We start from the raw sequence: 72,089 nt of genomic DNA, 5'->3' as shown, positions 1-72,089 counted from the left end.
AGTTCACGGTTTTTGACCGACCTGCGGCCTATAATATTATTTTGAAACTCCTTGGCTCTACCAGATGAAAGCAGTGGCCTCGACGTACCATCAGTGCGTCAAATTTCCGACCCCGCAAGGAGTACGGGAGGTTCTAGGAAGCCAAAGGACGGCAAGGAGCTGTTACCTCGCAAGTCACAAGCTCCTGGTCCAATAGCAACCACAGCTCGAGGTCCCGAAGAATCCAGTTCGGAAGCAGTTAAAAGGTGACCTCACTGAGTCCATTTTCATCAATGACAAGTTTCCGGATCAGGAAATCAAGATCGGAGTGGGGTTGGGTGACGAGCTCCGCGCCAGTCTGATAACCTTCCTAAAGGAAAGGATGGCTACCTTCGCGTGGTCCGTAGACGAGATGCCCGGTATCAGTTCAGAGGTTATCTCCCATGAGCTGAATGTGGACCCGACGTTCCGACCTGTAAAGCAGAAGCGAAGGAAGCTGGGTCCTGAGCAAGCTGAAATCGTTAACAAAGAGGTTGAACGTTTGTTGAAGGCAGGACAGATACGCGAAGTAAAGTACCCTGAGTGGCTCGCAAACACAGTGGTAGTCAAGAAAAAGAATGGAAAGTCACGAGTCTGCGTTGATTTCACCGACCTGAATAAGGCCTGCCCCAAGGATAGCTTTCCACTTCCGCACATCGATCGGCTAGTTGAATCCACCTCGGGGCACGAGTTGATGTCTTTCATGGATGCTTTCTCAGGCTACAACCAAATCCTTATGAACCCAGACGATCAGGAGAAGACTGCATTCATTACGGACCGCGAGACTTACTGTTATAAGGTGATGCCTGTCAGGTTAAAGAATGCGGGAGCAACTTACCAGAGACTGGTAAATCGAATGTTCAAGCACCAGCTCGGAAAGACCATGGAAGTTTACATCGATGACATGCTGGTAATATCAATGGAAGCCAGCTCGCATCTCGTGGATCTGAAAGTTTGCTTCGACATCCTGAATCAGTTCGGGATGAAGCTTAACCCCACGAAATGCACCTTTGCAGTCCCATCAGGAGAGTTTCTGGGGTATATCGTCACAGAGAGAGGAATTGAGGCAAATCCGAGGCAGATCAATGCTTTCTTATCTATGAGTTCTCCTAGGACTTTACGCGAAGTGCAACGCCTTAACGGACGGATCGCAGCCCTCAACCGCTTCATCTCTCGATCTACGGATAAATGCCTCCCGTTCTACCAGTTGCTGCGAAAAGGGGGAAAAAATTTCTCGTGGGATGCAAAGTGCGAAGAGGCGTTTGCTCAGCTCAAAGCCTATCTATCTGAACCACCGGTCTTGGCTAAACCCGAGTTCGGTGAGCCGCTTTTTCTTTACGTAGCCGTCTCGGACAGTGCAGTCAGCGGAGTCTTGGTTCGTGAGGAAAGGGGGGAGCAGGGACCAATTTTCTACATCAGCAAGTCATTTACTGGGGCGGAGTCCAGGTACCCTATGATGGAGAAATTGGCCCTAGCAGTAGTCACTTGGCAAGAAAGCTGCGGCCTTACTTCCAGTCCCATACAATCATAATCCTTACGACGCAACCACTACGGACTGTATTACATAGTCCGAGCCAATCCGGGAGGCTAGCTAAATGGTCTGTCGAGTTGAGTGAATACGACATCGAGTTCCGGACTCGAACTTGTGCAAAGGCGCAAGTGCTGGCTGATTTTTTGATCGAACTCCCACTAGCCTCTTCGGTTAGCGACAATGTCGAAGCCCCATGGAAGTTGTATGTCAATGGCGCTTCTTCCAAGTAGGGAGCAGGAATTGGGGTCCGCCTCACTTATCCTACAGGCGAAGTGATCGAGCAGTCATTTCGCTTGGCTTTCAGTGCGTCCAACAATGAAGCCGAGTACGAATCCTTCCTTGCTGGTTTACGCCTCGCAGTGGGGATTGGTGTCCAAAAACTCTGAGCTTTTTGCGATTTGCAGCTGGTCACCAACCAGGTTTTGGGGGAGTACGAGACAAAGGGTGGTCGTATGGAGGCTTATTTGTCCATAGCTCGAGAACTAGTCGCTAAGTTCGAGGATTTTGAAATCACTAAGATCCCACGAAGTGAAAACTCCGCCGCGGACGCTTTAGCATCTTTGGCATCCACTTCGGATCCCACGACGACCAGGATTATCCCCGTCGAAATTATCCAGTATCCGAGCATTCGACTAGAAAACTCAAACGTCGTTACCCGCGAAATGAAAATGCAGCTGGCTGCAGAGGAGGCAGCTCACAAGGCGTCTGCGGACTCTTTGCCTCCAGAGGACCCAGCCCCCGTTATGCCTACTCCGATGGAAGTTCACCCACCTCTGGCCGAGCTAGACGCGAGTCAAATTCCGGAACCGTCAGGCTCACCAATCGACAATCAAGCTGTTATCCCACATGCTACTTCGAGCGGCACGAATTCTAACAGCTCGGGGGCAGATGACTGGCGGAGCCCGATCTGGGCTTACTTGGAAAAAGGGGAATTTCCTGCCGACAAATGGGCAGCCAGGAAACTCAAGGTTGTCAGTGCGCGGTACTGCGTTCGCAGCGGAATACTTCTACGCCGAAGTGTAGCTGGTCTTTATCTAGCATGCGTGGCTGGTAGTGAGCCCGCGATGCTAATGCGAGCTGTTCACGATGGTCCCAATGGAAACCACTCCGGAGGTCGGACTCTGGCTTTCAAAATCAAAAGGCAAGGTTACTTCTGGTCTACCATGGTCACGGACTGCGAAAGATATTCTCGAGCTTGTGAGAAGTGTTAGAAGCACGCCCCGTCAATTCATCAACCTACCGAGCTCCTGTCTTCGGTGTCCGCACCTTACCCATTCATGAGGTGGTCTATGGATATCATCGGTTCATTACATCGAGGACCAGGAAGAGTTCAGTACGTGCTCGCTCTTACTGACTATTTCTCCAAGTGGGTTGAAGCGGCAGCCTATGCGAAAGTAACAAGTGACGAAGTGGAACAGTTCGTGCTTAAGAGCATAATCTATCGCTACGGCATCCCATGTGAAATCATCACGGACATTGGTCCACAGTTCATCTCCTCGAAGTTCGAAGAGTTCTGCGCAAAGTGGAAAATTCGACACAATAAGTCAACTCTTCGTTACCCACAAGGTAACGGGCAAGCCGAGGCGATGAATAAGGTCATACTTGCCAACTTGAAGAAACGGCTCGATGCTCGCAAGGGGCGCTGGCCGGACGTACTGCAGGGCGTCCTCTGAGCGATCCGAACAACACCTCGTCGGGCCACTAATGAGACACCTTCCTCCCTAGTTTACGGAGTTGATGCCGTAGTCCCAGCCGATATAGAAGTGCTCAGAATCCGTACCTCGCTAAACCCACTCCGAGCTGAGGAGAATGAAGAATTCCTACAGGATACTCTCGATACAATCAACGAGCGTCGGGACCAGACCTTGGTTCGGATCCAGAATTACCAGAACGCAGTAACTCGGTACTATAACTCCAAAATCCGAAGCAGACCCTTGGCAGTTGGCGACCTAGTCCTCCAGAAAGTCTACGAGAACACCGAGGAGGTCAATGCAGGAAAGATGGGAATAAACTGGGACCGTACAGAATTACTTGCGAAGTCCGAAATGGAGTCTATCAGCTCGAGGATTCAGAGGGAAAACCAGTCCCGAGGTCTTGGAATTCTTTGCACCTTAAACACTTTTACAGTTAATTTATTTGTATCGAACTACGATTTAGCTTGATCCCGATAAGGGTACGTAGGCAGCCCACTTCGGGTCCAGCTATCCATATTAATAAAATTTAAAGTTTTCTTAAACTTTTTTATTAATAATGGTTTCTATAAAAAATATAAAAAAATAAATAAAATAAAAAAATAAACTCTTCGCGTATATCATTTAAGCCGAGGTTCATCTTCGCTGGTCTAAACCAAAGTTTTCACTTCGTACTCAGCTTTACTTTAAAGCTTAACGTTGCGAAAACTCTAAACCGAAGTTCTTACTTCGTACTCAACTTTACTTAGTAAAGTCAAAACTTAGTTTCTTATCTAAACTGAAGTATCCACTTCGTACTCAACTTTACTTATTAAAGTTGGGGTGTCATCTTTTCGAACTACTTAACCGAAGTTCTCACTTCGTGTTTATTCCTGCTCGTATCATCTTTTAAAACAAAAGATTGCGGAAATTAAGTTCGCATTTAAGATGACAAAACAAAATTTTTTTATGGAGTGGTCACCACGACCAAAACACTCCAAAGCAAGTCTGAAAATAAATACTACTAACAGGGGGGCAACCCGTGCCAAAACAACCCCAAATGAAAACTAAGGATTAGGAAGAGCGGGATCAGACGCCGCTTCGGATAAGGCCAAGCCCATCTCTGCGAGCTCCTCTTCCGGCCTGGTGTTCGCCAGAAAATCGTCCATTCCCTACTTTGACATTTGCCCGAGATTAGTGCCGGACTCATCGATTGTGACGCTTAGCGGGTTCTCGCTGCACAAGAGATTGGGTGTATCCGCCAAAAGATCTGAGAATACTGAAAGGTCGAGGTCACGAGGAGTTACCTTCGAAACCTTCTCGTCCACCACCTCTTCGTCAGCTTTCAGGAGTCCGAGCTCGGCCTCCATGTCTTGGATCTCTCCTCTGGCGATCTCCTCGATCAGCATCCGGTTCGCCCTAATCCCAGCAGCTCGGACCTGGAGCGGAGCTAGCTTCTCCCTCTCTTCGAAGGTGACCCTCACCTCCTCAACCAGAGGACGGAGAGTCCGCCTCATTGCCTGCCTCTCCTCCCTTCGCACCCTCTCTTTCTCGCAGCTGTTGCCAGCTTCGAGTAGCTGATTGCGAAGCTCGATCTCGTGCAACCTATTCTTGGCTGCCTTTGCGTCCTCCGCCGCTTCGAAGTAAAGGTCCCCCGCCTTCTTCAGTTTGTCTCGGAGGTCTTCGTTGGCAACTCCAAGGTCGAGCACCTCTATTTCAGCCTTCTTCATCCGCGCTCGGATTTGCTCGGCTTTCGCTACGGTGCTAGCATTCTCAGCCTCCAGCCTGGCGTACTCTTTCACCTGGGCTTCCAGGTCAGCGATCCTCTCTTGAAGAAGGTTCACCTCGGAAGATGAAGGGGAGGCAAACAATTAATCCTCGTAGGATGCCACCGAGGAGTTGAACTCGATCATTAGCTGGAAAGTCAGCTCGTCAAGAAGCGGATAAAATGATTAAAAAAAAAAGGAAATAAAGGCCAAAGGGTATTACCTCGCCAATTTTATCCGCAAAACGGAAGAAGTTTGCACGATTGACCTCGGTCATGTCAGCGAACGCCGGAATCCGAACTCCGGGCCGAATGTAGCTCCTCATTAGGTCAGCTGGGGACGCAGGGGGGACTGAAAGATTTTTGGGCAAGTCATTTCAGTCATCAACTATCGAACAGTCAAAGGTATAAACTTAAGAGTACCTCAGAAAATTTTTTACCTCGGGCGAAAGGACGTTGTTCCTTCGGAGGGTTCCTACCAGAGGAGTCCCCGGAGTCTCTAGGCGGTGGGGCCTCTTTAGATCTCCTCTCCGAGGAGGGACCCCTGTCTTTCGAGCTCGGTTTACCTCGCTCATCCCCTAACGAGCCAGTCCGGGCTCGGACTTTTTCACGAGAACAGGAGGCGGTCTCGGGCTCCATCCTCTTCTTCGATGAATCAGTTTGCTGAGAGGAGATCTCAGCAGAGGTTTTCTTCGATGCCAGGGGGGAAGCAGCGACCTCCCGTGGCTCATCGCTAGAATCAGCAATGACAATCACGGGGGGAACCAACGGGCCAGCAGGAGCCCTGGTTGATTCTGTACCAAGCTCGGGAGAGCCAGTTGGAGGTGCGGAAGTCCCGCTCACCTCGGGAACGGAGGATCCGGAGGAATTCTTGTTAGAAAGGTGAGCTTTGCCTTCAGCAAGGGCCATCGCCATCTGTTTCTTTGCCTCTTTTTCGGCAGCTCGGCATGCCCTTTCTTCCCTATAATTCATCTCCGAAACGCTCACGGGGGTAGAACAGACTAGAGAACGCCTTCCGAGCCTCGCCGTGGACTCTCTGATCCTTTCGCAGGAGAAAGAATCCCAAGCAATCTGTCCCTGGCTGCAGAACCTCGAGAAGAACTCCGTGAATGTGGGGCAAAGCAATCCGCGTTCGAAGTGATCTGAAAAAGAAACAGTTAAAGGGTGAGACGGAAAGTCAAGCCATACTTAACTTGGACCTAGCAAGGAACTCCATTCTACAAATTTTCGAAGTCCACTTCGATACGTGCGAACTCACGCGGTGGCCGAAAGTGAGCTTGTTAACCGGGAAGAAGAAATAGGACTTCCGCCACTTTTCATCCTTCTCGGGCAGGTCGTCAAAAACCTTTAGCCCGGCAAGCGGGCTTACATAAAGTGTGCCCTTGGTACGACCAGTCTTCACCGTGTACACCTGGAGGAAGTCGGCCAATGATAACTGGTAGTTGAACTCCTCCCCTAGAGTTTGAAGGCACAAGACAGTCCGAACAAAGTTGGGGCACATCTGGGGAAGAGCGAAGCCCAGTTCGAACATCATCGTCACGATGAGTTCGGGAAGGGGGAATGACAGACCGCAGGCAGAGAAGAATATCTCGAACGCGCAACAGTACCCTGGAGGGGGGTTCTTCGGAGACTCATGAGCCTCCGGGAATCTGATCTCGACCTCCGACAGAATCCTGGTGGATCCTCTAATCTCGGCTATGCTTTCCGCAGAGAGAATCGACGGCTGGTGGGGGCCGAAAACGCCCGGAATTAAGGGTTTTGCGGTTTTTCCCGATGAGGATTTCGGCGGAGACATGCTTTTCCGGTAAAAGTAGTAAGAAATAAAGGGAGACTGAAGGATTTTCCGGCGAAAATAAAGAAGTTCACAGAAGGAAAGAGAGAAAGTCGAAAAACGGAGAAAACACAAGCACAATTGGGGATTAAGAGTGAAAGAGAGAAGTCGAGTTTACCTTTATATAGGGAACCAGGGAGTAATGATTACCTGGGGAAGTGAAAGGTCTCGCACCGTTCTCTCTCTCTCTTAAAGCTAACACGCCACCTAGTGGGCCCCGAGGCTTGTTCGGGAAGGCAAATCTCATCATTACCACTATCAAATCGTGGAGATATGGGGGATATTCAGTTTCCCAAAATCGATCGCTTGAAGGTTAAAAGTCCCCCGAACTGTTCAGCTCGGGAGACTTGGGGGGCAACTGTTGTACCCACGATCTGCCATCTCGGGAAATAAGCAAAAGGGCCTAGACCGGACTTGTCTAATGGGCCAAGAGCGTATTACTGATCGGCCTGTCAGGCCCGGAGGAAGGAAGTGAGTGCGGAGATGATCCGTGTTGGTCAGCTCGCAGCTCGGGCCCGGTCAAAGATTCCCGCATTCAAGAAGATTAATTGGGTCGCACAAATCGTGCCCTATTAATTATGCATTAATTAGATAATAAATTGGTCTGTATAAATATGTAAGAAGAGAGTCTTTTGTAAGGGATCAGAAATATTTTCCAAAAGCAGCAATACAAATTCAAATTCTCAAAAACTCTCTCAATTCAGTTCGGAACTATAAACGGCGATAAGCTCCTCCACATTCGAATCACTTCGGAAGGAGAAACTAGATCTCAGTTCTCACATTTACTAGTTGATAATGTTACAAGCAGCGTAAACATTAAAAAAAATTGGGATAAAAGTCCCTAAACACTGCCGTAACAATTTGATAAATCAAACGGCCGATGTTGTTGCATAGGATAGGAGAACCACATGGGGTGATTCGTCAATGTTTAATTAAAAGACTTGTACCTGACCCATTTATAATTTATAATGTATAGATTATATTTCTAAAAAAAAAAATCTTGTTATAATGAACAAATTTAATTAAATGAAAAACATTCTCAGTTTTTTTTTCCCGAACATTTCTTTGATTAAAGTTTTCTTTTTTTCTTTTTTGTGCTGGAAAAATTGTTGTTTTAAACCTAGCTAGTATAGTAACTAACCCAACTAAAGACCTCTCTTTGGCAATGTATGTCTGTTTGAAATGTTAAAGTCTCTGATCATGTTTAAGGTTAAAGGACACTGGACAGAGATATTGGTTTTGCTTAGTTATAACTTATAACTTATAACTTATAAGTTTATAATAGGACAACTGGAGGGTATAACGGACTTTCGTATGTGCAACGTCCTTGGATACTATAAATACTCTTTTATTCATAACTTCTTCTGAGTTAAATCAAAGTACTCAAAACAATGGAACTCAACTGTGTTCAATTTCTTCGAAACAAGACAATTCTTGTCACCTGCGCAACTGGTTTCCTTGCTAAGGGTATGTCTTTTGTATTTTCCGTCTGATTTTTGTTAAGTCTTCAAGATTTGTTGGATTATAATATAGTTTCAATGATATTAATTCGTAGTTTTTGTGGAGAAAATTCTGAGAGTACAACCAAATGTGAAGAAGTTGTACCTTTTGGTGAGAGCATCGGACAACGAAGTTGCGACTAAACGCTTACGCACAGAGGTTTATTATATACCAACTAAACCTAATTTACTACCCAATGTTTGAAAGAATCTATGTATTCATACTTAACATTCATACAAACAAAAATTAGAATGACTTGAGATTGCTATTGTTGATTCATTGCATTAAATAAATAACAGGTATTTGAGAAAGATATTTTTAAGATGTTGAGAAAGAATCTTGGCGATGAGAAATTAAATACATTGTTGTACGAAAAAGTTGTCCCGGTTCCAGGTGATATTGCGACTGATGACCAATTAGGCATGAATGACTCTAACCTTAGAGAATGTATGCAAAAAGAAATAGATATTGTTGTCAATGTTGCAGCCACAACCAGTTTTGACGAAAGGTACTATAGCTTTACAAGACACTTTATATACTACAACAACATATATTCTAAATTCTATCTCTATAAATAAAACTATAAAAGTATAACTTTTAGTATATTCATTTGAAAAAAGATACGATGTTGGGCTTGGAATCAACACATTTGGAGCTCTCAACGTCCTTAACTTTGCCAAAAAATGTGTTAAAGCTCAATTGCTTCTCCATGTCTCTACTGGTATAAGTCCTTTTATTATGCCTCGTAAAATGTTTACACATTCAAATTCTAATAACTGTTTATATGGTTCTTGAAACGTGTGTAGTCTTCCTTTTCTATTGTAGCTTATGTATGGGGAGAGAAGCCGGGTCACCTAACTGAAAAAACATTCGATATGGAAGGCATTCGTAACGAGAACGGCCTTCAATTGGATATAAACCTTGAAAGAGAACTGATGAAGCAAAGATTGAAAGAACTCAAAGAACAAGATTGTTCAGAAGAAGACGTTACTCTCGCCATGAAAGAACTCGGAATGGAAAGGTGAATGTTGTTAATGATTGGAATTCTTAGTTTAAAACTATCGGAATGGAGTTAAACGTAACTATGATTAGGGCAAAGCTTCATGGATGGCCGAACACATATGTTTTCACCAAATCGTTGGGAGAGATAATTCTTGGTAACCATAAAGAAAATCTTCCTCTCGTCATCATCCGTCCTACGATGATCACTAGCACTTGTAAAGAACCATTTCCTGGTTGGATCGAAGGGTAAAGGTAAATATATACACCATTTACAGATTCATCATGTAAATCACTTTAGACTGCATGACATTGGAAAATTCATGATACTTTTATGTTGTATGTGCAGAACCTTAGATAGTGTGGTTGTAGCATTTGGGAAAGGAAGGCTTACTTGTTTTCTTGCAGATCCAAACTCAGTCCTTGATCTTGTAAGTTTAAGTTAATTTATGTTGTGATTAAATGTCAATTGTGTTTTTGCGTTTTTATATGAAAAGTATAGATAACCTTTTTGAAAGATAAAATAAAATTTTAGATATATAAAAAGTATGTTGTATAACTATTTTAAAATTCTACAAATTAAAGGTGTAATTTGGAAAAAATACCATAATTTAATATTTTCTAACATAGAAAAGAAATCTCACACGTGGAAAAACAGTCAATTCCCCCATAACCTTTGTTACTTTATCGTATTCATACACAAAACTTTGAGTTGTGCTTATAACCACGCGAACTTAACTAAAATTTGAATTTCCTACATGATCAAATCCGGTCAAAACCAAACAGTGTTACTGTTCTGTTAACAAAATGTTGATTAGGAAGCCACGCCATGCCATAAAACGACGTTGTTTTAATCAACTTTTAAAACATATTAATTATGAAACAAAATTTTACTAGTTGGGGAATTGATCCCACGACCTAAATGTGCCTAACATAGTTTGGGAAAAAATACCATAATTTAATATTTTCTAACATAGAAAAGCAATCTCACACGTCAACCAAACTTTTAAAAAGCTTTGGTTAGTCCATTGGTTGACTAAATGTACCTAGATCCAGAGTCCAGTGCACTACAGAGTATGTAAATTAGCATAGGCCTATAAGTCTGTTAGATTCTTTTCCAGACGTACATAACATTGTTAATTTCCTTTATGGGAGAAAATACACTAATTTTATTTGTCATTATTAATTATAAGCTATATCAGTCGTTGTGGTGCACTGACATTAACATTCACAGATACCTGTGGACATGGTCTCAAACGCAATGATCACGGCTGCGGCAATACACGCGGGAAAGTTAGGCTCTCAGACTGTGTATCATGTTGGCTCGTCTTTTAAGAACCCCATCACATTCGAACAGGTCCAAGATCTCGCGGCTCGCTACTTCACCAAAAACCCTCTTGTTGGACGCGATGGTTCACCCGTCATTGTCTCCAAAGTAACTATCTTCTCCACCATGGATCTGTTCAGCTTATATGTTACCCTTCGTTACAAGCTACCTTTGCAGGTACGCATCTTTTTGTTTTCTTTCTTAAATCAATAATAACACCAAATGGCGATTGGCGAATGTTGAAAGAAGAGTCCTCTATTGTTAACAATAAACCGAAGAGAAAACTAAATCTAAAGAGAAATATTGAAATTAATAAATCGAATTTTAGTTATGAAAAATTCTTACGCATATATTTTCTTCTACTATCAGATGTTGCGATTGATAGATATAATTTATCCATGGTGGGATGGAAACATATATAAGGACATTGACCGCAAAATTAAGTTGGCGATGCGGCTGGTTGAGCTCTACAGACCTTATGTCTTGTTTAAGGGCATGTATGTATCAATAAAAATTATCCATAAGTATTTCTAATAAATTTTTATGCTTCCAATTATTTTTTCTTATTTTGACGCAACATTCTTTTCATTTTTTTTTAATATTATTTTGCAGATTTGACGATACTAATACTGAGATACTGCGGTTGATTTTACAAAATCGCTCTATGAAACGATTCAAATGCTTCTCCCAGAACAATCAAAACTCAGCTCAAGAATCTTTGTAACTGAAAAAATAAGAACACAAGACACGAAATTGATAACCCAGTTCAGTGTAATCGATGTGATTACACCTACATCTGGAGCTGAATCAATCCGGCAAATTCACTATAGAATGAGAAAAGGTTTCAGCTCAATTTGAGCTTTACAACAATGGCAGATCACTCTCTAACAACCTCTCTTCTCTCTCTCGATACAAGAAGCTTAGAGAATAAGAATGATAAAAGGAGAAGATGATCTAATAGAAAAACGCAGCGTTTTCAATTATATGTGCGAAGCCTCCACTGCAGTTAGAGCCTTGCTTTAATCTTCTTCTTCTTTATGGTTTAATCAACATATCCCAAAACCAGAGATAACCACCAAATCAACTCTTGATCTCGGTTTAGAACCAAACCAATACCAAATAGAATTGAATCAGAAACATAAACCTCAACACTCCACCTTGATTCAATTCCCTTTCTCATCAAACCATGAACTTGCACTTACTTGGATTTAACCTTCAGCTGAGATGACACTTCACCTCACTTGATCAGCTTCAGAAAATCTAAAGCTGACTCAAACTTCTTAACTGGAATACCTTTTGTAAGCATGTCTGCTGGATTCCTTGATGTATGAATCTTCAGAACCTCAACCTATCCAGACTCAACAATATCCCTGATGAAATTGTACTTAGTCGCAATATGCTTCGTTCTTTCATGAAAAGTATTATTCTTCGACAAACATATCGCAGACTCCGAGTCACACCACACCGTGACCTTCTCTTGTCCATAACCCATGTCCTCTAAAAGACCTTTGAGCCATAAAGCTTCTTTAACTGCTTCCGTAAGTGCAATATACTCAGCCTATGTACTTGACAAAGTCACAACTGACTGTAGACTAGATTTCCAGCTAACAATGTTCTCACCAACTGTAAAAACATAACCACTGGTAGATCTTTTCCGATCCCTGTCTCCAGCATAATCTGAGTCACTGAAACCTTGAGTCTCCAACTTGTTTCCTTTTGTGAAAACTAAATTCAGATCACTGGAGCCTCTTAGATACCTCAGTAACCACTTCACTGCTTCCCAATGCATCTTCCCAGGTTTCTTAATGAACCTACTCAACAGACCAATAGCCTGAGCTATGTCAGGTCTTGTACCTACCATTAATTACATAATGCTTCCTATAGCGCTTGCATAAGGAACCTTTTCCAGATTAACACACTCTGAGTCATTCTTAACAGATGATAACTTGAAATGTGTTCCTATCGGTGTTTCCACCTCATGAGCCTTACTCATGTTAAACCGAGCTAGTACTTTCTCCAAGTAACTAGATTGAGACAAGTATAGAACCCCCTCTACTCGATCCCGAATTATATCAATTCCCAGAATCCTACTTGCAGGTCCCATATCTTTCATCTCAAACTCTGATCTCAAAGCTTCTTTCAGTTTAACTATCTCTGCCATATTCTTAGCAGCCAACATCATATCATCTACATAAAGCAACAAGTAGATGATCTCACCAGGATTTACCTCTTTTGCATACACACAAGAATCATGTTCACTCTGATTGAACTCTTGTTTCATCATAAATGCATTAAACTTCTTATTGCACTGCCTAGGAGCCTGATTCAGACCATAAAGAGACTTCTTTAACAAACAAACTTGATCTTTCTCAGGATTTACCTCATAACCTTCAGGTTGTTCCATGTATATAGGTCGATCTAGGTCTCCATGCAGAAACGCTGTTTTGATATCCATCTGCTCTAGTTCTAAGTCATCTTGAACCACTAACGACATTAAAACTCTGATTGATATGTGCTTCACCACGGGTGCAAAGACTTCTTGATAGTCAATCCCTATTCTTTGAGTGAAACCCCTTGCCACCAATCTGGCCTTGAACCTCTCAGGTTCTACCCCTGGAATACCTGGCTTCCTTTTATAAAGCCATCTACAGCTAATCACTTTCTGATTTACAGGCCTATCCACTATATCAAAAGTATCATTCTTCTTTAATGAACTCATTTCCTCATCCATACCTGCATCCCACTCTTTACTGTACTCATCCTCCTTTGCTTCATGATAGCACTGTGGATCTTCACATATGACTTCTTCTGCTGTCATGAGTGCAAACGCAAATTGCGTGTAATCAGAAAACTTTAATGGAGCCTTAATTTCCCTTCTAACACGATCTCTAGCTAACTGATAGTGTTTGACGCTCGGAGAACTCCTTGAACCCTCGATTTCACCTTCAGGCTCAAAATACTCTGACTCTGTATCACTATCATCAACTAAAACTGCTCCACCTCCATTAGAACTCTCTCCAATCACTTTACCTTCCTTCTTTATTTCTGTCAAGATCTTATCATCTTTATTGACATCTGTTATCTTATCTTCATGATCCTTCCCAATAAGATCCTTATACAACACTTCCTCATGAAATATCACATTTCGACTTATCACACACTTTGACTCTTCAAGCAGCCAGACCTTGTAACCTTTTGTGCCTTGTGGATAGCCTAGAAACACTCCTTTTAAAGCTCTAGGTTTTAGCTTTCCTTGATCTTGATGCACTTATGCAACAGAGCCAAACCTTCTCAAGTGCTTGTAACCAGGCTTCTTATTCAACCACAACTCCTCAGGCACATTATGATCAATAGCTGATGCTGGTGATCTATTTACAAGATAAGCAGCAGTAGAAGCTGCTTCAGCCCAGAAATGTTCTTCTAAACCAGACTCATTTAGTAAACACCTAACCTTTTCCATAAGAGTCCGATTCATTCTCTCTGCGACTCCATTCTGCTCAGGAGTGTAAGTGCAGGTTCGATGCCTTTCTATACCATGCTTTTTACAGTATTCATCAAACTTCAGGTTGCAAAATTCCAATCCATTGTCAGTTCTGAGAACCTTTACCTTCTTGCCAATCTGATTTTCAACCAAGTCTTTCCACTCACAAAATCGACTGAATGTCTCATCCTTTGTCTTGAGAAACATGAGCCACACCTTGCGAGTCTTATCATCAATGAGAGACAAGAAATACTGCTTACCTGAGAGTGACGGAGTCACATTCGGTGACCCCCACAAATCCGCATGAACGTATCCTAATGCATCTTCAGTATTGTGTCTACCCACGTTGAAGCTCAACTTCTTGGACTTTCCCATTACATAATGTTCACAAAACTCCAAGTTTGTGACATCCTTCTTTTGCAACAGTCCTTTCTCAGTTAACACTCTCATACTGTTGAGACTCAAATGCCCAAGCCTGCTATGCCACAGCCCCGTACTGTCTTTAACACCCTCTGTGTTGCAATTCTCACTAACAGCAGTTTCACCATTTAAGATATACAAACCATTGTTCAAGTTTCCTGATAAAGCTGTCTTACCATTCTTAAAATACCTTACTTTGCCGTCTCCACCTTCATGCCTATATCCCAGTTTGTCAAGAGTGCCTGTTGAAATCAAATTTCTTCTCAAATCTGGAACATACTTAACATTGTTCAGTACCTTTATGGAACCTCCACGTGTGTTAACACGAATTGAACCTTGTCCCTTTGAAGTCACTGCACGATTGTCACCAAGTAGAATAGTTGTGTCTCCATTCTCATCAAAACTACTAAACCAATCTCTCCTAGAAGTCATGTGAGAAGTGCATCCTGAATCCAGAATCCACAAGTCTTTAACCAACTGATTGTTAACGCTCCGAGCCTCTGAGAATACCAACTGTTCTGTTATTACCCCAGCCTCATTCTGACCTTCACTATCAAGCTTCCGCTTCCTTGCATAACAGTCCTTCTTAAGGTGGCCTTCCTTCTTGCAGAACCAGCAGGTGACTCTCGTTTTGGAGTTTGATCTGCTTCTACCTCTTCCCTTAGAGCCATTTTGTTGTTGGCCTCTAGTCTGAGGTCTACCTCTTTCTGTTGTGTACAGTGCTACTGACGATACTTTCTCAGATGCTTTTGACTCAGATAACTCCCTCTCCAAAGACTTAGCTGACGATACCACATCCTGAAGCGACAAGCTCTTATTACCATATTTAAGTGTATGCTTAAGCTGGCTGTAGCTAGCTGGTAAAGAATTCAACAACAATATGGCTTGAACTTCTTCGGTGACTTGAATCTCTAAGCTCCCTAACTCAGCAACAATCTTTAAGAAATCATCTACATTCTGATCTATAGTTTGTGCCTCAATCATCTTGAAAGAGTAAAAGTTCAGCTGCACATAGATCCTATTCGGTAATGAGGTTTCCATGTACAACTTATTGAGCAAAGCCCACATCTCTGCAGCTGTCTCACAATGGTTTACCTTTCGCAAAACCTTATCCCCAACATGATTTATGATTAGCGTCAAAGCTTGTTGCGATTGATCGATCTTGACCGGATCTGGGACTTCTTTGGTCTGCACTAACGAGGAGTCCAACGATTCTTCAGCGGCAATGTTCTTTTCTTCTTCCTTTGTTAGCGGGACTGTCTTGGTCAACTTGAAATCGGTGAGAATGTTCTTTAAACCAAGAACCCCAAGTTGAGCCAGAATCCGAATCTTCCATAGCGAGAAGTCGCTATCACCATTGAACGTCTTAATCTCAACACGCGCCGTCGCAACCGCCATTGATTGAATCTAAGAGAAGGCGAACCTTAGCTCTGATACCACTTGTTACAAAATCGCTCTATGAAACGATTCAAACGCTTCTCCCAGAACAATCAAAACTCAGCTCAAGAATCTTTGTAACTGAAAGAATAAGAACACAAGACACGAAATTGATAACCCAGTTCAGTGTAATCGATGTGATTACACCTACATCTGGAGCCGAATCAATCCGGCAAATTCACTATAGAATGAGAAAAGGTTTCAGCTCAATTTAAGCTTTACAACAATGGCGGATTACTCTCTAACAACCTCTCTTCTCTCTCTCGATACAAGAAGCTTAGAGAATAAGAATGATAAAAGGAGAAGATGATCTAATAGAAAAACGCAGCGTTTTCAATTATATGTGCGAAGCCTCCACTGCAGTTAGAGCCTTGCTTTAATCTTCTTCTTCTTTCTGGTTTAATCAACATATCCCAAAACAATAGATAACCACCAAATCAACTCTTGATCTCGGTTTAGAACCAAACCAATACCAAATAGAATTGAATCAGAAACATAAACCTCAACAGTTGAAAACAAAGGAGATTGATACTGAAGTGTATGATTTGTTCGAATTTGATCCAAATTCTATTGATTGGGACGATTACATCACAACCATTCATATTCCCGGCCTCATCACTTATGTACTCAGGCAATAAAACGTTTGGATACTAAAACTTGTATCATTTACTTGAACCTAGCTAGTAAAATTGTGTGTTTGTTGGGGTTGAAAACAAAAACAAGGTGTGTTTTACCATTATTATAAATTGTTTCATACCTCTCATGTGTTCACTTAAGTTGTTAGTCTGCAGTCACAGTAATCAAATGTAACAAATTAATGATTTGAAAAGAGTTATTATTTTTTGTAATTTCCATACATGTCTTACACTACATTGATGAATATATACTATATTATCGCCCTGGACGTTTGGCGTGTTTGGGTTATTTGGGTTAGGTTGTTCGGTTTTCATGATATTCAGATTTTCAAAAACTTCACTGAATTGAACCGAAATTAAATTCGGTTCGGTTTGGTTGGTACTAGAGTTAATCAGATCGGTTACCTGATTTTATTTGGCATTTTGAAAACATTGAACCTTGTCTCTAATTTTGTTTATTTAACCCGAAATAGAGATTTTCTTAGGTAAAAACCAAACCGAAACTTTCAAGTACATGTACTGTTAGCTTAAAGCTGTATTTGTGAGTTTAAGGCTTTAAGCTACTAGTATAGACTATTACATACCATTACAGACCATTAGAGAAAAGCTACTAAGCTACCATTTTATCTAGTTTAAGTTAGCATTACATCAAGAAAAGCATGCTAATTCACATCAAAAAGTTGTCAAAATAGCAGCTTCAAAGTCAGTACTATACAACCCATTGTTAAGGCTGCTTTTCGCATCTAAAATGACAAAAACATTGATTTCTACCTGTGTAAATCATAACAAAAACAATGTAAATCAAAAACAGAATCAAAATTTCTATAAACACTTAAACAGAACCACTATCATACCTGTCATACTATGAAAAATCATGAAATAACTTCCATTGGATTCTGAGAATCTACGCAAGAAAACAGAGGCAAAAGATTAATAAACTTATATATATTCCGCTTCCTCGGGGATAACTCTATCTACCTTTTTGATTTTCTTTTCTGAACTGTTATTGTCTGTCTCAAAACTCTTTCCAACATAATGAAGCAATTATTGTAAACAGGGTTTTTGGTTGAATATAATTTTACATTCAATTCAAAAAAAAAAAACTTATAGATATCAAGAGATTTGAAAGGATTACTAAACATAGAATAGTTAAACTTATCATGAGACTCAAAGAATTCAACTTTTTCCAACATCTAGGCCAAGTTTGCCACGACTGCTTCTCCTTTATACGAACACTTTAACCATTGTTGGTTGCACAACAAAATCTCAACCATGTAAAGAGTTAAAGAAATTCTGTAAGGATCCAAGACCTTCCCACTTGTACTAAAAGCCGACTTTGAAGCAACTGATGAAGTTTGAATTGCTAGAACATCTCTAGCCATTTATGACAAGATTGGATACTTTGAGTTATTACGTTTCCACCAACTGAGAACATCATAAGGCATCCCCAACTTATTTTCTACTCTGAGCTCAAGTTTTTCTGCTAGATACTGTTGTAATTCATTGCAGCTATCTACATTACTCTTCGACCCAACCACCTTGTCGAATATTGCTAGTATCCCCTCACAATCATCTTCATCATCTGATAACTCAAAGACGGTTGATTGTGGCTGAGAATCTGTATGATCTTTGATGGCTTCTGGTGTGATCAGCTTGTAACTATAATGATCATACAGTTTCTTCATTACATCTGAAACTTTCGCATTGAGTTGCCTAGTCTCTGTTGTCTCCTTACCATACATCTGGTTAATTGGATTATACTAGTGTTGTCAATGTATCATATTCCAAGTTCAAATTTCACATATATAAGATGGGTTGTTTAACTCAATGAATAGATAAGAGTTGTAAACGAAATCGTATTCACTAAACACAATTTTAAGAAAACGATACGAGATCGTCATACACGTGATTTTGGAATTTAGGTGTGAGGTGGCATCATTGAACAACTTTACTTGTCGGCAGTGAGATGTTTAATCACATGGATCGCATCTATAAGATTTAATTATAGATACTAGTTGTTGTTTCCTTTGTTTTAAACATTTCATATACTCATTCCATAAAAAGTATCTATAACTTGCTTATGCTTTTAGAAAATCTTATGACACAAATTAAATCTTGAATACCAAGAAGTTACTAGTCAGTACAAAACCACGCCATATCAAAAAGGTGCATTGCTTTGTCAAACAAGTTTGGTTCCAACTTATGGACATTATCGTGATTTTGGAATTGAGTGAGTGAGTTGGATATTGCAAAGATCTTTGGAGAAGTGTGTCTCGTTTTCTAAGTCTTGTTGAGATAATAAAATATTCTTTCAAGAAAGTACCAAAAAGTAGTTTCCCTCCGCCTACGCATAAGGAATTAACAAAAGTCTTCCCAAAAAGAGAAGGATCGACGACAAAAGACTTTACGTGTGGTTTAGTTCTTAGATTATAATAACTGTCGAAAAATACTTCTTGGCGGGGCCTTCTTTTATTTTTACTTTCTTATCTTTCTTCTTTTTTGTATATAATCAAAAAAAAGTCAGACCTCTGTTTCATAATCTTTTTGGACGTACCAACGTCTATTTAGTTCTAGCTTCCTAGGAGAATTTCTATAATATTTCCAACTTTAATTTTTTTTTTTAAAGAGAATCACATCAATTTTTGCCATAATTTGTCCGAGAATCACATATCTTATTATATAAAGTTTGATGTCAAAGTTACTCATTAACAAGATCTTACAATTTGTCAATTGTATCATTCAGATATTACCACATGTCAATTTCTAAATTTTTAAAAAATTTTAAAAAATAAAAATATAAAAATTCAAAACCTACCATAAAAATATTTTATATAAAAGTAAAATAGATAAAATAAAATCTAATTTTATCTAAAATCTAATTATAAGATAAATTATATATAAATATATCATAAAATATGAAATTAAAATATTGTTTACTTATTTTAATTTTAAGTTGCTAATTTTACAAGAAAAAGTATTATTTTTTATATAAGATTAAAAAAATGATTGTGAAAATTATACAAAATTAGTTATTGTTTCTAAAAAAATGTAAATACTCATCTTTACATAAAGAAAAGATTGTTGAAGTAAAAAAAAAAATAGATCGTCTCATATTTTTTCACCAGTCAAATAATCTATTCAAATAGACTGCTATTATAATATATAATATAGGAGTATGTAAGATTAACATATGTGTTTTTGTAACTATAAAAATATTAAAATGAAGAGAAATATAATAAGTTATTTAATGTGTTCATAAAGACAATTTGTTGGTAGTAGTAAAGAATAAAGAATATATTTTAACAGTAAAATATATTTGTGTGTACAAATACACTTTTAGTGGTAATGTAGACAGTAGATTTGTAAATGGATATACATTAGTGTATAAACAACTATTTTCTATAACTAAAAGTTTATCTCTTTACTTTTATACATTGTTTTTACTTCCAAAAAGAATTAAATATATATTCTTTGTTAATGTGAAATATATCTATATATATATATATTCTTTGTTAAATTTAATTTAATTTAATTTAATTTAATTAACTTTGAACTCATCTATAACTATTTTCTTTAACTAAAAGTGTATCTATTATTTTTTCAACCAAACAATAAATTAAAAGAAATTCCTCAGTTAGTTGTCCAAGCCAGAGGGAAGAGGTATACTGTGACAACCCATCCCGCGGACCCCACTAGCCCACCGCTAGCTGCCCCAACGGACCGTTCGTGGACCCTGCTAGCCCACTGCTAGCCGGCCCAACAGACTTCAAGCTGGCCCTGCAGGGCATCGATCCTAACCCATTGGTGACAGCTTGTCCTGTGGGAAGGTTGTTAAAGGGTGGGGACCAGGGTTCGAGGAACGCCTGGCGCACCAATAACCTACTGGTGGATTGGGATATCCACAGTGATGGGTTAGGATCGATGCCCTGCAGGGCCAGCTTGAAGTCTGTTGGGCCGGCTAGCAGTGGGCTAGCAGGGTCCACGAACGGTCCGTTGGGGCAGCTAGCGGTGGGCTAGTGGGGTCCGCGGGATGGGTTGTCACATAAAAATCGATTTTTATGTGACAACCCGTCCTGTTGACCCCACTAGCCCACCGCTAGCTTGCCCCCATAGGCCCGAAGCTGGCCCTGCAGGGCATCGATCCTAACCCCTCACTGGGCAAATGGAACTATTCATCCAAATCCACAGTAGGTTATTGGTGCGCCAGGCGTTACTCGAACCCTGGTCCCCACCCTTTAACAACCTTCCCACAGGACAAGTTGCCACCAATTGTCAATTGGTGACAGCTTGTCCTGTGGGAAGGTTGTTAAAGGGTGGGGACCAGGGTTCGAGGAACGCCTGGCGCACCAATAACCTACTGGTGGATTGGGATATCCACAGTGATGGGTTAGGATCGATGCCCTGCAGGGCCAGCTTGAAGTCTGTTGGGCCGGCTAGCAGTGGGCTAGCAGGGTCCACGAACGGTCCGTTGGGGCAGCTAGCGGTGGGCTAGTGGGGTCCGCGGGATGGGTTGTCACATATACAAAAGAAACTTCAGAGATAAGAGTATGCGAAGCACAAGCAAGACAAGCCGCCTTTGAATTTGACGCACACGGGAACCAAGAGATGGAGAATAGTAGGAAAGACTCCAGCGAGTTAAACTCATCGAGCAAGTTGGAGAAGGATGGCCAATATTCAGGGGACTGCACCATAGTGAGTAACTCAGCATGTATCCGCTCCATGGCCCATAACAACCCTTCTAACTCTGAATGCAGGGGGGAGGGGCTCCGTCTTAGACACTTGCCCCCCAACAACAAGGTTCGCTCCTCACCAACGCAACACCACCAGCCTAATCCTGAATGCACATTGGTTGCTTTCCAAGAACCATCAATCTGATAACAAGGTGAAGAAACCTAGACATCCGAAGACGGAGATCGAGCTGACATGACCGCCGTAAAAGAGAGCGCCTTTTCCCAGGCTAACTTATCGCCCAAAGCCTGAGCAATTATATCATTCGTCTCGATCTCTAAATCTTGAAAAACCTTTTTATCTATGGCATTCCAGATTGCTCATAAATTTCATAGTAATTGAAGAAGTCAATCAAGATCACCCTGTTTAGAGACATCCTCCAGAAAACAAAACAAATTTGAGTACACCGATTCATATGAAAATCCCTCTGATGAGAGCGGAGTCGGAATAAATCCCAAACTTCACACGAATGAGGGCATTCAAAAAAAATGTGATTAATAGTCTCAACCATAGAGTCACACCTTTTACACTAAATATAACATTGGACACCTCGGTGTATCTATTTGCTTTTATAGATAGTTTTTACTTACTAAAAATACTTACTTTATATTCTTTGTTAAATTTAATCTATTTTAAAAACTCTAAACCGCACATCGGGTGGGTCCTAATCAAGTATATATATATAATATATTAAAAGTAGAGTGGAAAAAGTGATATATCATGGTTTTTAGGTGTTTTTAGCCATGATATAAGTCTTATTTGTAGAGTCTTTTTGGTATTTTTAGAGTCTTTTGAGTCTTTATAGGATTTAGCATGGATGGGAGCATAATGGAGCTAAATAGGAAGATTAGGAGCTTAATCAAGCATTGAGGCTGAGCTGCAGAAGTTGAGAGACGAATTCAGAATCCAGCATCGATCGACACACTGATAGCATCGATCGATGCTAGGCCAAAGACGAAATCAGAAGTTTTCCTCACAAGTTTTGAAGATTTACAAAGCTGCCCTAAAGTTTTCCTTATTTGCTTAATTGGTCCCTGGACGTGTTTAGGAATATAAATAGGATTTTTATGGTCATTGTTTAGACCTAAGCTTTATTTTTCCCTGCAACTTTTGAAAGCAAAACCCTGAGAGATTTTTAGAGAGCTTTTGGAGAGAAGAATCAAGACTCCTTCGGAGAAGATTCAGAACTCCTTTTCTTCTTCTTTTAATCTCTTAATGCTATCTATTTTATTCATGATTTGTGTTCTTACAATTATGTCTGAGTAGATCTACTTGTTAGGTTTAGGGTTTCTCATTAGGGATTTCATGGATTGTTAGATTGATTAATTGTTTAGGATTCATTATCTTTCTTGTTCTTCACTATAGGTTGTTCTTAATGCTAGATCTTTGATTAGTTATCTGGATTTAGATCTTAGGATTATTGATTGATATGAGAATATAATTGATTTTCCTGATAAAACATTTGGTGAGCAAAATTACTTTTTGCAAAGATATTTGAATTAGTGATTTTGTGAACTTATCTAAACCTGATTTTATTGCTGGTTTTTAACTTGAATTTTGCAAAGAGATTTGGATTTTCTGGTTTTAAAACTTAGATAATATTTGCAGTGAGAACTGATTTATTTTATAATTGTGTTTAGAGTTCAAGAACGGTGATTAATTGTTGAATCCTGCTTGTTTAATTAATTGATCTGATTTTCCATGATTTCCTGAGAATTTCACTAGGCCTAGCATTTTTAATTCCTGAATTTACAACACATTTTAATTCTGTTTCTGCATTGTTTTTAAATTAATATTTTGATTTAGCATAATTAAAAGATTCATAAGTCTATTGTATGAACTAGAGTCTTTGTGGATTCGACCCCTAGAGTATTACAACTGCAAGGCTGTTAGTACCATAGGGTATTACAATTTGAGCATATCAAAAAGTTCACAGCCAATCTCACAAAATTTGACCTCCCTTGCCCTTAATGAAAATTGCCTTTTAAAAAATTTCATACAAGCTTTTTTTGCCTATTTAGGTTGCAGAAACGCACCACATTCATACTCAGACTTAAGATTACTAATTTACGATTAGTGAGATTCAAAACTGGACATTTTTACCCTTTTATATTTTTTTAAAAATTATTAAAAAATTAATTACGAAAATATATGAATTAAAAGTCAAAATTCATATAGAAAAATGACAAAAAAATCTAAATGGCCTTTTATAAAAAAAAATCTGTCAAGAATACACTGTCTTAGTCAAAACCCTAAAATTGTAGGTCGTTTACTATTATAAATACTAAATGCACTAACAATTCTCCATATCTCAAAAACAAGAAAAGAATCCTAAACTATTATCATGTTCTCGAATTTATTTTTGTATTATAATTGTGGTCTTTTTTATGATTCATCGGATTCTAAATTTTCATTCTCTCTTTTTGTTCTTTTTGTAGTGGTTGTTTGGCAATCAAGATCAAGCAATTTCTCCATCTTTTAAAACATATATGTTTTGTTGTTCTCTATATTTTATTTTATTCTTTGGTAATCTGAAATAAACTCATAATCTTTTTTTTTTCAGGTAAATTCATGGATGATCATAATTGTAGATCTATAAAACTGAATATAATGAAATTCAGGTATTAAACTTTGTTAACCCGAATACTTAATTTTTGAAAATAATATTGATGCTAATGTTTTTTTCTAATGTTATAGTTGCAAAAAAATTATGGTGGATTCTATTCATGGAAAATTTATGGTAATTTTCTAAAAAATTGGATTTCTTTCTATTTACAAATAGATTTAAATTATAATTCTGTTTTTGAATAATAATATAATTTTTGTGCCTAATAAATTATTTACCCCTCTTGAATAAATAGAAAGAAGATAGAATTTCAATTATAATTCTGTTTATTTTTAAAAAATAATAGAATAATTGTGACTGATATTTTTTTCTCTTAAATTGATAGAAAAAAGAAGAATAAATTCAGAACTTCATATCTCAGAGGTTTTTCAATAAAGAAAGAGAATTTGTTAAAAATGCTCCTTTTGATATACCCCATTTCAAAAATACCCTCTTTTCTGGCCATTTTTATTTATGCCCTCTTTTAATTTTTAATGACCATTTTACCCTTATATGAAAATTATTTTATTCAATAAAAAAAAAAACAAAATTTTCCCGCCAAAAAATTTCCGACATATTTTCCCGCCAAAAATTTTTCAAAAAAATTTTCCCGCCAAAATTTTTTTTGTCAAAAAACTTTTGATAAAAAATTTCGAAAAAAAAAATTTTCCCGCCAAAATTTTTCCCGCCAAAAAAAATTTACAAGGTTTTTAAAAGGTTTTATAAGGTTTCTACCTTATAAAAGCCTTATAAACACCTTGTAAAGGCTTTTACAAGATTTTTTAAAGAGTTTTAAAAGGTTTTTTAAACAACTTGTAAACACTTTTACAAGATTTTTAAAAGGTTTTAAAAGGTTTTTAAAAGGTTTTTAAAGGTTTTCAAATGGTTTTTAAAAGGATTTTTAAAAGGTTTTTAAACACCTTCTAAACCCTTTTACAATGTTTTTAAAAACCTTGTAAAAGTTTTTATAAAATTTTTATTTTTAAAAGCGTTTACAAGGTGTTTAAAAACCTTTTAAAGCATTTACAAGCTTTTTAAAAGCATTTACAAGGTTTTTAAAAGGTATAAATTTCAATATTTTTGGCGGGAAAATTTTTCGATTTTGGCGGGAAATTTTTTTTTTTTGGCGGGAAAAAATAATTTTTTCGGGAAAAATTTTCGATTTTGGCGGGAAAAAAAATTTTGGCAGGAAATTATTTTGGCGGGAAAATATTTTCGATTTTGATGACTGTACATTCTTGCTGTCACTCAAAAAGGGTAATTTGGTCATTTTGTATATAAAGAGGGGTAGTTTTAAAAATGGTCAACATGAAAGAGTATTTTTAAAAAGAGATATAGAAAAAGGGGTATTTTTGAGAATGCCCCATAAAGAAAGAGATTAAGGAAGATTAGAAAGAGTTTTTTTAACAATTCACAATTATTGTTTATTTGAAATTGCTTTAGATGGATAAATAATAAATTGTAAATTTCCCATTTTGTTTAATAAAATAAAATCAGAAATCTAAATTTTATATCTCATTTAAAATTTAAAAGTAATAGAAGATAAATACGAGAATATATTGCAAATATTTCTTTTAGAATATCCCTGTTTTAAAAAATATTAAATTTCTACAGACTATTTTTTCTCTTTTATTTGTTTTTTAAAACGAAAAATAGAAAAAAAGGAAATCAATTATTCATATCCCATTTATTTATTTTTTTAATGAAAAATAAATACTATAATCTATTGTAAATATTTCTTTCAAGAAAACTTTTATTTTCTAAAATGTTAAATTTCTATAGATAATTATGACGGTTTGATTTGGATAGAAGGAACTGAAAATCTCGAGAGGAAATGCTACAAATATCTATTTATTTTGAAGATATGACACAATCTTTTGTGATCCCGACAAAATCTCATAGGGTTGCTGCAAAGCTCTGGAAAAAAACTATGTTTTTCCAGCTGGCTGGATACTCTATCACCAAAAGGAGGAACAAAGACTCTAAATAAGACAAAAGCTCCTGACAATTATAATTAGGAGGATGAACAAATAAAAGAATTAAAATGTATATATATTGAAAATAAAAACGAGTAATATTAAAGAATAATTTTTATTTCACTTTAAATTTTTTTTTTAAAAAAACGAATTATTTTTTAAAACGAAAATTAGAAAATCAGGAATAAAATAATTGTATCCCATTTAAAATTATTAAAAATGGAAAATAAATACTAAAATATTTTGTAAATATTTTTTTCGAGAAAATATTATTTTTAGAAATGTTAAATTTCTATAGATAATTATGAATGTTTGACTTGGATACTAAGCTATTAATATAGAGGCCCTCAATCACAACATTGTTAAATTTCTGTAGATAATTATGAATGTTTGACTTGGATACTAAGCTATCAATATAGAAGTCCTCAATCACAACATTAGAAGTCAGGTTTGTTAGGCTTAAACATTTGGTCGCGTATGCTCGCGGGTAACTCTCCTAACTATGTTACTTTATGTTTATATTAGAAAAATTACTTCCGTTCCTTATTATTGAAGATTAAATTATAGATTCTCTTTTGGTTAATTCTTTTCCATTTACATTTTTGTTGGAATCCTTTTAGTCTCATAATTAATTTACTTTTTGGTTTGTTAAATTAGTTGAACTATTATTTAAAAATATATTTGCCCACACAATCATAGAAAATAATTGAATTAGTGATATATTTGACCACAAAAAAGTTTAGACAATAATTGTTTTAAAAAATTTTTTTCCCGCACTCATACTCTCTTAGTATAGATATATTTATCAAATAGCAATAACTATATCTCACAAATTCTACGCTATTTATAAATTGTAACTACAAAATTTTGTTAATATGTCGTACTTTAGGATAGAGTACAAGAACTTTAGTTAGGTAAACGATTTCTCGTCTACAAGAACTTTCACACAAACATAAAGCCAAATCAAATTCTATGTTGAGAAATGTTTTCACTTGAATGGTTTTGACCAAACTTAAAGAATTTATCCACTAAAATGGAACAAAATTTGAAGGATTCTTTTACCAAAGTTGAGGGGGCTTTCACCAAAATAGTTAATCATTGAAGTAGCTATCTCATATATTAGATAAGAACAAACCAACATTCGTATCGTAGATAAGAACAGGCCAACATTAATGGATTCTTAATAATTCACATGTTATTAATTGTTCATATATTATGTTTACTCAATTGATTGTGTTTGTCCCCTGTCGATTTTGTGGTTAGGAGTTGAACACTGAACACCTTTTTCTTCACATTGCTATTACTCGGTGGAAGAGAACATTATTTTATACGGTAGTAACTGGTATCTGTAGTTGTGAATTTGTTTCATAAAATTGGTATTTTAGATATTTAACTTTTGGTAAAACCGTAAAAGAGAGAAAGAAAAATTGTATTCACACATTGTACTGTAAATTAATAATGTTGGGATCATGATATTTTCTTACTTTATATTGATATTGATAAATTAGTGAAGATAACTTTTAAAATTTTCAAGATTTTTAGCAATTGTTATTCCAGTCAAATTAGTGTTTTGGATGTCTTAATTAATTTTGTAGCTATGTTATATTTGAATTTTTAATATCAAGAAAAAAAAACTCTTTTAATGAATACAAAGACTATAGATGAATTCTCTTATATAAACGATATACATAAATTGTTTAATTTATAATTCAGGACCTCAGCTGTCATATTATAACCGTATATAAGACTGTCAAAATAAAAATTATATATGTTCAGAAATAAAATAAAATTACAGAAAGTTTTGGCTATCTTATGACATAGTGATAGAGTATACTATAAGATATTTAAAAAAACAATTAATGTTTACAATAAAAATTAGAGATGAACTCTTACAAAATTAATATATCAACTTATATATATATAATTATTAACTATATATATAATTATTAATTTCTGACCATATATTTGTATATGGGTTTTTTAAATATATATTATTTTATTATCTTATCAATTTTTTTCCGTTTTTTCCAGTCTTTTCCTAGCTCAACTTGAAACCACATAATTTTCTTATTTTGTAATATCTAAAAGTTGGCGGGTAAAGAGTATACGAGTAAGTTTTTGTTTATTTTGTTCTTTGAGACATGTATCTTGCTAGGAAAAGACTGGAAACAAAAATTTCAAAGTTACAAAACAAAAGATACGGATCCATATTTGCCAATGATTGTCACACCTTTAGAAGTAACATGAACAAGCTAGACATGTTCTTATTTGGCTGATAGCAGCTTTCCCCCAACCAAAACAGTGCATTTCATCATATGGTTGGGTTCAAAAGACTATTGGAGTGCAGTCTACAGTCTCGCTGACATCATATCCCACGTGTATTTAGTCACAAGTATAACTACATTCATAAACATTAACAGATCATTAGTTATTTGGCAGAACCAAGCCTTTGTTCTGCCCATACACATGGGATCTTACCATTACAATTTCAATATATGAATTTCTTTTCTAATATTACATTACAGTAATAATTCTACGCAAAATTATTGCATGATGCATTTGTTCATTTTCATATTTTAAGAACTCATAGAAATTTACATTCAAACAATTCGCAGAGGTTCAAAATATTGGTCAAGAATAAACCCACCTCAAAATTCGGTTAGGTAGCAAATCATTTCATAAATTTTGTACGATAACCTCCCCACCGGCCACCTCTTCGATCCAAACTGATTTTCCTGGACACGTTTGATTTGGTTTGATTAAAAAAAGGACAATTAGTTCGAAATGAGAAATCGAACCAAACATATATATCCCCTTTTGAAGTAGTATGTTCAGCGTTGATGTTTCTATTAATTCTTATATTTGCGCAATGTGTTTTATATTTATTTATTATTTTTCTTATAGAAAAAATAAAGCTAATATTTATTAGTTTCAGTTTCATATCTGTTTAAGATATAATTTTTTCCTATATCAAATTTATTTAATTGTATCCGCATGGATAAAAGTTATGAACTTAATGATAAAATATTTGTAATTTTGAGGTGTGTCAAATGAAAATTTAAAGAAAATGCACGCAAACAGAATATATATTCTCTCTGTTTTATATTAATTAAGTGTCATTTTAGATTTAAATTTTTATTTTAAAATAAATGTAATTTTGTATTATTAATGTAGATATTTGGTTAATTTTCAATTTTATCTCTATTATTTTAATATATTGACCAATGACAATTGTGTAATATATATATATATATATATATATATATATATTAAAAAGGTAAAATAGAAAGAAAAAAATTAATATGTATGCGAAATTATCTGACGGCACTTACTGTGAAACAAAATGAGAAAACTTGTCAAAATATATGATGGTTCCATGAATTTAAATGTCATATTCTTGTCACCAAGTTTTTTTTTCTTTTTTTTGATACACTTGTCACCAAGTATCTAAGTGATTATATATATAAAAAAAAAATTATAAACAATTATCCTCCAGTTTGGACTACCACTCTTGGGGTTTTATTCAAAAAAATGTGCTGTTGACAACAAAAAAAAAATTAACCAAGCAAATGATCTCCCACAAATTAGGATGATTAATTTGACCAATACACTGTGTATGTATAGATAAACTGTTTAGTATGTATAGATAAACTGTTTAGTATGCAAAGATCATTCCATAACAATATCGGATGGCCTTATAACAAACCTTTTTAATCACTTACCCTTTGAACTCTAATAAAAATTAATAACTCAAATTGTATTTACATTGCATATTTTTATGGAGAAAAAAGCCAAAAAATACTTTATCTATTTTTTATTTGGACGTTTAATACCTGGTTTTTTTGGTTGGAAGATTAATACTCGGATTAATAAAAACGTGCAATTTAATACCCAAAAAATTTAAGTATTGTCGTTTTCATACTTATGATCTCTTAACAAAAAAAATATTTCAATTTTACCCTTATTTATTTTTATTAAATATTTATTATAAATAGCAGGAAATTAATTTTAACTTTCGAATAAAAAATTATTGTTATTAATATTTTCATTTTATCTGTGTTTTATTTCTTTAATTTAAAATTTTATTTTATTTTTGTCCAAAATTAATGAACAACGCTTCAGCGATTGGGTTTCTTTGAAATCTTGACTATAATCAATCTCTAATTACCAAATGATTAGTGTTATCGAATTCATTATCATCATCGATGACTCTGTTTTGTCCATTCAACTAAATTTCATTGTGATTCCCGAGCATTAACCAGTTCTTAAACTTTTAAAACCCAAATAAAAAAATTTGAAATTGGGAGATACAAAGAGAAAGTTTGAATTCTTGAATCGATCTATACCCGAGCTAACTCACCCACTGTGATAGATTTCTTACTCTGATTCAGTTGACCAAAAGATACTCCTTCTCCTCCATCTCCGTCTATATTTCATTTCTTCATATCTAACGCCTTTTTCTACTTGCAGTTGTAGACATCACAGATATGAAGCAACATTTATGGACATATACCCCGCCGTAGCCATACCGTTACACCAATCAGATTTTGACGATTGCGCGTGGTTGTAATGCGGCTGGGCTGGTGGCGAAATTGAAGTCTCATTGCTCGGATTCAACAGAGATTGTAATGCGGCTGGGCCGGCGGCGAAATTGAAGTCTTGTTGCTCGGATTCAACAGAGGCTGAAACGAAAGCACATTGAAATATTGAAACGAATTTGGTGTTGTTAGGTTTGGTAAGGTGGATAAACGATTGAGAAATTTATTTGGATTTCAAGGAAGGGATATGAGCCTGGTTTCCGATGAAAAATGAGTTTGAAGAATTTTTGAAGAATTTTTTGAAGAATTTCTCCATGATTTTGAAGAATTTTTTTTTATCTGGAGAAATCTTAAAAAAAAATAATTAACTTTGGAATTTTTTTTTTTTAATTTTGGAAAAAATTAAACATTTATTTTAAATTAAAGAAATAAAATATAGATAAAATGAAAATATTAATAATAATCATTTTTTATTTGAATAAAATTAAAATTAATTTCCTGCTATTTATAAATAATATTCAATAAAAATGAATAAGAGTAAAATTAGAATATTTTTTTTGTTAAGAGATCGTAAATATGAAAACGACAACACTTAAAAATTTTGGGTATTAAATGCATATTTTTATTAATTTAAGTATTAATCTTCTAACCAAAAAAGACCAGATATTAAACGTCCAAATAAAAAATAGAGAGGTATTTTTTGGTTTTTTTCCCTATTTTTATGTGCGTTTGGTACTTACGGCTATTTATGTACTTATGGCAATACTAGAGTGGAGACTGGTCCGATTGAGACATCCGGTATAACTCTCGAGCTTCATAGGCTCATAAGAGTTTAAGATCATGTGAAAATCATTTAACTTGATTTTCACAGAAATACAAAATGAGGGAAATTGAATATAAAAAATGGAGCATTTATTAGTATGGTAGAAATGTTACAATCCGCGTATAAACATTCAAATTTGATTAGAAGTCTCAGAACACTGCCGTAACAATTTGATAAATCAAAATGGCCCATCTTTGATTGCGTCGGAGAGCCACATGGGCTTCTTTGAAGCTTACACCACATGCCAAGGAATAAAAGTCCTTTAGTCAACAACATACACATGTGTATATGCACAAATTTGTGTCAATCATATAGTTCAATATGTAAACTTCTAAAGTTCTATTGCATGAGCTCTTTTTTTTTTGTTCTTATACTGTTGTCGTAACATATTGACCCATATTGTTGACCCATATCATCTACTATTATAGATCTACCTACATTAGGAAAAACGGAATTAAATTATAAATTTATCCAAATTTTAATTGAATAAACAGAAACACATCTCCTCCCTCCTAAGAACGTTAACTATTTTGTTGGCCTATATTCGTCAATATATTTAGTATACATATATATGTACTACACTAAAGTAGATGTAAAAGAATGGCTAACGTATCATTTCCTAAATCAATCTAGAAAAATTAGTTTAACTATTTGATAACCCTAGAAAAAAGAATATATAAACATTAATTTGATTCCTTAAGAAAACTGATTTTTGTTTGAGTTATATGCTTAAGAAAGAAGAAATCTACAAAAGTTTCATACACTGAATAAGGACTTAAATTACTCTTATAGTACTTTAAGTTTCTAAAATTGAATAATTCTAGGTTTAGAGAAGAAGAAAAAACTTACAAAAGTTGAAAATTATCATACAGATTAATTGTATCAACAATATGATTTTATTCAGAGAATCATCATTTCAACCACCGGTATTAATTAAAACGATAGTCAAACTTCGGCAGTAGTATGTTCATACCACATAAATACTAAATTAACGAGTTATTAATTAATCATGAACACATAGACAGTTTTTCTAATTTATTCCGAATTTATTCAATTTCTTTAATTATTATATTTTTTTCTGAGCTGGGATCGTATTGAACTAGTAACAAATTCAAATAAAAGACCTCTTGTTAAAAGCATGGCAAAAATTCTTCTTAATATGTTATGTTCTGGTCATATATTGGATTGGACAGATATTGGTTTTGCTTATTATATTATAGGAGGGTATAATAGACTTCGTGCAACGTCCTTTGCTACTATAAATACTCTTCTATAACAATGAGTTTATTTGCCTTATTCATAACTTCTTGCTGAGTTGAACCAAACGTACTCCAAACAATGGAACTCAACTGTGTTCAATTTCTTCGAAACAAGACGATACTTGTCACCGGCGCTACCGGTTTCCTTGCCAAGGGTATGCATGTTTTGGATGATTTTTGCTAATTCTTCAAGATTTGTTAATTAGATTATAATATAATTTCATTGATATTTAGTTTTTGTGGAGAAAATTCTGAGAGTACAACCAAATGTGAAGAAGTTGTATCTTTTGGTGAGAGCATCGGACAACGAAGCTGCGACTAAACGCTTACGCACAGAGGTTAATAAATATACCAACTAAACCTAATTTACTACCTAATATGTGAGGTGAGATTAAAGTTGTATGTATCATTCTGATTTGTTGCATCAAATATAACAGGCTTTTGAAAAAGATCTTTTTAAGGTGTTGAGAGAGAATCTTGGCGATGAGAAATTGAATAGATTGTTGTACGAAAAAATTGTCCCGATCCCAGGTGATATCGCGACGGATCATTTAGACATAAATGACTCCGATCTTAGAGAACGTATGCAAAAAGAAATTGATATTGTCGTCAATGTTGCAGCCACAACAAACTTTGACGAGAGGTACTTCTCTAGCTACGAGACATTCCATATACCACATTTCTGTATTATTTTTTTATTCTATCTCTACTAAAATTTAATATCTTCATATATATGAAAAAGATACGATGTTGGCCTTGGGATCAACACATTTGGAGCTCTCAACGTCCTTAACTTTGCCAAAAAATGTGATAAAGCTCAATTGTTTCTCCATGTCTCTACTGGTATGTCTTTATATTATTATTATTATTATTATTATTATTATTATTATTATTATTATTATTATTATTATTATTATTATTATTATTATTATTATTATTATTATTATTATTATTATTATTATTATTATTATTATTATTATTATTATTATTATTATTATTATTATTATTATTATTATTATTATTATTATTATTATTATTATTATTATTATTATTATTATTATTATTATTATTATTATTATTATTATTATTATTATTCAAATTATTTCACTGTTTATATGGTTCTTGAAAAAACTTATAGTTTTCCCTTTTCTTATTCTAGCTTATGTTTGTGGAGAAAAGGCGGGTCTCCTACCTGAGAAACCATTCGTCATGGAAGACATTCGTAACGTGAACGGTCTTCAGCTGGATATAAATCTTGAAAGGGAACTGATGAAGCAAAGATTGAAAGAACTCAATGAACAAGATTGTTCGGAAGAAGACACTACGCTCGCCATGAAAAAACTTGGAATGGAAAGGTGAATGTTGTTGATGATTGTAAGAAAATCTTCATTTAAATTATCAGAATGGAATGAAATATAATTTGATGTTTAGGGCAAAGCTTCATGGATGGCCAAACACATATGTTTTCACCAAATCGATGGGAGAGATGCTTCTTGGTAACCATAAAGAAAATCTTCCTCTCGTCATCATCCGTCCTACCATGATCACTAGCACTTTTTCAGAACCATTTCCCGGATGGATCGAAGGATTAAGGTATATTTTATTCGATCATGAATGTGAAATTTTATTCTAATTGTAAAAACTAGCATATGTTGTTAGATTTGGGTCACCAATCTTTATTTTTGCATGCGGCTTATTTATTTCAGAAATATGGTTAGAGAATATTGATTAAAATTCAACAGAAAAAAGTTGTTTAGAAAATTTTGATCATATTTCAGAAGAAACTAAAATATATTTAATATCATTCGAGGTTTTGAATAATAAATATGGAACAGAAGGACAACAACATTTAATTCTTTTGGACAACCATTTTCATTGGACAGGGTCTATCTATAAATATAAATATTATAACTGGCCGGTAGAATAACTCTAGATCTATCACCAGTCTTTTTATATTTTTATTTGTCCATATATATACTTACAAGTATTTCACGTTAATGATATTTGTATGTAGAACCGTAGACAGCGTGATTATCGCATACGGAAAGGGAGTGCTCAAGTGTTTTCTTGTCGATGTAAACTCAGTTTGCGATATGGTAATTGTTGAAACTAAACTAGACATGAAGCTATAACTAAATTTAACGTTACTCAAATTCAAATCAAGCTAGCTTTATATCTTACCTCTTTTATTGGATGCAATATCAAAATCATTTTGACAGATACCAGTGGATATGGTTGCAAACGCAATGATCACGTCTGCAGCCACACACGCTGGAGGTTCAGGGGTTCACATGGTGTACCATGTCGGTTCATCTCATCAGAACCCAGTGACATTTGGAGAGATTCATGAGATTGCGGTTCGTTACTTCACCAAAAACCCTTTGCGTAGTCGCAGTACAGGCTCGCTCATAGCCGTCTCCAAACTGAGGTTCATATCAACCATGGGTTTGTTCAGCCTCTACATGACCTTACGTTACAAACTACCTCTCCAGGTATAAATTAATAGGTCGACCAATACATATCAATACATTTATACATGACCCTACGTAACAAGCTATATATATATTTTCTCATACATGTTTCTCCCATCATTGTGTATTATATAATATGTATTTTAAATTATTTTTTTCCTTCTGAATCAGTTATTAAAATTGATTGATATAATATACCCTTGGAGAAAAGGAGATAAATACGGAGACAAGAACCGTAAAATAGAGTTGGTGATGAGATTGGTAGAGCTTTACGAGCCTTACGTACTCTTCAAGGGCATGTACGTATATATATTAACTTCAAATTATTAATTTTCTAATTTTGATAGTAAACTGAAACATTACTTTCTATATCCACATAATAATATATAATATTTGTTTTTATTTTTTCCTCAGATTCGACGATAGAAATACTAAGAGCTTATGCGCCAACCAAAAGGAAGAGGAGAGCCAAAATTCAGAAAAAATGATGTTTGATTTCGACCCAAAAGTCATTAACTGGGGAGATTATCTCACAAGTATACACATTCCAGGTCTCATCACTCATGTGCTTAAAAAATAAAACCACATGCAAAAAAATTATTAAGTTCTGCATGTATCACCAATAAGACACTCTCCCTGATGGGAACAAATATATATATTTATTTATTTGTACTGTAAACGTAATTCTTTAAAAATAAAACATAATTTCTGCTTTTCCATCAATGGAAAGTACTATTTATTTGATAATACTGAGTATGATACATATTTTGTAAGAAATAAGTAAGGTTTGTTTCTTATACAATCTTATTGTGGTTCATTTCACTGTATATATGCAGTGCCAGTATTCTATAAAAATACGTAAGTGGTTGTTTTAGATATGTTGGGCTTTCCAAGCTCAAGCCAACTCTCTTATTAGTATGATATTATCCGCTTTGGGCCCAGGTGACAAAGCCCGCACGGATTTCTTATTGGGCTCATTCCCAAAAGGCCTCATACTAATTGGAGTTGGTCTTGCCTTATATATTAGAAACTTCTTTTCTAATCTTTAAATGTGGGACATTGTTTGTATCCTAACAAGATATATATCACTTAAGCGTTGGAAGTTTATTTTACCACTACAGTTTAGTTATAGTTACAAAATTAAGCGAAACAGTCACTTGAACTGCTTAAGAAAAATCAATCAAACATCACAAACAGTTTGGATGACCAATATTACGGTTCATGTCTACTATTACTTCTTTGGATAAAATTTGAACACATGGAGACATGGCGAACAACAGAAGAAAAATAGAAGAAAATGAAAAACACATGTACAAATTACGAGTTCGTTCATATACATTTGAGTATAAAAGAGCCTACGTTTTAGCTATATACAACTTTCAGCAATTCACAATATCAAGAACAAGCCCATACTTAATAATTGAGAATTTATTAAAAATGTCTTTTTTGAAATACTCCTTTTCAAAAATACCTTTTTTTTGAATATTTTCATTTTTGTCATTTTTTACACAATTACAATATACACAATTACTTTTACAAATCCCCTTTAATAATTTAGGAGGCCACATTTAATAATTTTTCATAGCTTAAAAAAACTTAACACCACTAACATTTTTTTGGTCTTATTTAATAAAATTTGGATGTTGTGTGTCTTCCTTTTGTTTCCATATCTCTATATACTTATTTAATCAAGATTGCAATAAGTTTAATCCTATTATCATGTGGCATATTACACAAAAACCCATTGTAATTTAATTAATTTAATAATTAACAAAACAAAAGTTTATATTTTTTTTATAAAATTTTAAATAATAAAAAAAACTGTTAGTAATACTCTTTTATAGATATCCCTTTTCAAAAATACCGGTTTTTGACTATTTTTATTTTTGCCCTTTTTTGCACAATTACAATGTGTTAAATCGATTTCTAAAATCTTTTTTTTGTTTGAGTTCTCTATTTTACCTTAAAGTATAGTTTTAATGGATGTAGAAATTAGTATTTGGAGTTTAGAGTTTAGATTGTAGTCATTTTGTATATTGAAAAAGAGTATTATAAAAAATAAACAACAAGATGATATTTTTGCAAAAGGGTACAAAAAGGTATTTCTGCAAATGCCCCAATAATAAAACAATTTCAAAATTATTAAATAAAGTTATTTAACAGATTCCATTTATTGTCTTAAAAATCTTAAAAATAATAACAAAATATTTAGAACAATTATATTACTTAATTTTATTTATAAAAAACCTAAGATTAAAATATTTGCATCTCTAAATTTTTTAATAAATGAAATATATATTTTAATAATTACTTATATTTTAAAAATATAAAATATTATATCTAATTTATTAGATACAGTGACATTTTATTAAAATTTAAGAAATCACAAATGTTAGATTTTATTCTATATAATATATACAATTAAAAAAACTCAAAAAGTGAAATCGAGATTTCTAACACGACTGCTTCAATATGGGTTTTATTTTATTTTATGGATTTGACCAAATTTATATAATTCATAGATTTGAACATTGTATCATGTACCGGATTGAAATTAGAATATAAAACTTAGTAAATTAAATGTAAAAGATTATAAAATATATAGAGTAAATCAATTAAAACTTATATTATTATTTTCTAACTAACAAATTACAGTAAAGTTTACGCGAATATTTCTCCATGTTGTACAGCACGAATGTAACACTCACAAACCGAGTTTTCAGTTTGGGTGTCGATCGATGCCAAGAAAATGCGACGGTCGACACCAATCTTTGGTTATTGCTCGGGTTAGTTCTTTTTCTCCAGTTTGATGCGGTTTGTTGTGGAAACCATATGGCTCATGTATTGAAACGATCCGTTCTATTTTTTTTGTTTTTAATACAATATTAAACTAGTGATATCATACTTACTAACATCCTAACCCCAATAAAACTCAACAGCGGAAATAAATAACATCATTAAACCAGACATACATTAGTTAAACCAATAACATCTAATCTAATAATCATTCCAACATAAACCAGTAATAAATCATCCAACAAGTCATTAAATGTTAAACGAGCTACTACAGCACCTCCTCTTTATTACCTTGATTCCACGATCACACTTTGTCTTTACTTGCATTACAAACAACAATTGAGACGCATGAGTATTATCACAAAAACTCAGTGAGGCAATCCTCCCATCTATTGGGCTATACACACAAGCAATTGAGATCTCCAATCAAACACAAAACAAATAACACAATCAAATCAGGCAACAAACAAAGTTCAGCCGCTGCTGAAGGATTGTGTTGATCGACACTGACACCTGGCGAAGGTTGTGTCAACCGATACACTCCTTACGTTGATTGACACATACACCTGGTGTCGCCCGACACCTGCTCGACATTTCCCAAAAACCCTAGTTTGCGTCGACCGACACCTCCACATGGCATCTATCAATGCTCATTAGGTTTCTCGCGTCGTCCTCGCATTAGTGTCGACCGACACACTCTTTTTGTCGATCGATACAGATGTCGAGCATCGTTTTCCTTGAAGCTCTAAGTCAGATCTCCTTTCCCTAACACACCAAGCCCAATCCGGGATCACACATGAGTCTCACAAAGTCTCAAGAACCACAAATCACTCAAAAAAACAAAAGAATCAACCACACAACACATAAACACAAAAAACAGAAAATCTTAAGCTTAGATAAGCCATGGTCATGCACTCACCTTTCTAACAGAAGATTCTGACCAACCAACGATAAAAACACACTCCTATTAAGCTTATACCTCGTCCCCAGCTTCATATCTCCACCCACAGAGACAAATCTCACCAAGAACGGATTAGAAATCTCAAGAACACTCAAAGGGACTTTCTCCTCTTCTAAAACTCTCTGGATAGACAAAATGAGGCTACTCCAAAACCTAGGTTGACTTCCAGCTTATATACCTCGTTTTAGGGTATATTTTCAACCCAAACCGCGCTAATTCGATGATTTAAAAAAAATCGATCGAACCAACAATTGATGGTGTCGATCGACACAAGGAGTGGTGTCGACCGACACACTCCTTGTGTCGATCGACACACATCCTAAAACCATCCAATATGGTTCGTTATACTCTTCTTCTTTGTCTTCCTCGTCAGCTTCCTCACATTCTTTCATTGAATAATCATTCAAAACTATTGTTTTAGACTACCACACAACTTGTTAACCCATCAAATTCTAAGATCAAAATCATTGCCTCTTTTCTCGTAAAATTTGTGCAATTAATGAAGACCAGCATAGTCATCACATGTACTCAATTATTGATACTTTCACCCATATACTTACTCGGTTTTAGATCCACACGTATTGAAACTTCTTAGACCAAAATTCATAATACTACAAAATTACAAATTACTTGCAAAGAAAATAATATGAACACATGAATAGCTAATGAAACATTGAAACAAGATTTTGCAACTTCAATCCTTCTTCCTTAGACCCAAAAATAAAAAATTTACTAAAAGAATATCAAATCATCTATAAAATCATACACAAAAATAAAAATTACAGTTCATAAGAGATATAAAGCACAAAAAAACTTAATAAGATATTTTTCAGATATTAAAAATCAAATATATAGTATTTAATATTACTTAAACTTAAAAAAAATTAATAGAGTTGAAATATTTATAATTTAGATGTACTTTAAATATTTATCACATTTTTAATTTTTTTAGAGTTAAATGTTAATGATACTTACACTTTTTATAGAGTTTAACTGTTTATAATATTTTAAATTTTCTATGGACATATTTATAATATTTTGAAACATTCTATAAAGTTTAAATATTGATAATATTTGAACCTTTTAACAGTTTCCATTATTATAATTGTAACACCCGCGAACCAGATTTACGGTTCGTGCGGGCATCAATCGATTCTCGTAGTTGGTCCACGTGCGGGTTAATTCTAATGTCTCTGGTTCGACTCGGTTTTATGAGAAAACCCTAGGGATCGCATATAAAAGGGAGTTCGACGCCCTAAAGCCTTTGGTGGCCGTTTTTCATTGCCAGAGAGAAGAGAGATAGAGACTTCTTGGTGAAATCGTTCTGTGAGCAAAGGAGAAAACTTTTGTACTTTTTTTGGTGTGTTTGGAACGTGGAGAAGAAGGTCTAAGCGTGGGTGTCGAGTAGAGGTCGTTGGAGTGCTTGGATCTTGCTGTTCTTCGTCGGTTTCAACCAAAACAAGAGGTGAGTGTTTCTCATGGTGGTTGATTGATTAGATGTGTATTTTGTGTGATTTTATTTGATTGATTGCTTGTGGGCTTGTTTGTGAGTGTTTCTCATGGTGGTTGAGGCCTTTTGAGGGAGGTTTTGGTATCAGAGGCGTTGTGGCGATGGTAAGAGCTGAGAGGAGTTGAGAGATATCGTGTTCATCAACGTTTCACGCGACTGCATCGATCGATGCAAGGAGTGCATCGATCAATGCAATGAGGGTATTGGTGGAGACGCAAGGGGTGTCAATCGTCGCATATGTTCAGAGTTGTTTGGTTTGCTTGCTTTTGTGCATTGGTTCTGTTTGCCTTTTCGCTTATGTGTATAGCTCAGTAGATGGAAGAATCACATCACTGAGTATTTCTGGTAATACTCACGCATCTTATTGTTTTTGTGGTGCAAGTAAGCGAAAGTGTGATTGTGGAATCAAGGGGATGAAGAGGAGGATATTCTAGTGGCTCATTTATGTGTTGTCTGGTTTCCATTAGGTTGCTAGAGTGTGGTCTAGAACGGTTATTTAAGTTGTTGGTTCATTTTTACTAGCATTGTTGGATAATTGCTATTGTTTTATTCGTTTAATGGTTACTGGATTAATGGTATTGGTTTATGTTATCTGCTGATTGTATTGTTTGGGACTAGGCTGTTAGTGAGTATGGGATTACTAGATATTAAGGTATTAAAAAAATAGATCGATTTTTTTTAGTTTGATATCAGAGCCCTTATGGTTCTAGCTACTGGTTCGTTGTTTGCTTTGTATCGATGTTTGGATTGCATGCCTTGGTTGATTATGGGAGTTAGTCAAATGTATGTGGCATGGGGTCCTAGAACATCCTCTTTGAGCCTTCAATGAGATTCCACGGTAAGTTTTGTTTTCTTGAGTAGTGCGGTTTAGTTTGTTTACTTAGCCTTTTGTTCTTGGTGGTAGAGATGGTTAGAGGTACTGGTCATGGTCATGGTCGTAGTTGTGGGTGTGGTCATGGTCGCCAGACCACAACCTATAGCTACGGTATCCAGGGAGTCACTCACACCCACTCCCCTTGCTCTCGGGTCGTAACCCTCGAGACATACCGGCTCACTGCCGAGCCGCGGCTCACAGCTACGGTATCCAAGGAGTCTCACAATCCCACTCTTGGGTCATCACCCTAAAGCGCACTCTCGGATCGTCATCCGAAACAAACATACCACTCCCACTCTCTGGCCACAAAGTCCATCGAGCTATCGATATCACATGATTTGGGTCCACACGGCCTTGAGCAAACAAGTCTGATATCATCGAGTATCTCCCGACTAGATCTACCTCAACACTTTCCATTAATAGGCAAGCTTTAACTACTCATAAAACTTCCCATTTTTCGAACCCGCACATCTCGTAGCACCGTGACATCACCAATCAAAAATCCATGAGAACTGATCATCTCATCTGTGACCACTCATCCGGTCAACCTCTAACATTCCCGCCACTCCATACATTTCACATCCCCTTTCCAAAAATAGACAAGTCCTAACTATTCATAGAACTTTCTATTTATGGAAACTTTCCTTTTCTGGAACTTTCTATTTTCCTTTTGCAACGACCTTTTCCGTAAATAGCAAAGCTCTAACTCCCTAAACACTTTCCATATTTAGAAACTTTCTATTTTATGAAACCTTTCCTTTCCAGAATCGCATAATCCGTTAATCTATTCCACATAAGGATTCAATAAGAACTAATCATCTTATTAAATCTTCCCCAACAACATTGTCAGTAAATCCACAATACGGTCATCTCGGTCTGAGTAAAACCTGTTACCACACTCACAGCACCCGTTTGACCTCCAACAACACCAGTAAGCACATCGACCACACAATTGGCTAAACAGCCCGCCAGAAAGGCCACACAAGCCCCTCCAAGGCTCACAACCGCTAAAAATGGACAAATTTTAACTCCCATAAAATTTTCCATTTTTTATAACTTTCCTCTTTTGGAAACTTTCCACTTATAGAAACTTCTATTTTAGGAAACTTCCCTCAACACCACCACTTCACGGAAATTTAGTACTCCGAACACCACCTCATCCTGGTACTTAGTCGCGCAACCAACCACCCCTACTGGTCCACACAATCCTGACCCCCACCGGTCAACGAAATCCTGACCCCACTAGTCAACCCATCCTGACCCTACTGGTCCACACCGTCCTGACCCCACCTGATGTGAGCGCCGGTCGGCTCGCGGTATAGACAGAACGTCGGATCCTCGGGACGGATGGTGTATCGGAAACTTTCCTCTGACCAGACGATGGGGGAACGATAGTGGAGATGAAACGAACGATGGAAACGAATTTTGGTGGCAAACGAACGAGTGGAACGCGGACTCGGTCGAGCAGATGCGTGATAGCGGTTGGTCGGACGGAAGAACACGGTAGCGGATGGAAGGTATGGTCGGAAACAGATGGCGGCTTGTGAACCGTGTAAGAAACTCGACCTCGGTTCACTAGGGAAAGATAGAGTCGAAGCAGAACACAACGAACGGTCGGGACCAAACGCCGTACGGTAGAGATGGACGGAAGGGTGGATCGATGCGACGCACACGAGAGATGGCTCGGCTCGTGATACGGTTGGTCTAGGGGCTTACGAACCCAGTTCGTGAATCTCCTAGGGTTTCTCAAGACCCAAGTCCCGGACTTGGACTAAGGATAGGGGTGAGACAAGAAACAAAGATTCTCTCTTTGGGAATTTTAATTCTTATTCAATTCTGCCTTTTACAATGAGGGTTGAGGCCTTTATATAGGGAGGCTTACATATGGGAGACACTAAAACCCTAGACACGCGGCCAAAGGTAAGGAACACACATGTCCCTAAAAGTAAAAGCAAAAGCAAACAAAGGCAAAGACCAATCCAACGGTCAAGAGAGAGTTCAAAAGATATAAAGGAAAGGAAGGAAGGAGATAGGATTGCCACGTCATTGGTGGGACGTGGTAGATAGGATCTTCACTTCCTTGGCTCCTAAGCATGTCAATAAATATTTCCAAGTCATGAGCCAAGTGGGAACGAATTGGAGATGCACTAGAGTTCGCTGCCTCATTAAAACCTATTTGGTAAACCCATTGGGACAAACCCAAAATAGGAAAAAGAGTACAGCTCCTTCTAATGGCTTAGGGATGTCTTCACCTTGGCTTGGTGGTGAAGACACAAATATCAAGCTTCCCAAAGCTGGTCGCGCCCTAGGCTCTTCTTTGGTGATGCTAGCCATGAGCCCTTGGTGTAAAGGTTGGAGCTTGGCCTGAACTGCCCATTAGGTGACTTGTCTTGCTCCTCCTTGATGATCCTTGGGGACTGGTTGGTGTCGCACATCACTAGGAAGGCCGGTCCCAAGTTGTCATGCGGGTGGTACGAGTGGCCGAGTGGTGTCAGAGAGGTGTCCGAGAGGTGTCCGAGAGATGCGAGTGTTCATGGCCGAGTAACCGATCTCGTGCTCACATCACCACCGGTCCACAAGACCTGACCCCACTGGTCAACACTAAACCCTGGGATTGAACCACCATCAACCCCGTCATCCCCATTCGGTCACTATGCTAATTCACACGTCCTAGACATCATTTGCTCCCAACTCATCCACTCTCACGTCAAAACCTTTGAGCCATACCGATCTCACTCTCAGACCATCGTCCTCGAGTTCATTCTGTCTCACTCTTGGGTTGTCACCCTCAAGATCTCGGTACCAGGGGAACCACCATCCCTTCCGGAGAACCACCATCTCCTCTGCCGCTCTCAGGGCCCACTACACCTCAAGCTATCGGTATACAGGGGAACCACCATCCCCTCAGGAGAACCACCATCTCCTTATGAGTTGTTCGGAACCCACCGTTCCTAGAGCAAACAAGTCCTCACGTCTCTAAGCACTTCCCGACACTCCCATGGTCTATGTAAGACAACGCAATGTCGTACTAACCACCATCTACTTCTTCCCAAATACCACCATGACCACCACCCGGTCACCCTGGAACACCCTACCCTCAAGGTATTTTCCATACACTTTCCAAAAATAGCAACCTTCTATTTATGGAAACTTTCCATTTATAGCAACCTTCTATTTATGGAAACTTTCCATTTATAGAATTCCAGAGCTATTTCCGTCCCACATGACACACGAGTCAAACATCCAAAAGACCTTCATTTGCAATACATCCACTTCCACAAGTCACCTCCAACGGTATTTCCCGATACCGGCGTGATCGACCACTTTCCAACAACTTTTCAATAGCCAACTACACCTCCAGAACATAAGCTAAGAACACTACACAACTAACAACACACAAAATCATTTACCGTTGAATCTTATTGAAGGCTCGAAGAGGATGATACTAGGACTCCATACCACATGCAAATTGACTAACTACTCATAATCAATTCCACCACACAACATCATGCAACCAACAGGAAAATAATTCCACCAATTAAATTCCTAAACCGCTCTAAACCATTCACTTAGCCATCCTAGAACTGTAATTGCTCTGATACCAAAATGTAACAACCCAACCCGTTTTTTATTTATAATAATAATATATATAATTAAACATTCCATACTACTTAATTGAACCAACAACCCACACATTACTAACCAACTAAAATACCAATAATAAACCAACTTCCAATAACATGCACATGGGAAACATATAACATTAATCATCTCAAATATATAACATCCATCCAAAAATATTGCTAACCACTCTATCCAACAACCTAGCAAAACTCTATCCATAGTTCTAACATCGATAACATAACCAACAACACACAAACGAGACCCTAGATCATCCTCCTCCTCATCGCCATGATTCCACGTCAAAAACCTCCACACCACAAACAACAATTGAGATGCGTAAGTATTATCACAAATACTTAGTGAGACAATCCTCCCATCTACTAGGCTATACATACAAGCAACTGAGATTCAAATATTTAACAAATCAACAAATAATCACAACAAACCAGGAAATCACGCAACAGACAAACTGGTGTCGACCGACACCAGAGTGGTGTCGATCGACAATGGCTCAAACTTGGTGTCGACCAACACCCCAACTGGTGTCGATCAACACTGACTGCGCAGATGCGTTCTGCTCGTCGATTCTCCATTCCAATCCATCTCAAATCCATCCAGAACTCGTCCAAAGATCACAGGAACCCACAGGAACCTCAAATCAATCAAAACAAACAAGAAAACACCAAGAACAACACCAAACAAGCAAAAGAATAGGAGATCTCAGGCTTAGATCAGCCATGGTCATGCATTCACCTCTTTTCAGGAAGTTTCTGACCAACAATGACAAATCCGACACTCCCAACAAATTTCTAACACCTTCCCAGCTTCAGATCTCTCCAACAACCACCAATAATCTCCCCAAAGCTCAAGAACACTCAACAAAGCTTCTTTTCTCTTTTTCTCTCTTGCAAACAGTGACAAAACTCTAGAAACACGACTAGGTCGACTTTTTCCCCTGAAATACTCGGTTTGGGAAACTCAATTAAGTCAAACCAACCCAAGATCAAAAATTAAATTCAACCCGGTCAAACCAGAAAAAGCTGGTGTCGATCGACACCCATCCCCAAATTACACTATTTGGTTCGCGGATGTTACAATTCTGCCCCACCAACAAAGATTCGTCCTCGAATCCCGTAGCACCGTCCATCCGCCAAAGACCTCCGTGCCACCATCAACACGGCCCGCATGTACTCCGGCCGGACTGAACACCGTCAGCCAAGGTTTCCCGTTCCACTGTCGCAACAGCGCGCACACCTCCGACTGAACCCTCGAGGTCTCCCTCTAGTCAAGATACTCACATCCTATACGTTATTTGCTCACAATATCAAGAACAAGCCCATACTTAATAACTGAGAATTTATTAAAAATGCCTTTTTTGAAATACTCCTTTACAAAAATTCCCTTTTTTTGAATATCTTCATTTTTGCCATCTTTTACACAATTACAATATACACAATTACTTTTACAAATCCCCCTTAATAATTTAGGAGGCCACATTTAATAAGTTTTCATAGCTTAAAAAACTTAACACCACTAACATTTTTTTGGTCTTATTTAATAAAATTTGGATGTTGTGTGTCTTCCTTTTGTTTCCATATCTCTATATACTTATTTAATCAATATTGCAATAAATTTAATCCTATTATCATGTGGCATATTACACAAAAAAACCATTGTAATTTAATTAATTTAATAACTAACAAAACAAAAATTTATATTTGTTTATAAAATTTTAAATAATAAAAAACTGTTAGTAATACTTTTTTATAGATATCCCTTTTCAAAAATACCGGTTTTGACCATTTTTATATTTGCCATTTTTTGCACAATTACAATGTGTTAAATCGATTTCTAGAATTTTTTTTTGGTTTGAGTTCTCTATTTTACCTTAGGGTATAGTTTCAATGGAGTAGAAATTAGTATTTGGAGTTTAGGGTTTAGACTGTAGTCATTTTGTATCTTGAAAAAGAGTATTAGAAAAAATAAACAACAAGATGATAAGGGTACAAAAAGGGTATTTCTGCAAATGCCCCAATAATAAAAAAATTTCAAAATTATTAAATAAAGTTATTTAACAGATTCCATTTATTGTTTTAAAAATCTTAAAAAATAATAACAAAATATTTAGAACAATTATATTACTCAATTTTATTTATAAAAAACTAAGATTAAAATATTTGCATCTCTAAATTGTTTAATAAATGAAATATATATTTTAATACTAGTATAAAACATTACTTATATTTTAAAATATAAAATATTATATCTAATTTATTAAATATTTTTTTGCACTGTACATTGATACAGTGACATTTTATTAAAATTTAAGAAATCACAAATGTTAGATTTTATTCTATATAATATATACAGTTAAAAAAAATCAAAAAGTGGAATCGAGATTTCTAACACGACTGCTTCAATACGGATTTTTTATTTATTTTATGGATTTTACCAAATTTATATAATTCATAGATTTGAACATTGTATCATGTACCGGATTGAAATTAGAATATAAAACTTAGTAAATTAAATGTAAAAGATTATAAAATATATAAAGTAAATCAATTAAAACTTATATTATTATTTTCTAACTAAAAAATTACAGTAAAGTTTACGCGAATATTTCTCCATACTGTACAGCACGGATGTAACACTCACAAACCGAGTTTTCAGTTTGGGTGTCGATCGATGCCAAGGAAAGGCGACGGTCGACACCAATCTTTGGTTATTTCTCGGGTTAGTTCTTTTTTCCGGTTTGATGTGGTTTGTGTAAGAATTGCGGAATAAGAACTAGAACAAGAGTGAGAGAATCGGATGAGAGACATAGAAGAATGAGAGAAAAATATAATGTCTTAGATTAGTTGTTTACAAATGTGAGAACAAGGCTTATTATAGCCATACAATCGGCATCTAGCCGTTAGGGGAGAATTAATGAAGAAAGGGACATAAAGGAAGCTTCTCCTGGTCGAGGGAATAGTGAAAGCGACTGGTCCTAAGTTTGACTTCTCTTAACCATCACATGTGACTCTTCCACCAACCACTTGACCGACCACTTGAGATATTTTGTGAGCTGCCTCTTCTAGATCCTTCTTTCTACTGAACTCGAATCCCATAAGGCCACTTTGTCTCATCATTCTTGTTGGATCGTAGCCCATTCACTACATACTTGTACGGACATCCGTACGGTCGGTTGTACGGACACCCTTGGTCGAATGTGCTACTCTCCCTTGATCAATACTCCCCTCAAGTTTAGCTGAGTGAGATGGCTAAACTTGGATTGCCGTGACATATTACCTCGTTAAAAACCTCAATATACAAAACCGCATGGGACAAAAATATATTGAGGGAAAAAGAGTGTAATGATCATGGCTAGAGGACTTGAGATCAAGGGTGTGTCAAGTCCACAAGTCCAAGTTTGTTGTCGATGTCAGCACAGACTTGGTGACTTGCGGCCTTGGTAAAGATATCTGCTAGTTGATCCTTGCTAGGTGTGTAATATGGAAGTGTGACTCCTTCTTCAATCTTCTCACGAACTTTGTGGCAATCCAATTTGATGTGCTTGGTCCTTTCATGGAAGACTGAGTTTGTTGCAATATGAATGGCGGCTTGATTGTCGCAGTGCATAGGGATAGGCGTGTTCACGTTGAAGCCTAGTTCTTCAAGAAGACCCTTGAGCCATGTAAGCTCGGTTGTAAGCTTCCTCATTGCTCTATACTCTGATTCGGCGCTTGACATTGACACCACCTTTTGCTTCTTTGACTTCCAAGTCACAAGATTACCCCCTATGAAGGTGCAATAGCCGGTTATTGACTTCCTATCTGTCTTATCACCGCCCCAATCAGCATTGCAATATCCCACAAGGTCAGTGTTTGAGTTCTTTCCCATCCAAATGCCTTGTCCAGGGATCCCTTTGAGATAATGTAGAATCCTCTCCAATAGGCTCCAATGATATGTTGTAGGATTCTTCATGTATTGGCTTACCTGATTCACAGCATAGCAAATATCAGGTCTAGTAAGTGTTAAATAGATTAGCTTACCTACAAGTCGGCGATAGCGAGAAGGATTGTCATAAGGAGGATCCTTTCGCTCAGGTTGGTAACCATCGGGAAGTGGTGTGTCCACAGACTTTGCTCCTAGTTTCCCTATCTCACAAAGTAAATCAAGAGTATATTTTCTTTATGAAAGGAATAAGCCTTCCGGAGATCGATAGACTTCAATTCCAAGAAAATACTTAAGTTCTCCAAGGTCTTTTATATCAAATATTGAATTTAAATGAGCCTTAACCTCTTTAATACCTTCTTGATTGTCTCCTGTGATGATTAGATCATCTACATATATGAGAACAACCACTATACCTTTAGTGCTTTGAAATGTAAAGAGAGTAGTGTCCGAGTGTGATCTCTTGAACCCATGATCTTTTAAAGTGGTGCTAAGCTTGTGGTACCAAGCTCTTGGTGACTGTTTTAGTCCATATATAGCTTTCCTTAAGTGCAAAACCTTTCCAGGTTTGTTCACATCTTCAAGACCCGGAGGTGGTGTCATATACACTTCTTCCTCTAATTCTCCTTGTAAGAAAGCGTTTTTGACATCCATCTGCCATAAATCCCAAGACAGGTTCGTAGCTAGTGAGAGAACAACCCTTACAGTGGAGAGCTTAGATACAGGTGCGAAAGTGTCCTTATAATCTTCTCCATAGGTTTGAATGAAGCCCCTTGCTACCAATCTAGCTTTGTACTGTTCTATGTCTCCATTACTCAAGAACTTGATTGTGAATATCCACTTGGAGCTCACAGCTTTCTTGCCTGGAGGAAGGTCAGCTTCGTCCCATGTATGGTTATGGTTCATGGCTCTCACTTCATCATCAACTGCATCCAACCATACTTTACTTTCCTTAGCTTCTTCATACGTTTGTGGTATATGGTGCTCATCTATTTTTCCAAGGAAAGCTTGATGATCGGTTGGGAGAAGAGCAAGAGAGCAGACTGCTTGAATTGGATGAGCAATGGCTTCATTGTTATAGTAGACCCGTTTGTCTTGCGACTTGATTCGTGCGCTCCGTCTCGGTTGTGGATGCGGATCGGTGTGGTCAGTCGAGAGAGGTTTCTCTTGCAACTTGAGTCGTGCACTATGTCTCGGTTGTGGAGGCGGACCGGTGTGATTGGTCGAGAGAAGTGGTGATTCTACCAGTTCTACTTCTTCTTCGATCATGCTGTTCTCCCCTTCCGGCTCAAGAACCGTAGTATCATGTGACGCATCAGTTGGAGCAGTCGTCTGCGGTTGAGGTAAGGTCGAAGTAGGCTCGCCAGTTGAGTCAGGTGTAGTATCTTGGGACATAGTTTGATTTGGAGTTGATGATGCTCCAAGGTGATCTAGAAGGAACCGGAGGCTTGCCGACTGATCATTTGGTGTTGCAAGGTCTTTTAAGTCCTCCCAATCTTTCTTATCAAAGTATCCTTTTTCTTCAAGGAACTTGACATCACGAGAGACCCATGTGCGCTTGTTGATAGGATCAAAACATTTGTATCCTTTTTGAGTTATCGAATAGCCAAGGAAAATGCACTTGATGCTCTTGGCTTCGAGTTTGTTTCTGAGCTCTCCTGGTACTAAAACAAAACAAACACACCCAAAAACTTTTAGATGACTAATGGTTGGTTTAAATTGATTTAATACCTCAAATGGTGACTGATCACCTAGATTTTTTGTTGGAATTCGGTTGATGAGATAACATGTTGTCATCACCGCATCTCCCCAATATCTCTTAGGAACATTGGTGTGAAACATCATTGATCTCGCCACTTCCATCACATGTTGGTTCTTCCTTTCAGTGACTCCGTTTTGTTGAGGAGTATATGGGCAGCTTGTTTGATGTATAATGCCATGCTTTGCTAGATGTTCTTTGAATCGATTGCTAGTATATTCACCTCCATTATCTGTTCTAAACACTTTAATCTTAGCATTAAATTGGTTAGTAACATAATTTTGAAAGTTTGTGAAGGCATCAATCACTCTATCCTTAGAGGGAAGTAAAGTAACCCAAGTATATTTGGATTTTTCATCTATGAAGGTCACAAAATACTTGTTGTTATCCCTAGAAACACAAGGGGAGGTCCAAACATAAGAATGAACTAAGTCAAAGCATTTTTCATAGAAGGTAGTTGACTTAGAAAATACGGTTTTACAATGTTTGCCAAGGATACAAGCTTCACAACTAGAATGATCAAAAGAAACATTAGGAATCATCAATTCAAGTGCTCTAGAATGAGGATGACCTAGTCTAGCATGCCACATAACATTAAATGAAACTCCAAGATGAGAACTAAGAGAAAAAGAATTAGGTGAGCTTGGTGAAATATCTTCAAGAACATAAAGGTCATCTTTGGTTCCACCTTCACCAATCAATTTTCCAGACTCAATATCCTGAAAGTAAACATCATTAGGCCCAAATATAGCATAGCAATTAAGATCATTAGTGGCTCTTTTAACCGACAAGAGATTAGAAGTGAACTTAGGCATGTAAAAAGCCTTAGACTCTTTGTTAAACAATTTTAAGTTCCCAACTCCTTGAATTGGTATTTTATCACCATTAGCAATTATAACACTACCTCTAGCCGGTTCAATATTGTTTAGGAGATTCGAGTTACTAATCATGTGGTGAGAGGCACCCGAATCTACTACTAGAGAGTTATTAGGCTTTAGGGTGAAGAAAGTTTTACCACTTGACTCCTTGAGAGCCAAGGACTTGAAGAAGGCTTCTAGGTCCGACTTCTTCACATAGTCTCCTGAAGCAGTCTCTTCTCCACCTTTTGATGAACCGGCTTGACCTTGTTCCTCCTTGGTGTGAGTGTGATTTGCTCTCGGACCATTATTGTTGTGATTTGGACGGAGGTGAGGATGAAGAAACCAGCATTTCTCTTTGGTGTGGTTCTTCCTCTTACAATGTTCACACCCTCCCTTAGCTCTCCGGTCTTCTGGCTTGAAAGCTCCTTTGTTGGCCGTGACAAGCTCCCCCTTTCCACTAAAGAGGCCTAGAGAACCTTGTTCCTTTTGAATTTGAGAACAAACGTCGTCAAGGCTGGGAAGTTTGTCCGACCTCAAGATATGCTTGATGAGGTCATTGAACATCGGATTAAGAGTTAGGAGAAGGGCGAACACTTTGTCTTGTTCCCTCCGTTCGTTGAGTACAGCCGAATCCATCGTGTTTGGCCTAAGCATCTCGAACTCGGCCCACAGAGATCTAAACTTGCCAAAGTGCTTGTTAAACTCCATGTCTTCTTGATTCAAGTCATTTATTGCTTTCTTGACTTCAAAGACACGAGTTAGATTGGAGATGTTGCCGAAGACATTCTTAATAGTCTCCCATAGCTCGCTTGCTGTCTCACAATATGAGTACGCCTCGAGTATTGGGGCTTCAAGAGAGTTTTGGAGGATGGAGAGGACGGTCTGATCTTCTTGGAACCATTTGGCTTCTTCATCGAGTCTAGCCTCCTCTTCATCTTCTTTGATGGTTTCTTTTCCATCTTCCTTGGTGGTTTTTCTTGGAGCCTTACCACCTTCGATATGGCTCCATAGTCCGTGACCACATAGTGTAGTTTTGGTGGTTCTTGACTACAGAAGGTAGTTTCCTCCCTTGAGGACGGTCGGTAACACAAGTGGTTTTGAGTTTTCCATGCTTGAGTTATTGACCGTTGGATAAAGTCTTTACCCGGAGAATAATAACAAGAATAATGAGAATCGAGTGAGAAGGATTGAAGAATAAGAAGAATAGAAGAGTTAGATTGTCAAGAATCAACAACCTAGCTCTGATACCACGTAAGAATTGCAGAATAAGAATTAGAACAAGAGTGAGAGAATCGGATCAGAGACATAGAAGAATGAGAAAAAATATAATGTCTTAGATTAGTTGTTTACAAATGTGAGAACAAGGCTTATTATAGCCATACAATCGGCATCTAGCCGTTAGGGGAACATTAACGAAGAAAGGGACATAACGGAAGCTTCGCTCGGTCGAGGGAATAGTGAAAGCGACTGGTGCTAGGTTTGACTTCTCTTAACCATCACATGTGACTCTTCCACCAACCACTTGACTGACCACTTGAGATATTTTGTGAGCTGCCTCTTCTAGATCATTCTTTCTACTGAACTCGAATCCCATAAGGCCACTTTGTCTCATCATTCTTGTTGGATCGTAGCCCATTCACTACATATTTGTACGGACGTCCGTACGGTCGGTTGTACGGACACCCTTGGTCGAATGTGCTACTCTCCCTTGATCAATAGTTTGTTGTGGAAACCATAGGGCTCATGTATTGAAACAATCCGACCTATTTTTTTTGTTTTTAATACAATATTAAACTAGTGATATCATACTCACTAACATCCTAAACCCAATAAAACTCAACAGCGGAAATAAATAACATCATTAAACCAAACATACATTAGTTAAACCAATAACATCTAATCCAATAATCATTCCAATATAAACCAGTAATGAATCATCCAACAAGTCATTAAATGTTAAATGAGCTACTAGAGCACCTCCTCTTTATTGCCTTGATTCCACGATCACACTTTGTCTTTACCTACATTACAAATAACAATTGAGATGCATGAGTATTATCACAAAAATTCAGTGAGGCAATCCTCCCATCTATTAGGCTATACACACAAGCAATTGAGATCTCCAATCACACACATAACAAATAACACAAACAAACAAAGTTCAGCCGCTGCTGAAGGATGGTGTCGATCAACACTGAAACCTGGCGAACGTTGTGTCGACCGATACACTCCTTCCGTCGATCGACGCATACACCTGGTGTCGACCGACACCCTCTTGGTGTCGACCAACACCCTCCTGGTGTCGACTGACACCCTCCTGGTGTCACCCGACACCTGCTCGACGCTCATTGTTTCTCATGTCGTCCTCGCATTAGTGTCGATCGATACAGATGTCGAGCATCGTTTTCCTTGAAGCTCTAAGTCAGATCTCCTTTCCCTAACACACCAAGCCCAATCCGGGATCACACATGAGTCTCACAAAGTCAGATCACTCCAACAAACAAAGGAATTAACCACACAACACATAAACACGAAAGTCAGAGAATCTCAAGCTTAGATAAGCTATGGTCATGCACTCACCTTTCTAACAGAAGATTCTGACCAACAAACGATAAAAACACACTCCTATCAAGCTTCTACCTCGTCCCCAGCTTCATATCTCCATCCACAGAGACAAATATCACCAAGAACGGATTAGAAATCTCAAGAACACTCAAAGGGACTTTCTCCTCTTCTAAAACTCTCTGGAATCGACAAAATGAGGCTACTCCAAAACCTAGGTCGACTTCCAGCTTATATACCTCATTTTAGGGTATTTCCTAAACCCAAACCGCGCTAATTCGATGATTTGAAAAAATCGATCGAACCAACAATTGATGGTGTCGACCGACACACTCTTTATGTCGATCGACACACATCCTAAAACCATCCAATATGGTTCGTTATACTCTTCTTCTTCGTCTTCCTCGTCAGCTTCCTCACATTCTTTCATTGAATAATCATTCAAAACTATTTTTTTTAGACTACCACACAACTTGTGAACCCATCAAATTCTAAGATCAAAATCATTGCCTCTTTTCCCGTAAAATTTGTGCAATTAATGAAGACTAGCATAGTCATCACATGTACTCAATTGTTGATACTTTCACCCATATACTTACTCGGTTTTAGATCCACACGTATTGAAACTTCTCAATCCAAAATCCATAATACTACAGAATTACTAATTACTTGCAAAGAAAATAATATGAACACATGAATAGCTAATGAAACATGTGTGCTTATCATCGATTCTTCTTGTTTGAACCCAAAAATTAACTCAAACAGCGTCAAAACAAGATTTTGCAACGTTAATCCTTCTTCCTTAGACCCAAAAATAAAAATTTTACTAAAAGAATATCAAATCATCTACAAAGTCATACACAAAAATAAAAATTACAGTTCATAAGAGATATAAAGCATAAAAGAAAATTAATAAGATATTTTAAGATATTAAAAAATCAAATATATAGTACTAAATAATACTTAAACTTAAAAAAATTAATAGAGTTGAAATATTTATAATTTATAATATTCATAATTTAGATGTAGTTTAAATATTTATCACATTTTTAATTTTTTTAGAGTTAAATATTAATGATACTTAAACTTTTTATAAAGTTTAGGTATTTATAATATATTAAACTTTCTATGGATATATTTATAATATTTTGAAACATTCTATAAAATTTAAATATTGATAATATTTGAACCTTTTAACAGTTTCCATAATTATAATTGTAACACCCGCAAACCAGATTTACGGTTCGTGCGGGCATCGTTCGATTCTCGTAGTTGGTCCACGTGCGGGTTAATTCTAATGTCTCTGGTTCGATTCAGTTTTATGAGAAAACCCTAGGGATCGCATATAAAAGGGAGTTCGACGCCCTAAAGCCTTTGGTGGCCATTTTTCATTGCCAGAGAGAAAAAGAGATAGAGACTTCTTGGTGAGATCGTTCTGTGAGCAAAGGAGAAGGTTTTTGTACCTGTTTTGGTGTGTTTGGAACGTGGAGAAGAAGGTCTAAGTGTGGGTGTCGAGTAGAGGTCGTTGGAATGCTTGGATCTTGCTGTTCTTCGTCGTTTTCAACCAAAACAAGAGGTGAGTGCAGGACCCTAGCTTATCTAAGCGATTAGATGTGTATTTTGTGTGATTTTATTTGATTGATTGCTTGTGGGCTTGTTTGTGAGTGTTTCTCGTGGTGGTTAAGGCCTTTTGAGGGCGGTTTTGGTATCAGAGGCGTTGTGGCGACGGTTAGAGCCGAGAGGAGTTGAGAGATATCATGTTCATCAATGTTTCACGCGACTGCATCGATCGATGCAAGGAGTGCATCGATCATTGCAATGAGGGTATTGGTGGAGACGCAAGGGGTGTCAATCGTCGCATATGTTCAGAGTTGTCTGGTTTGCTTGCTTTTGTGCATTGGTTCTGCTTGCTTTTTCGCTTATGTGTAAAGCTCCGTAGATGGAAGGATCACATCACTGAATATTTCTGGTAATACTCACGCATCTCATCGTTTTTGTGGTGCAAGTAAGCGAAAGTGTGACTGTGGAATCAAGGCGATGAAGAGGAGGATGTTCTACTGGTTCATTTATGCATTGTCTGGTTTCCATTAGGTTGCTAGAGTGTGGTCTAGAAAGGTTATTTAAGTTGTTGGTTCATTTTTACTAGCATTGTTGGATAATTGCTATTGTTTTATTCGTTTAATGGTTACTAGATTAATGGTATTGGTTTATGTTATCTGCTGATTGTATTGTTTGGGACTAGGCTGTTAGTGAGTATGGGATCACTAGATATTAAGGTATTAAATAAACAGATTGAGTTGTTTTAGTTTGATATCAGAACCCTTACGGTTCTAGCTACTGGTTCGCTCTTTGCTTTGTGTATCGATGTTTGGATTGCATGCCTTGGTTGATTATGGGAGTTAGTCAAATGTATGTGGCATGGGGTCCTAGAACATACTCTTTGAGCCTTCAATGAGATTCCACGGTAAGTTTTGTTTTCTTGAGTAGTACGGTTTAGTTTGTTTACTTAGCATTTTGTTCTTGGTGGTAGAGATGGTTAGAGGTGCTGGTCATGGTCATGGTCGTAGTCGTGGGTGTGGTCATGGTCGTGGTCGGAGGTAGGTTCTCGAGGCCAGTGTGAGTGTAGCCCAGATCATGGCCAGCGAGGAGGTGGCAGATTCACAGGCTCATCCAGGAGGGCTTGGACGCATGGCTGGTGGTGGTATCGAAGGGGCTGGTGGGCTTGGCATTGATGTTGACGTTGCCCCGGGTGCAGGGGTAGCAGCGGGTGGTGCCCCATGTCGGAATAATTGTTTGGCAGACTTGCTGGCTTAGGTGTTCCCGCGGCTTCCAACAGTGGTGCCGCCAGCGGCTGGTGGACAGGCTCATATGCTATCGCCAGGGATTGGTGGGCATGATCCTTTAGTACCGACAGCAGCTAGTGGGCATGCTCATGTGGTGTCGCAAGCGGTTGGTAGGCAGACTTCTTTAGTGCCGCCAGTGGTTGATAGGCAGGCTCCAGTGGTGCATCATGTGGTTGTTTTGCAGGCAGGTGTGCAGCCAGAGGCCGAGGTAGTAGATGTACATTATGTTTAGATGATGGTGCAGCTCCGGCCATTCGGTGCAGGATACTTTCCTGGAGGTATGGATTCGATTGTGACGGATGAGTTGAGGAAGCGGATGAAAGACTTTTTCAGTCGCTCTGGTGTCCCGACCAGTATCGGGTGGACTTGAAAGCACATTATCAATCGGGTAATGCACGTGGGTGTAGAGGTCGGTGACGGCCTAAATAATGCAGCGACAGATGTTTTGGATTTACTCTGTGGGCGATTTCAACACCAAGTACTTTCTGCTTGAGGCGTTTGAACGCATGTAGGCGCATTTCTTAGGGTTGACCCATGGGAACTATGTTGTGCGGGTGTTGGATGTGAAGTTCAGATGACTTGTGGTGTGTAACGCCCCCGAACCGCTCTATGACCACGTAGGCCACCGGACGGCACCAAGACGCCACTATGGGAACACGCACCAACAGTCCGGCCGGGTGCAAGAACAAATCAGGGCCCATTGGGCAGTCTATCGACGAGGTTCCCGTCCACACGGCACATCCTTCGGGCTTTGCAACCTTACGGACACGCCGTGTGTTTTGCTGACTCGGACAAAGCCCATATCAGCACTACTCGCACGATTAAGATAAAACCGAATTCATTAAAATTACAAGGAGTTTACTACAACTATTACACAAAAGATCGACAAGGCTTAGTGCCAAAGTTTGGTTCACAACAAAACATATTTTGAATTTTACAATAGACACCAAAATAAAAACTACTCCGGAGTCCTATCGTTCACCACACCCTCTAGTTCCCTCTAGGGTTACCTGCAGCACAAAATATTCATCATAAGTAATCTAAGATTACTTAGGGAGCTCAGGGTTCCTGCAACAAAATAAACCCCAATTCCCCATCCCCAAAACATTAACAATAACATGCAAGCGCAATCAATCAACAAGCAAGCAAGATAAACGTAAGCAAGCAAGCACACAACACACAAGCAGTCAGAGATCATATGCGGAAGCTGAAGCTAAGCAAAAATAATATACAAACAATTGCAACTACAAGCAATACTACACAACAACATGCACAAATTAACTTGAAATAAAACAAAGTTTTAAACAAGTTCACATTTACTAGGGCCCGGTATGCATCCTGTCCCTAAACCCCTCATGAATCCCCGAATCGCAACCACAAAGGCATGCGATCAGATCTCACTTAAAGCCACACCGTCGTGTAGACAGCCTCGGCCAGGGTAGCAAGCCCAGTAACCTCCGAGCTCTTCGTAGCCAACCCTACAAACACACGAACATGGGTTGCATGTCGCGGCTGCATGTGGTACGGATTGGGAAGGACTGCAATACCAAGTCTTACAACACTTAGCCGGAATTTCTCGCGGACTAAAATGCTTTAAGACTTCACCAAAATTAATACTTGAGTTTATATGGTTTTCAAGCTCATAAGTTTTCAAGTATTTTAACTAGTTATCGCCCTTGTTACTAGAACATTTCGAACTAGTAACCGGCATAACCTTACCCCGCATGCATTTAAACAAGAAAGAAATAAAAGAAATTCAAGCAAATGCATCTAAATGATCCATGCAAACCGTGCACTAGATGGATATCTTTAGTTCCCATCTAAGCCGGCAAAGTATGTGCCTGAACTCACAGTATACCGTCGACGATCGGTCTGCTTTGATGAAGCTATAGTCGCGGCACACTTGGATCTCCTCTTTTGTTAGGATCGATTTCCTTCTCGATCTAACCTTGGTCAGTAGTCGATAGTCTTAGTCTTGCGTCTTCTCTTCTTCCCTCTCTTCACTCGCGCAGCACTTCGCTCCCTCTTCTCTTCTCTCTCGCTCTCCCTCTCTTTCTCTCTCGAAAATTTCCTCTCCTTACCCCCTTATGTCTTGTGCGGAAATGAGAGAGTGGAGAGCTTTATTTATAGAGAAGTTGGCGGTGGCACTCGCTAATTAAGGTTGAGCGAGTGGTCCTTTATTTGCCACAAAATTTTGTAAGGCATAGGCGCTCATGACTTGGCTCAATGTTGCCCACTTCCTTCCCCTTAATCACTTGGCAAAAATTAATGAGACTTGGCTTGATTCGCATCCACTCCTCTTCTTTCGTGTAGAATGGCATGACTTGGCCTCCTTAAACACCACTTCTTCCTTAGGATTTCTTTGGTGAAAAATCGCACGACTTGGCCACCTTAATCACCACTTCTTAATTTCCACTAAATCCCACTAAGCTTCCTTGATTAAAATAATCTCCACTAACTTTTTCTGATTAAAATAATTCTCCACTAAGAATTACTCAATCTTTAACTTTGGGAAATTAATCCTTGATTAATTCCTTGATGAGAAAGAAGCTTTTATCTCCCAAATTTGCTTGCTGAGTCAATCCGCAGTCTTTGATCGTTCGCGGATCGTCAGTCGGACACCATCGGATATTGGTTGATCCTTCGGTCGATCGGTCGATGCGATACGACCATTGCTAGTCCTGGGCAATCGGGTACCCAATCGGGTTTCGGGTAAATCGGTATAAGACCTATAGATTCCATTCGGTAATTTACAAAAAATTCGGTTCGGTACGGTTAGATAAATCTCTAACAAAAAGGTCCTTGCTGCAGTGCTGCTCCATGTCCCTGTGAAAAAAATGAAACTTGAATGAGTCTCTATCTTTTGATAACAAACCATAGGACATCTATTGTTTAACTTGAATGATTCAGCAAAGTTTCAATATACCTTTACTATTGCCGCAATCCATGCCTTAAAAAAACACCACATAAGAAGACCACATAAGCTAAGCCTCAGGATTATTTTCATCTCAAATACCAAACTCTGCAAAACAGTTTTAAAATTAAGTTAGAAACAGAATTATAGAACAAAGTATTATCATTTACGAATATCAAAATTTGTTAAAGATTACCTTTCTCAAGCTGATCAAACATTTCAAACTCTGAGAGCAGTTGAGCAGTTGTGATCGCTGTCGGGTCAGCACCACTCTTGATATCTTGCCTCATCCATTGCTTAGTACACATGAGAACCTCAATCATGTAATGAGTCAGACAGGACCTATGAGGGTCTAAAATCTGACCACTAGTGCTAAAAGCACTCTCTGATGCAACAGATGAAACTTGCATAGCAAGTACATCTTTAGCCATCTCAGCCAAGACAGGATATTTGAAAGAATTCACTCTCCACCAAGACAGCACATCAAATTCCGCACCCCTAATAAGCTTTGGATTCTCAACAGGATCTGTGAGATAAATCTCTAACTCACGCCTTACTTCTTCATCTGCTTTGTCAGCAACCATCTCTTTATAAGCCATATCCATTCTCTCATAACCCGAATCATCAACCAAATCCATCTTCTCAGGAATCACAGTTGATTGATGTTGTTTAGCCTTGGTAGTCTGAGAAGATGCACCATTTGTATGGCTGTGAAAAGCAGCATACTCCTTATACATCAAGTCGAGGACATAGAAAACTGAATCACACATAGCCTTAGAGTCGACAGTATCTTCACCATACAGCTTCTCAAAACACATCTTGGCAAACTTCATCTTCTTTGTTAGATCGAACACAGTTGCAATGATCAGCATCTTGTTGATATTCTTCATTCCGTCCCAATACTTCACAAACTTCTTCAACATTTCATCAGCCCTGCTCTTCAATTCATCATCTCTGCTATTACTCAGAAATGAGAGGTTCCTCTCTATTGTAACAATCTCACCATAACACTTATGCGCATTCAAGTTGGTGGAAGCAGAGACAACCAAAGTGGAGTTGTAGAAAATCACCAGAAACTTCACCAACCTACGACAGAAACATGAGAGTATAAATAAGTGTAAACATTGGTTTAGTGCAATAAACAGGTCAGTATAAAGATAGGTCCAGTAGATTACCTTTCAATTGCATTACAGTCAGTTGATTCAAGAGGTCCAACACGTCTATTCCCATTGTCTAATTCCGGGAAGTAGTCGTGGTACAACCTATCTTCTAGAAGCATCTTGTCAAAAGCAACTATGTATTTTAGGGCATTTGTCAACATCGTATATGTTGAATTCCATCTGGTCTTCACATCCAATGTGAGACTTCCGCTTTTCAGCTTCCCTGAATCAACCCTCAGCTCAAATGACTTCTGCCTAACATGATGACCTCACATATGATACACCATTGCGTATAGCCTCCACATTCTTTCCTAACTCCTGGAATCCATCTCTCACAATCAAGTTGATGATGTGAGCACTGCATTTGACATGCATATAGTCTCAATCCAAGACAAATGCTTCGTTGCTAACCAAGCTTAACTCTCTTTGAAACCTCTTCAGAGCCAAAGTGTTGGCTGTTGCATTGTCGACAGTGACACAAAACACCTTCTGAATCCCCCATTCAGCCAGACAATCTAGAAGAGTAGTTGCAATTGTTGATGCTTTGTGATCTGAGACATACTTGAAGCCTATGATCAGTTTCTTCAGCAGCCAAAATGCATCAATGAAGTGAGCTGTGATCACCATGTAGCTTGCACCTGTTTTACATAAATCAAATAGTAATGAGATATGAGAATGCAGTTAAAGTATCAATCAATGAAATAAGAAAGAAAGAGCAAACAAACCTGTATTTGGAGCAACCCATATGTCTGTAGTTAGGGACACCCTTTGCTTGTTTGAATTAATCCAGTTCTTCAGCAAAGCTTTCTTCTTCACGTACATCTGCACTATGTCTCTGCTTGCTGTTCTCCTTGAATGAGGCCCGTAGAGGTTGGCACGAGAGGAGAAATGTCTCCAGGCAACACTGTCCACAAAAGACAGTGACAACTCCCCTAACATGAGCATCTCATTTGTTGCCTCTCTGAACATTGGCTCACTTATCTTACCAGCTTGCACTGTTCCATTGCCTTTGATCACTTGCTGAGACTTGTTTTCCTTATAGGCTTGGTACTGTTTGCAGGTTGCCATATGCTTTGTCAAATTAGAAGTCCCTGACTTAGACTTGCAGCAGTACTCCTTCTTGCAGTAGTGGCAGATACACTTGTTTCTATCTTCTTTATTCCTTGTGAAGTGGTCCCAAACAGGAGATCGAGGAATGATGACTTTGAGCTCCTTAGCTGGCTTTTCATTAGCTGCACTTGATTCTGGAATGTCCTTCCTCTTTCCAGCACAATCAGGAGTTCCAAGAACTTTCGTAGTTGCAGCAGCTTGTTTTCCAGTACTGTCAATGTCTAGCTCTTCTTCATGATTCATCTCTTCTTCGAAATCGTCTTCACATGGAAAGCATGAAGAACCCATCTGAACACACACATAAAAGAAACAAATCAGTAACAAATAGAAGAACATATATAGGATCATCAAAGATCATAACACAAATAAGATCATATTATATGTTACAAACTATCAAATAAAAGCTATCAAATTCGTATTACACTATCAGATCGTCTAAGAGCTATCAAATTCGTATTACACTATCAATTCGTCTAAAAGCTATCAACTAAAAGCTACTGTAACAGTGTAACGAACTATAAATTGTCACCTAAAAGAGTACAAGCTATCACATGAGAGTATTACACTATCAAATCGTAATTGACAGTTACTGTAACCAAACCCAACTATCAATTGTCAACGAAAAGCTATTAAGAACATCCTAAGACATAATAGAGTTACATGATTTAGGGAGACTAGGGACAAACCTGTGATTGAATTGCAGAGAGTAGTGAAGGAGGAGATGATGGAGGAGATAACGAAGAAGATGATGGAGGGTTGAAACTTGTGGTTTTCTCCATGGGGGATTAGGGGTTTATATAATGCGGAATATAGGAAAGGTACCAAGAGAAAACGAATCGAAAAGTTTACTTGAATGATTGCAGATAGACAAAGCATGCTTCATCTCGTGTAAAAGACGAAACGAAAAGCAAGCTTCGATGAACGGTTCTCTATCGGGAAAAGAAGAGATAGTTGCCGCCTGCACAATAGGGTTAGATCACTTAGGTTAGGTCTTTAGAGTTAGCTGTCGTATAAGCGTTAGTGGGTCAAGGCCTTATTAGGCCTTTAGGTTAAACGGGTCTAAAACGGTGGCCTAATATACTTAAGTTACAATCCGAACCCGGACCGAAGTCCATTTTACCAAGGCCTCTTAACCCATTCGGTAATTTTGCTTAATCCAAACCCTACCCGATACCGCTTTTATCAGTTCGGTACCGGTACGATTCTTCGGTACCGGATATTATGCCCATGACTAACCATTGCGGTCATTGGTCGAGCGGATGAAATTTCCTCGGACCTCTCTTCAGCAATTCTTCTAAGCTTCCTTCTGGCTTCCTCATTTGGTCCTTTGACCTTGGGTTTTCATCTTGAATTTTTACCCCTTGGTGAGGGTCACTACATGGTGTATGCAGGCCAGACGTTGAAGCCAGAGTCGGCTCAGGTGCGGAGATTCTTGTTAGCTCTTCGCGATGACCTGAGGACTCGGTGCAGAGTAAGGATTACTTGTGTGTATAGGTGGTGGTGGTCATTCCTCTAGTACAGGCAAAGCGGACTCAGCCGTATTCTGTTTCTAGCAAGGGCGGCAAGCCTGCGCAGGGGTAAAAGTGGAAATTTGATACCTTATAGAGGACGAGTTCCAGCGGTGTGGGATGCTTTGGGTATGGTAGCTTTAAGCACATAGTGGCCATTTATCTGTAAAGAGGCAACCAGCCAGCGCCGCCGACGACTCGGGTGTGTTACCACTGTAGAGAGGCAGGATTTCTCAGATCAGCATGTCCCAAGCTGCAAATAATGGCTGTGGTGGTGATACAGCCAGGAGTGCAGTAGGTTGTACAAACGGTGTTGCTATTACCAGCGGCAACGCATGTGTACTCGACCATAGAGACGGAAGGAACCAGTGTCAACGCGATCACGTATATAATTTCTAACTTAGATTTTTGGTTTATGTCAATTTTGGATATTTTGGTTGCCTTTGATGAACGCTAGGGTTCTTAGTGCATAAAGTTTGTGTAGGGACCTTATTGGTGGGAGGACTTATATCCCATGTGTTTTTTGATTCTGGAGCAACTCATTGCTTCATTACCTTGGAATATGCTAAGAGCAGCAACATTTGTGGAGATCCTAGAGAGCGGTTAAGGGTCGTTAAGGTTGCTAGAGGTGGATTGGTCCAGGTCTATGGCCGGGCGAGAGGTGTGAACATTCAGGTTGGTGGGGAGTTGATGCCGACAGATTTGGTTATCAGTCTAGTGGAGTTTTATGATGTTATATTGGGCATGGATTGGTTGCATCAACACATCAGGATTGTTATCAGGGTAAAGTTGCGTTTGAGCGGCTGGAGGGAAGCGGTTGGTTTATCAGGGAGTGAGGCTGACTTCTGGGAGTGTTGTTATCTCAGATGTGCAGGCAGAAAAGATGATCAGGAAGGGTTGGGATGTGTACCTGGCTACTATTTCTATGTCGGAGTCTGTAGGGCAAGTTGTTGTTGGTGAGATTCCTGTGGTTTCAGAATTTAAGGACGTATTTCAGTCGTTGCAGAGGTTACCACCATCTCAGTCTGATCCCTTCACGATTGAGTTGGAACCAGGGACGACAACTTTGTCTAAGGCACCCTACAAGATGGCTCTAGCAGAGATTGCGAAGCTGAAGAAGCAGTTGAAAGATTTTTTGGGCAGGGATTCATTCGTCCTAGCACCTCATCGTGGGGAGTATCAGTGTTGTTTGTTACGAAGAAGGACAGGAGTCTCCGCTTGTGTATAGATTATCGGGGTCTGAACCAGGTCATTGTGAAGGGAGTCTCTGTTGATCCAAAGAAGATTGAGGCTATCAGATCTTGGCCTACACTGATTAATGCCACCGAGAATTAGGAGTTTTCTTGGATTGGCAGGATACTATAGGAAGTTTATGAGGGGTTTTGAGTATTGCACAACCGATGACTAAGCTAACGGGGAAGGACGTTCCTTTGTGTGGTCACCGGAGTGTGAGGCAGCTTCTCAAGCCTGAAGCAGATGTTGACGAGTACACCAGTATTAGCATTGCCAGAGCAGGATAAGCCGTACGTGGTGTATACAGATGCTTTCATAGTTTGTTTGGGGTGTGTGCTGATGCAAGAGGAGAAGGCTATTCCCTATGCTTTGCAGCAGTTGTAGAAGGTGGGAAACTATCCTACTCATGACTTGAGATGGCAGCTGTGATTTTCGCTTAAAATTTTGAAGGTCTTATCTTTATGGCGGGAATGTACAGGTGTACACAGATCATAAGAGCCTGAAGTATATATTCACTCAACCTGAGCTAAATTTGAGGCAGAGGCGGTGGATAGAGTTGGTGGCAGATTATGATCTAAATATAGCTTACCACCCCGGTAAAGCTAACTTGGTGGCAGATGCTCTGAGCAGGAAGCGGGCGACTTCGGCTCAGGGGCAGGTTATGGAGTCGTTGGTGAGTGAGATTAGTACCTTGAGGTTATGTGCTATTTTACATGAGCCATTGGGATTGAAGGCAGCTGATAGAGTAGATTTTGGTTGGCGCAAGAGAGTGATGCGGGGCAGGTGAGTGCCTTCAAGGATGTTGGTTTGGAGTATTATGTCTCTGCTAATGGGATTATCCTTGTGCATGGTCGAGTTTGTGTGCCTAAGGATGAGGGTCTTAGGCAGGAGATTCTGAGAGAGGCTCACTTGAGCAAGTTCTTTGTTCATCCAGGAGCGACTAAGATGTACTGTCTCCTCAAATGGTATAATCACTGGGTCGAGATGAAGAGGGATGTCGCTAGCTGGGTCTTAAGATGCAATACCAGCCAGTTAGTGACGGTGGAGCATCAGGTGTCGGGTGGCTTGTTGTAGAGTTTACTCATTCCAAAGTGGAAGTAGGATATGATCATGATGGACTTTGTAGTTGGTTTGCCTTTTTCGCGGACTATTGATGCTATTTGGGTGATTGTGGATCGTCTAACCAAGGCTGCACATTTTTGCCATTAAAAAGACTAATGGAGCAGCAGTTTTGGCTAAGAAATATGTGAAAGAGATAGTGAGGTTGCATGGCGTCCCTCTAAGCATAGTTTTAGATAGAGATTTCAAGTTCACTTCAGCGTTCTGGAAGGCATTCTCGGCAAAGTTAGGCATTAAAGTGCATATGAGTACAGCTTACCATCTTCAGACAGATGGGCAGTCAGAGAGGACGATTTAGACTCTGGAGGATTTGTTGAGGATGTGTGTGATGGACTGGGGTGGCCACTAGGCGGATCACCTAAACCTGGTAGATTTTTCTTACAACAACAGCTATAAGACGAGTATTGGTATGACTCCTTATGAGGTGTTGTATGTGAGGTCATGTTGCACAACATTATGCTGGACTCAGGTGGGGGAGAGGAGCATATTGGATGCGAGTTTTGTTCAGGAGACCACAGAGAAGATCCGAGTGCTCAAGATGAACATGAAGGAGGCTAAGGATCGGCAGAGGAGTTATGCTGATTAGAGAAGAAAGGATATAGAGTTTCAGGTTGGTGATAGAGTGTACCTCAAGATGGCCATGTTGCAGGGTCCGAACAGTTTGTTGACAGAGACTAAGTTGGGTCTGATGTACATGGATCCGTTCAGAGAGTTGAGCGGGTGGGGCCGGTTGCATATAGGCTGGAGTTGCTGGAAGTTATGCATGCGTTCCACAAGGTGTTCAATGTGTCAATGCTGATGAAGTGTCTTCACAAGGATGACGAGTTGTTGGCTAAGAAACCTGTAGATATTTTGCCCAACATGACTCTTGAGACGTTTGTTTGGCCTTGGTGACGGTCATGTTAGACATTGTTTGGCCTTGGTGGCGGTCTTTTGGACATTTGTTTGGTCTTGGTTGCGGTCCTTTAGTACATTTATGTAGCCTTGGTGGCAGTCCTGTAGGACATTTATGTGGTTTTATGAAGTTTTTGTGGCATGGGTGGTGGCCCTTGTGGTGATTGTTGGCCGTAGGACATTGCGATGTTCCTGTTTGAGCCATATAGAGGTGGTTCTGGTCAGGGTGGTACTCAGTCGAGCTCAGAATTATTGCTCTAGAGATGTGAGATCTCAAACAACTCATGAGGGACTGTTAGGTTCATGTGTACCGTTATCTCGAAGAACTTTATGACCTGAGGGTAAGATTGGTATATTGACTTCGGGTGAAGATCTGAAGGCGCGCTGTAGGGTGATAGCCCGAGAGCGAGTTTAGACTTCCTGGATACCCTAGATTGAGGGCTGAGGCCTAATAGCGAGCTGGTAAGACTCGAAGGTTGAGACCTGAGAGCGGAGGAGATGCATTGAAGATCCTTGACTGTTGGTCGGTGCTGCTAGACTCGAGGACAAATCTATGCTGGTGTTGGTTGACACCAACATTTCCTAGAAAACACTGACTTTAGCCAAAGGCATGTTTTGTTGCGTTTTGGGTTTGGAAACCCTAGGGCTCGGGTATTTAAGTGGAAAACTCGACGTCCTCACTTTAGTTTTAACCATTTTTACCTTCTGCAAAAGAGAAAAAGCTTCTAGAGAGTTTCCTGTGAGTTCTTTAGCCTGTTCTTGAGAGATTGTTCCTGTTGTTGGAGATCTAAGGCCGTGAATGTGTTAGGAGCGTGTTGTGGTGCTGTCTTTGGTCATGTGTGGTATATTCTCTCTATTTTGAAAAGGTGTGTGGTCATCTCAATTTTTGTTTGCAGTACAGGTAAAGGCAAAGTGTGATCGTGGAATCAGAGAAATGAAGAGAAGGATGTTCTACCGGCTCAGTTGTTTGTTCTGTGATTCTGTTAGGTTGATAGAATGGAACAATGTTGTCTAGAACAAATGTTAGTTTTCTGGTTCTGTGATTTGAGTTATGATTATTGGCATTGTTGGAATGTTCTTGGCATTGGTTATGTTATTGGTTGTTATCCACTAGTTGTATTGCTTGTGATTAGGTTGTTAGTAAATATGAGATCATTATTTATTATTGTTAAAAAAATGACTCAGGTTGTTTCAATAAATATCCCATATTTAAACTTGAAACAACCTCACCCGTTTTTTTTAAGAATAATAATATAATTAAATACCCCATAATATTTAATTACAACCCAACCATTAAACCAACAATAACCCAACATAAACAGCGGAATACATATCAAACCTACTCCAATATATTAAAATACAATACCCACCATAACCAATATGAACCAGCAACCTAGCATACTTCTAACAAGGTTCCAACAACAAAATAACATAAACACAACACAACAATCGAGACTCTAGATCATCCTTCTCCTCATCGCCATGATTCCACGCAACACATGCATTACCTACACTACAAACACAATGAGATGCGTGAGTATTACCAGAAATATCCAGTGAGGCGATCCTCCCATCTACGAGCTATACACACAAGAAAATACAACCACAAAGAAAACATAACAACCCAGTCATTGAACAGATCACCCAATAACGCATTCACCACATCTACATATCATCACACCAAATAAGTCATACAACCCAATCGCTCATATAAGCTCATGGTCCCGCACTCACCTTATCAAAGTGATTCACAAAAATAACTATAACCAGAATAGAGGCTCTCCTTGCATCTGCAACAGCCTAGCAACGTCCTACAACAAGTCACACAATCAAAAGCAACCTTGAAGCAAACTCGACAGAAACATAAAAAAAAGAACAGTCTAAAAGACGAAACCCTAAAATAAAAATCAATTGTTAACTATCAAATCCCTCCAATGAACCGCTAGCTCTAAACGTTATGAAGCTTCCCACAAAATCTCGTGCCGATCGGAATCCAGACGAGACCACGATTGCAGTTACAATCCCCAATGGTCCCAACTCACGTCTGAGAAAACGTGTCTCACAAAACTGCCAAATGCACTTCTATAAAACGGAGAATAACCATGAAAGGCTTGGGAATAACTCTACCAAATTTCGTTACCTTTGACGATGATTTGATATGTCGAAACCGTTTCCTCCCAAACCCTAACGATTCTGCTCTTTCGCCTAACACACCAAAATCGAACCTCTCCTTCCTCACACCTCTTCTCCATAAACAAGCTCTCTTTTTTCTCTCTACAAGAACGACCACAACCACCAAAAAAGTGTAGAGAGGCGTGAGTTATAGAGAAGTCTAAGGTTTCTTAATTAAACCAGAATTTATCTAAACGGATACTAAACCGATTACATCCAATTTCTGATATAAACTCCAATATTTCATTATTTTTCGGGATACAGGCGTTACAAAACAGCATGTAATATTTTAAATATTTTTAACTCTATTTACAATTTTAAGTTTTAAATATTATTAATACTATATATTCAGTTTTTCAATATTTTCAAAGAGTTTTAACACTAAATCTGACAATCATTCTAAAATAAATTAACATTTTCAAAGACATCTCTCTAATAATAATTTTAAAAATTAAGATACTTAAAAAAGGAAAATATAGGATATTTAGAAATAAGTACATAATTGAACGAATGGAAACAATTTTAAACATAAACTTTTAGTTCTTATCGAAATACATAAAATAAAAATAATAAATATTTTTTACGTTTACTAAATTTATATAAAAAATATTGAAAACTAGATATTATTAAACCAAAGATAAGTCTCAGATTTTATGTGAAATCACTCTTCATTTTCTTCACTAAGCGAGTGACCATAATTAAATTGGCAATGAAATCTTTTGGGATTCTTTTTTTCTTCTTAAGAAGGACCTTCTTACCCATCTCTAGTATTTTATTCTCTTTTTGAAGTTATTTCTTCTTCTTCTCCAATTATTGTCTTTTGATAGTTTTCAGACGCCTAACCAAGTGATGAAAGCAAATTTCGGTGTCGCAAAATAGAACCAGATGGCTTTATGGCTCTCCATTATTGGTTTGGCTTCACGTATTTGAGACCAGGTCTCCTTAGTCATAAATTTACTGCAATAATGATCATTATTCCCTTTCCAGAGTGCCACATCTTATTCTCCCTGAACACGCGAAGTTTTACATTTTGTATTTCCTCTTCTACAAGATTGAGCAAAGGTTGTCTGTGAGACCGACTCCGAATCATATCCATCGCAGCAGCCATAGTACCAGTTAGTGGGATTCCAAGATCTATGGGGCCTCTATCAGCAATTTTGTCGTATAAGCAACCTAAGGAGCTCTAGACATCAAACCAAAAGGAAGTGGAGCATCCATTCCGCACCTCAACCCGATGGAACTGTTTTGCCATGTTTCTGTATTTGAGGAGTTTCCTCCAAATCCAAGAACCTGAATAAGCATGTCCTTTTTCCGACCACAGTGAGCCAGAGCGGATGAGATGTCGCTTGACCCAGTTCACCCATAAGGAGTCTTTAGCAGAGAGTATCCTCCAGATCAACTTTAACATACTGACTTTGTTTGCCTCCTCTATTGAACGGAGGCCTAATCCACCTTCACTTTTAGGCAAGCAAACGTCAGACCAAGCGACTTTTGCCTTTTTTTAGTTCAAAGACGGACCCGACCACAAAAAAAAGCAGAGCATAACCTGTCGATTTCTGCAATACAACCTTTAGGGAGTCGAAAAGCAGAGAGCCAGAAGTTTATTGTGCTGAAGATGACAGAGCTAATGAGTTGCAGTCGCACGGCGAAAGAGAGAGAGCGTGCAGTCCAAGAGCTGATTTTTGTGATCGTATTTTCTCTATGAGGGGAAGAAAATCATCTGAAGACATTCTCTTCGTTAGAAGGGGAAGATCAATGTATCGGACTGGTAAGAGACCAGAAGGAAAGGGGAATTTTTGGAGTATCTGATATGATCGTGGCAAGCACAGAGCCATAAGCTGCAGAGAAGCCGGAGATGGTGGGAAGGATCACTCGGTCAAGAGCTAAGGATATGGCCAAGGAAGCTCATTCACTCATAGTTGACGGGTCATTCAACCTACCAAGGATCCAAGTCTTCAACATATCCACCTTGAAGACTTCACCTGGTAATGAGGACTAGGTAACTTAGGTGTGAAGTTTGTACTCTTTTTCCCATAGCTGAGTTTTGTCCCAATGGGTTTTCTCAGCATGGTTTTTAATGAGGCAAATGGATCACTACGTCGATTTATCTAGAAATCATTACCAAAGGGGAATAACGTACTTCTGTACTAGTTCAAGTAACTTCTGTACTACTATAGGTCACCTAGACGTTTTGCTGTTTTTCTTATTTCTTTTAAACGTCTTGTTGTTTTGGTTTTGAACTTCTTGTGGTTTAGAGTGTCGAGCCCTAGGGTGATTATAAACCCAAAAGCTACGCCTCTTTGTCCTTTAGCGAAGAAGTTGTATGAACAAGTATTGTTAAACTTTTCTCTCAATTTGAATCCTTGAATGCGTTCTTGATTCTGAGTTTCTATACACTTTGTGATTCAGAAACTCTTCACTTTGTTACCAATCCATATAACCACCTAAACAATCCACCCATCTTATCATTGCTTTATTCACTCGATTATCACCATATCCGCCTACATCATCATTCACGCACCATCACCATCGAATCTCATCACCAGTCGCTTGTCTTCAGCCTTTCATCGGAGTTCTATCCTAGGGAGATCGTATTAGTATCTCTGCTCGATTCTCTAGAGGAATACCAGCCGTATAGATGGTGGACTTTTCAATACTTATTTTTAACCCAGAATGTATGGCAAAATCATCCAAAACTTCCAAAGCACCCTCTACAGAGCTCTTTTGGCCATCTACAAAGACCATCAAGCTGTCAGCAAAGCACAGATGAGTGAGTTGCATTGACTTACAATTCGGGTGATAACCAAATTTAGAATCCTTTGCAGCCTTGTCTAACTTTCATGAGCGGACATTCATGCAGATGACAAAGAGATACAGACTCAAAGAACAACCCTGGCGAAGCCCTCATTTGCTACCAAAATAGCCAGCAAGCTCTCATTTACCTGGACAGAGAAAGAGGCCATCGTTACACAAACCTAAATCCAGCGAACAAATTTTTCAGGGAAATCCATAGCTTGCAGTGTGTTGAGAAGGAACCCCCACTGAATAGAGTCAACGGCTTTGGAAATGTCTATTTTCATAGCACACCTTGGAGTAATGTTATCCTTGTGGTAATCTTTGACAATTTCAGTTGCCAAGAGAAGGTTTTTCATAAGGAGTCTATCCTTGACAAAAGCTGATTGATTAGGTGAGATGAACTTTGGTAGTAAGGGCTTAAGTCGATTAGCTAGAATCTTG

At 38.0% G+C, this 72,089-nt stretch overlaps 5 protein-coding genes and 1 pseudogene across 5 annotated transcripts; 4 read left to right on the top strand and 2 right to left on the bottom strand.

Annotated features, from left to right (window-relative positions):
• The first annotated feature begins 2,838 nt into the window (after window positions 1-2,838).
• Window positions 2,839-3,711, top strand: LOC147938127 (uncharacterized). Its single transcript, XM_087465486.1, has 2 exons — window positions 2,839-3,115; window positions 3,296-3,711. Exons 1-2 carry the CDS (start codon window positions 2,839-2,841, stop codon window positions 3,709-3,711), a joined length of 693 nt encoding a protein of 230 aa, XP_087321612.1.
• A 680-nt stretch (window positions 3,712-4,391) lies between these two features.
• LOC109126409 (uncharacterized) lies at window positions 4,392-6,779 on the bottom strand. The gene is made up of 4 exons (XM_087465485.1): window positions 6,173-6,779; window positions 5,425-6,126; window positions 5,209-5,336; window positions 4,392-5,063 (listed from the first exon to the last, which is right to left on the bottom strand). Exons 1-4 carry the CDS (start codon window positions 6,777-6,779, stop codon window positions 4,392-4,394), a joined length of 2,109 nt encoding a protein of 702 aa, XP_087321611.1.
• A 1,427-nt stretch (window positions 6,780-8,206) lies between these two features.
• On the top strand, window positions 8,207-11,288 carry LOC104710915 (putative fatty acyl-CoA reductase 5; annotated as a pseudogene).
• Window positions 11,289-32,413: 21,125 nt separating this feature from the next.
• On the top strand, window positions 32,414-35,737 carry LOC104715231 (putative fatty acyl-CoA reductase 5). The gene is made up of 10 exons (XM_087467042.1): window positions 32,414-32,698; window positions 32,778-32,881; window positions 32,981-33,186; window positions 33,286-33,386; window positions 33,703-33,898; window positions 33,975-34,136; window positions 34,558-34,639; window positions 34,763-35,035; window positions 35,186-35,313; window positions 35,429-35,737. The coding sequence occupies exons 1-10, from the start codon at window positions 32,623-32,625 to the stop codon at window positions 35,592-35,594; spliced, it is 1,494 nt and encodes a 497-aa protein (XP_087323168.1). The 5' UTR covers window positions 32,414-32,622; the 3' UTR covers window positions 35,595-35,737.
• A 29,097-nt stretch (window positions 35,738-64,834) lies between these two features.
• On the top strand, window positions 64,835-66,084 carry LOC147938126 (uncharacterized). The gene is made up of 3 exons (XM_087465484.1): window positions 64,835-64,920; window positions 65,118-65,450; window positions 65,856-66,084. Exons 1-3 carry the CDS (start codon window positions 64,835-64,837, stop codon window positions 66,082-66,084), a joined length of 648 nt encoding a protein of 215 aa, XP_087321610.1.
• Window positions 66,085-69,798: 3,714 nt separating this feature from the next.
• Window positions 69,799-71,815, bottom strand: LOC147938125 (uncharacterized). The gene is made up of 7 exons (XM_087465483.1): window positions 71,795-71,815; window positions 71,642-71,687; window positions 71,480-71,584; window positions 70,630-70,735; window positions 70,399-70,527; window positions 70,143-70,309; window positions 69,799-70,025 (listed from the first exon to the last, which is right to left on the bottom strand). Exons 1-7 carry the CDS (start codon window positions 71,813-71,815, stop codon window positions 69,799-69,801), a joined length of 801 nt encoding a protein of 266 aa, XP_087321609.1.
• Window positions 71,816-72,089: the final 274 nt, after the last annotated feature.

This window comes from Camelina sativa, chromosome 9 (assembly GCF_030686135.1).
Source record: "Camelina sativa cultivar CO46 ecotype springtype chromosome 9, ASM3068613v1".
Lineage (NCBI taxonomy): Eukaryota > Viridiplantae > Streptophyta > Magnoliopsida > Brassicales > Brassicaceae > Camelina > Camelina sativa.
This window is presented reverse-complemented; position numbering and strand designations above follow the sequence as displayed.

Bases quoted from the DNA above. Each gene is read 5' to 3' on its own strand.
- LOC147938127 (XM_087465486.1), top strand. From the start codon at position 2,839: ATGGATATCATCGGTTCATTACATCGAGGACCAGGAAGAGTTCAGTAC. The intron at 3,116-3,295 runs GTAACGGGCAAG...TTGATGCCGTAG, and splicing joins AACTCTTCGTTACCCACAAG to TCCCAGCCGATATAGAAGTG.
- LOC109126409 (XM_087465485.1), bottom strand. From the start codon at position 6,779: ATGTCTCCGCCGAAATCCTCATCGGGAAAAACCGCAAAACCCTTAATT. The intron at 5,337-5,424 runs GTAAAAAATTTT...AAAATCTTTCAG, and splicing joins ACAACGTCCTTTCGCCCGAG to TCCCCCCTGCGTCCCCAGCT. The intron at 5,064-5,208 runs GTAATACCCTTT...TCATCTTCCGAG, and splicing joins TTGCGGATAAAATTGGCGAG to GTGAACCTTCTTCAAGAGAG.
- LOC104715231 (XM_087467042.1), top strand. From the start codon at position 32,623: ATGGAACTCAACTGTGTTCAATTTCTTCGAAACAAGACGATACTTGTC. The intron at 34,640-34,762 runs GTAATTGTTGAA...TCATTTTGACAG, and splicing joins TAAACTCAGTTTGCGATATG to ATACCAGTGGATATGGTTGC. The intron at 35,036-35,185 runs GTATAAATTAAT...CTTCTGAATCAG, and splicing joins GTTACAAACTACCTCTCCAG to TTATTAAAATTGATTGATAT.
- LOC147938126 (XM_087465484.1), top strand. From the start codon at position 64,835: ATGACTAAGCTAACGGGGAAGGACGTTCCTTTGTGTGGTCACCGGAGT. The intron at 64,921-65,117 runs GTACACCAGTAT...AAAATTTTGAAG, and splicing joins CCTGAAGCAGATGTTGACGA to GTCTTATCTTTATGGCGGGA. The intron at 65,451-65,855 runs GTGAGTGCCTTC...CGTCTAACCAAG, and splicing joins AAGAGAGTGATGCGGGGCAG to GCTGCACATTTTTGCCATTA.
- LOC147938125 (XM_087465483.1), bottom strand. From the start codon at position 71,815: ATGGCCTCTTTCTCTGTCCAG. The intron at 71,585-71,641 runs GTAAGTCAATGC...TGGTCTTTGTAG, and splicing joins ATTTGGTTATCACCCGAATT to ATGGCCAAAAGAGCTCTGTA. The intron at 70,310-70,398 runs GTTATGCTCTGC...CTTGCCTAAAAG, and splicing joins TGTATTGCAGAAATCGACAG to TGAAGGTGGATTAGGCCTCC.